The 61,500-nt window shown below is 38.2% G+C and overlaps 2 protein-coding genes across 2 annotated transcripts; both read left to right on the top strand.

The window, feature by feature from the left end:
- The first annotated feature begins 15,668 nt into the window (after positions 1–15,668).
- On the top strand, positions 15,669–42,693 carry LOC134674349 (uncharacterized). Its single transcript, XM_063532400.1, has 2 exons — positions 15,669–16,642; positions 40,435–42,693. The coding sequence occupies exons 1-2, from the start codon at positions 15,709–15,711 to the stop codon at positions 41,037–41,039; spliced, it is 1,539 nt and encodes a 512-aa protein (XP_063388470.1). The 5' UTR covers positions 15,669–15,708; the 3' UTR covers positions 41,040–42,693.
- Positions 42,694–43,580: 887 nt separating this feature from the next.
- LOC134674414 (protein D3-like) lies at positions 43,581–60,530 on the top strand. The gene is made up of 5 exons (XM_063532477.1): positions 43,581–43,675; positions 48,889–48,975; positions 58,774–58,897; positions 59,285–59,498; positions 60,353–60,530. Exons 1-5 carry the CDS (start codon positions 43,604–43,606, stop codon positions 60,489–60,491), a joined length of 636 nt encoding a protein of 211 aa, XP_063388547.1. The 5' UTR covers positions 43,581–43,603; the 3' UTR covers positions 60,492–60,530.
- Positions 60,531–61,500: the final 970 nt, after the last annotated feature.

The raw sequence follows: 61,500 nt of genomic DNA on the forward strand, positions 1-61,500 counted from the left end.
TTAGATAGAGTAAGATATCTATTAGATGTGAATTGGACCTCTAAGTCATATCCTGTGGAAATCGTTCAAGAGTATCTCCAGAATCGCGCAAATGTCAAATTTGACAGGTTAGATCTTAAACATATCGTTATCGTACCTTGGTGATGTCTAAAATATATCTAATAGATGTCTATTTCAAAATCCGAATCGGGCCCACAGTCGTGATTTTTTTCAACTTACAGAAATAACAATAGAGGTAAGTATATTGATAAGGACTAGAGGTGCCATTTAACGCAATTTGAATATTCTATTAAGAATCAATTTTCAAGCCAGTACGGCTTATAAAATGCCGCAGTACGAGTGTTAAGGGGCGCACTGATTAACAGTCCGCCAGACGGTATCGGCCTATCAGTTAGAACAAATTTTTGACAGTTCCGAACAACTGACAGGCCGATACCGCCCGGCGGACTGTTAATCAGTGGGCCCCTTTATTTTAATCGTCAAACTTATATGAAATTATAACGTATAAATAACACTTGCACTGCTTGTGCTATCAAAATCGTTGCAGACTTATCTTGGTCTAACTCTACACGTGTCATACAGACAAGTAATCAACGTAACTAAAAGAATAACCTTCTTTACGTCTACCCCCTCTACCTATTGTTTGTGTGTTTCTGTCCCTATAAAAACGCATACGATAAATAATTTCTAAAGTCGACAATGACACTTTTTAAAGTATTTGCAAACCCAACGACAACATAGTACTTCTTTAATATTTACTTGCATTATTCGACAATGTTAAAAACGGAAATCACTACTGCAGTTGCTTGCGAAAACATCGTGTCTATGCATAAAATTCAATAGGTACCTACCTACCTATACAATATTTCAAAAATACCGGGTGTGACCTGTAATATGAGCAACAAATTAAACTAAGCTGTACTCCTCATACTGACCAAAATTTGTTCAGCGACTTTTAAAAATAACTTGTAGTTTGATTTTTGATACACTTTAAAGTTTATTCTAAGACGCAATGTATTGCGAATTTTGTTATGTTTAAGGCATGACAAGCAACGTCAATCAGAATAATATGGCGTGGCGATGGCGTCCATTGAAGATAATATTTATTTTGTATGAAAAATAGGGAGTCTAAATACTTCATAATTTTCAAAAGTTGTTAATCAAAAGTGTCACCGTTTGAGGACTACAATCTATGTTTTTATTATTTTCTCGTGTTACAGGCCACACCCGGTATATCGTGCAGGCAAACGGTAGGCCTACATGTGCATGTTTCGTAATCTACAAACCGGTTAGCTAAGGAAGCATTTAATTAATCCGATGTCTGATAGCGACTGGCCAGCCTTTATTACCCTTGCTCGGAACAAGTCGAAGCATTGAATGAAAGGACGCATTGCCTCTTTTGTCCACTCTATTGACCTAGTGGAGAGCGTCAACTTTTTTAATGGAAGTACCATAAACAAACTTCATGTATAGAAGTCATCACGTGGGTCGGAAACGCGTATGTAACATCTCTGGATATGCTGGCGTCCATAGGCTACGGTGACTGCTTAACACTAGGCGGGCTGTATGCTTGTTTGCCACCGACGTGGTATAAAAAAAAGTGACGGAAAAAGGTATCTCGAATAACAGGTTGTGTGTAGTCCAGATTTCAAGCTTTCGGTTTTTTTTTCTTTATTGTCTAACCAGTCTAGCTAGGGCATGAAATTCTGTTACTAGTTATGTAAGGCCGGCTTTGAGAAATACCTGATTATTTCGTACAAAACCAATAGCAAGGTTATTGGTATGGCAGATAGTTAAAAACCGGGCAAGTGCGAGTCGGACTCGCGCACGAAGGGTTCCGTACCATAATGCAAAAAAACAAAAAACAAAAAAAAAGCAAAAAAAAAAACGGTCACCCATCCAAGTACTGACCCCTCCCGACGTTGCTTAACTTTGGTCAAAAATCACGTTTGTTGTATGGGAGCCCCATTTAAATCTTTATTTTATTCTGTTTTTAGTATTTGTTGTTATAGCGGCAACAGAAATACATCATCTGTGAAAATTTCAACTGTCTAGCTATCACGGTTCGTGAGATACAGCCTGGTGACAGACGGACGGACGGACGGACGGACGGACGGACAGCGAAGTCTTAGTAATAGGGTCCCGTTTTACCCTTTGGGTACGGAACCCTAAAAATATATGTATTTAGGTAGCATTTTGAATAAACTTTATTTTTAGGGTTCCATGCCCAAAGGGTAAAACGGGACCCTATTACTAAGACTCCGCTGTCCGCCCGTCCGTCCGTCCGTCCGTCCGTCCGTCCGTCCGTCTGTCACCAGGTTGTATCTCACGAACCGTGATAGCTAGACAGTTGAAATTTCCACAGATGATGTATTTCCGCTATAACAACAAATACTAAAAACAGAATAAAATAAAGATTTAAGTGGGGCCCACACAACAAACGTGATTTTTGACCGAAGCGACAACGTCGGGCGGGGTCAGTACTTGGATGGGTGACCGTTTTTTTTTTCCTTTTTTTGCATTATGGTAGTACGGAACCCTTCGTGCGCGAGTCCGACTCGCACTTGCCCGGTTTTGTGACACGATAGGGCTACATAATTATTCTAAAGCCTTAATAGCCTCAATATATTATTCGGCCTTTATATCCCTTTATAGACTCGGAAGAGTATTGGCAGAAAGGACACGACTGCCGCTTTCGTCCATTGACCTAGTGACGAAGGGCGCCATCTTTTTATGTGGCTTGTTTATGGTCAAAGAATGGTCAATGATTAAACTCCATGTGTTCAGGATTTATTATTTGTTTAGATTTATTAATTATCTAGTAACTATATTGGTATGTTTAAATGCAGAATAAAAACAGAAAATATAAATGAGATTACTAGTATATAAATCGTACATCTAACAGTTACCTAATATAGTAGGTATATATATATAATATGCCTCTATTTTAAAATGTGAGATATGATTTAAGCGTCGTTTTTTTGTTTCTTACTAAATCCTTTTGGTTTTATACCAGATTAGAAGCAATATTTAGGTAGGTACCTAGAACCTACCTTACCTAGATATAAAATATCCAACATCTAATGCAGAGATTTTTGCTATTTCTGTGTGTCGTAAATCAAATTAGTATGGCATTGGCATTAGGTATTATTGTAATATTTGTAATGTAAAATTATTACCTATGCCAATTTTAGAGACTAGGTATAGCACATTAAATATTTATTAAAGTAGAAAATTCCATCAAAAATGTTGTTTATTTATAGTAAAAGTAATAAGAAAAGAAAAACCCACATATTATAATTATCGTATAATTTAAACGAATCAATGCAGGAATCAATTGCGGTATATAATGGACCAATATTTCAATAAAATTATCATAATAAAAATGCAAATCGACACTGAACTGACTCTGTCGTCGGTGAAATGATATTGAATCAGGCAATTGTACCATATGTCCATTCCTCATATTAATTATACTACGTAACATTCGAAAATAGAAAACATGTCCATTATGTTTCAGTTAAAGTAAAGGTTCGCATTGAATATAATTGTGTGAACCATTGTCGCCGAACAGGATGATCTGAGAAAGATCTCTCTAGAAGATTTCTTTGGGAAATGTCGCTTCCGTGTTTTGTTAATTATTTAAAACAACGTCCGGAGTCAATTATTTAAAAAAACTATAAATTGAGTCGAAGCTATAGACGGTCAAGCAAATCTTGTCAGTAGAAAAAGGCGCGTAATTCAAATTTTCTATGAAATGATATCCCTTCGCGCCTACAATTTTCAAATTTGCCGCCTTTTTATCTGATCGCCTGATAATAATCGTTTGTCCCTTTCCGACGTATTGGTATGATGGAAAGAGAGAAACGATTATTATCGGCTTGCTAACTTTAGTAAACGTTTATGAATAAGGAGGTAAGACGATGGTGTATTCCTATTCTGCAGTGAAAGTCACCTTTAAACCATAAGCCAGAGCGTTTTTCATCTTTTCTTTAGTGATTTTGTAATACCTTAGATAACAGTTTAGGTATTACAGCAAACATGAAATCCTTAGATGAGCGATTCGATAGTTAGGCGGTAATTACAATTAAGATTATACAAGTAAGTTAAATAACGTTTTATGTAACATTTATGTGTAATAACGTATAGCTATAAACGGTATGATATTTGAAGTATTTTGTTCATTTTTAGTGTTCGGTACAAAACTTTGTTTACGGAACACTTATGGGATCACTTCGGTCTTGCAAATCAGTTAAATACGTTTTTCTCAGAGACCGTTTGACATAGATACCTAAAATTTGGAACAGTTATAGCAATTACCACCACTCATATTGTAAATAAGTCAAAACTGCTTATTTCTTATTAAAGGGGGAAATTTAGGGGGTTGAGAGGGCTAGGCTGAAACTTTTTTCATTTGTAAGAATCGTGTGGGGTACCATTAGAAAGCTTGCAAAAAATTGAGTCGATGGACTGATTTTGACTTCATTTTAGACTGCAATAGTTTCGTCAAAAAATGCATTTAAAGTTGCAAGTTTTCATACAAAAATTTTCACCTCTGTCCTGGCGATTTTCGCGAAAACTATAGCTAACAGGCAGCTGACCAGTCAATACCCAACTTAAAGAAGCATGGAGACGGCGGGAAAATTATCAGCTTAACTTTATCTTTATTAGTTTTTCAACTGCAGCTTGACCTTTGGTTGCTTAGGGCTAGCTAACTGATGCTTACACTGGTCAATTCATATTAGGCGAGAAACATCCTTAGTTAAAACTTTGGCATTGAAATTTATGACTTATGTCTTTGACACAAAGTTTAATTCTGCTTGCTTATTTTTGTGGGATATTTAATTTTATCTCAATAGCCTACTATAAGTATGAGAGAGATCTACAAAATACGACCTTATTATATTGCAAATAAGTTTCAATTTCGAACGGGCTTTCCAACCAATGGACTAGGCATCTCAAAAATCTGAAAAATTCAAATTAAGAATTCCGTTTTTTTTTTCCACAATAGGACACATAGAGTTAGTAAGGCGTATAGAGATAATAAAGTCATTTAATATTTATGAACAGCTTTGGCCTCATGTATAGATTTTATTGAGAGTGTCTGATTCGTCGAAACAATATACACAATATTCCTTTTCATTAAGTACCATTACATTTCTGTATTAATTGTATAATTATAATATCTATTAATTATATTCAGTACTTATGTATATTTTTGAACGGATCGGTGAGCAACAAGATTCAGGGCTATAACCGCGAAAATAGAAGTTCGCAAATTGCGAGCATTTTTTTCTGTCACTCTAATTACGCCTTCATTGGAGTAAAAGAAAAAGATCCCCGCAAATTGCGAATAATGCGAATTACGGTTTTCGCGGTAGCCCCTCAGTCCTGTTACGAGAAAATAATTTTGGAAGACATTAATAGTATATGACAGTTAAATATCACAGTTTTTAGAAACAAAGGTAAAATTGACGAAATATTTAAAGTACGCCGATCTTGTGTTTTTGCAGTTAAATAATATTAAAGTCTATATATATGGCATAGAACTAGAAACAAAATCGAATAAAAAAAATAATGAGTTCTAAATTCAAATTAAAGGAGTTATAGGCATTTAAGGTATTATAGGCCAAGCGCGCACCACGATTTTAATTTTTGCGACACGATTTTAGAATCGCGCTGTAATATATCGCAGAAAATTCACTGCGCGCACTGCGATGAAAATGAAAAAGTCGACCAGTCGCTTGTCATGAAACGTGTCTTTAATATGCGATTGCTGTATGACTTTGAGCATTTATAACACAAAGGTGATCCCCGTCTATTTCCATAATTAAATGGTCAACATCTAGCGTCTCATTTTGAGACTCCATTGGAGATGCAGGTGCCGAGATGTTGGGGTTTGGAGAGCGAAATGCCGACTGAGGTCCGGCCGGGGTGCGATTTTATTATCATAGTGCGCGCTGGGCCATACAACTCCGCATGCTGCAATTCACTTTGCGACAATCGCGTCGCGAACAATCGCGGAAAAATGTGACAAATCACAATTTAAAAATCGCTGCGATTTTTTTGTCGCATATGCGCGCACTAACATATAAACACATACGTTGCATTTCTGCGACAAAATTATCGCAGGACAAAAAAATCGTGATGCGCGCTTGGCCTTATTCTAAAATTTAGAGTCTAAATTATTATAATACATCAAGCATTCGCGAGATGCTCGACTTCGGTATTCAAAAACAAAGCAATAGTACAATAATCTAACTAAATGCAAAGGCCGAAGGAGCGATTCGAAGATCCGAAGCGTCCGACAGACGCGCGCCTCCCGTAACTTTTCCAAGTATTTTTAAGTACAAGTGTCTAAGTCGCAAGATCCAAAGGCTGAAGTCGCATTGGGCCGAAAGCCCGAAGCATCCAGGAGGTCAGTTCTAAACACAGGTAATTAATACAAGTGTCTAAATGCGAAGGCCGGAGGCCGAGCTCCGCGTAGGGCCGAAGGCCCGACGCCTGCAAGACGTCAGTGGTTAAACACAGAACTGACAGCCTGGACGCTTCGGGCCTTCGGCTCTACGCGGAGCTCGGCCTTCGGCCTTCGCATTTAGATATTTATGCTATTGTTCTGTGTTTAAGTACTAACATCCTGGACGCTTCGGGCCTTCGGCCCCACGCGGAGCTCGGCCTTCGGCTTTCGCATTTAGACACTTGTACTATTGTTCTGTGTTAAAGCACTGACATCCTGGACGCTTCGGGCCTTCGGGCTACGCGGAGGTCGGCCTTTGGCCTTCACATTTAGACACTTGTACTATTGCTCTGTGCTAAAGCGATGACATTTTGCTAAAGTTCGGCCTTCGGCCTTCGCACTTAGACACTTTGTACTATTGTTCTGTGTGTGTAGTTGAATAGGGTATCCTAAAAACAGGCAAACAACCTCTGTAAAATGTAACGATGCGAGCGGTACGGCTACCATCAGTTTGGCATTGACATAAACGCTACCGTGGGCGTGAACGTAATTTACTTTCTATGCATCTCACTCGTACTGACATGTTAGTGCGAAAGAGATATACCTATAGAAAGTAAATTACGTTCACGATATCGTTTATGTCAATGCCAAACTGATGGCAGCCGTACGGAACACTAAATGCCTCGAGCTATCTCGGACTTGGCCAAATTATTTAAGTAAAGAATAATCAACACTAATGATCTGTACATTTATCACTATCACTATTATCGGGTTACCCGTGTGCAAATTATCGAGGAGTTTGGATTTTTGTTACGTTTCGTTTCGTATTCTTGAGTAACATGTGAGGGCCAGGGGGCTATTTCATCACGGTAACAATTGACACCTGACACTGACAGTCTTTTGTTCATTTCTGCCCGCGTAGCCAAGATGCCAATCGCTTACGCTCCGTAGCGATCGAAACGCAACTGTCACTGTCGCGCTAATATGGAAGAGTGATAGAGAGACATAATGCTTTTCGTTGTCGAAGCGATAGCGATTGTAACCTTGGTTAGGCCGGCTGGGTGGATAAATAACAACGGTACTTAGCGTCAATAAATTTACCCCTGTGTCACCCCTCTGGGTTGGAAATTCAGATGGCAGTCGCTTTCGTAAAAACTTTAAGATAAGTATTTGTAAGATGCCTATAAATATGTGTTAACATAAGTTATTAAAAGTTAATGAATCGACGTATCTACAAAATATTTTTTTTTTGTCTTAATCAGATCATAAAGGTTATCTTCCTACTTACATCTTACACTTTTCTTGTTCTCAATTATAATCCGAGTCGATAATTAACTCACTTTTAAAACAGTTCACCCAGTTATTGTCGGAAATGCACTAAATATTATGTAAATTCCGTCTCTCACGCCGAGATCAGCCATTGTTTAGAAACATCTGGAAAAATGTGGCGCAAGTGCTGAGTGGCGAGCGAGTATTCTATATATTTTAAGATGGTGCAGACTAGCCTATGATCATAGTCACCAGAAAAGGCGCCAAATAAAAAAAAAGGCGCAGGAGAGTGAATGGAGCGGACGGAAATAGATACGGAATCTTCTTCTTCACTAATCAATTTGCTTTATAATTTATATTAATAATTTGATGTATGCTCCTTTAACCACTGCTATGTCTGATTTTTTTAATTTTTTTATTATTTTAAGAGTTAGGAGCATTTAACATTTTGTATGGAATTTGTATTTGTAGACAGATGTGCTAAACTAATAACAGTAATAACTTTTCTGACTGTACATCAAATTATGTAAAAATATTTTCCATTATATCATGGAACATAGGGACTACGTTTGTATGGAGAAGCGGTCGTCCCCTTTCCTTTTAATACAGTTGAATTGTCACATGATCATAAGGGTTAGGTTAGGTTAAGGGTGGGCTTTGTCAAGCTTTCTTTGCCAAAAATGAGGGAGGTCGTGCCGCTCACACATCGGCCTCTACAGTCACCAAACCTAAACAGTAATAAAATAAATAAATCGTCTGCAATAGACGCAAAGGCCTGTGATGATGATCAGGGGTAGGTATAAAACTAAGCTTTTTATCTCAATTTGGCGCTTATCGCTTAGACCACTCCGCGACTGTGAGCAGGTAATTCATTAACCACACGAGGAAGCGCGCAGGCGCACAGTCGCACGCTTTCGACATATAAATCTATTGTTTTCTTATTTTTCTGTCTTCAGTCATCGCGGATTACATCTGACAAGACGTTATGTCGCCGAGATTAAGATTAGACACGCATAGGATTCACGCTATGTATGAAATTGGACAAGTGACATTTTGTATTTTTGTACTGATCATATGTGACAGTTACCTAATTGGTAAAGATACTGTAAAAATCTATGGCTCGATCAAGTTCAAGACAAATCCCATACTACCTACTTCTGAACGTTGCTCAATTTTGAGCAAATTATTTTTCTCTAGCGACATGTTGCATGCATTCGAGTGCCAAAAACAAATGAAGAGCAACTGACAAATAAAAGTTTGAAATTTTGAAAAAAGAATAGTCAATAAACACGAATTCATAGCGGCCAGTATTATTTTTTAATTATTTATAGGCTAGGTAGATTACTTTTCAGCCACCCCTCGTACTTTGATTTATTTTTATTGCAACTGTAACTATCTGATATCCCACATCATTCACAATAATGAAAATTACATCGAATAATAATTCAGTAAATTTTATTGTAAAAACGATTAGTGTTAGACCAAGAAAAGTCTGCAGCGATTTTGATAGACCACGCAGTGCAAGCTTTATTTTAAACGTCAAACTTCTATGAAATGATGTATAAATAACACTTTCACTCCGCGGGCTATCAAAATCGCTCCAGACTTTCTTTATAATACTTAAACAAATTGGGTACATGACGGTACTGTTTTACGTCATAATTTTATCAACATCGACAAGTACCTATAGTAAGTTTCACTTGTTCTCGCACTTTTTAAATGTCAAACCTAGGTACTACGTACTAATACCCGTCCAACCTAACCGGAGTACCTATGGTTAAAATAGGATCAACGCAAGATTGTATCCGGATATTTACGAGGACCTACTTGTCAGCTACAAACTGTTTGCTCGCTTGAAAAAGTAAATAAAATCATTTATTTATGGTGATAGTTTTCTCTGTTTCTCACTTACCCTGCTGCATAGACTAGGAATCCTCTAGACCGAGTTTAGAGCAATTATTTCATGCAACCGATGATGCCTAAAAAACGGGGGTGCGCGGGACGAGGTGAGCGAAATCCCGTGCCGTGATTGGTCCGTTCAAAGACACGGACGTCACACAAAGACACTTTCGAGTCGAACATGGAGTAAAACTACTACCGTATGCGCGGCAGAGGGGGTAGCGTGACTATGCTCAGTCTGGAGGATGTTTTGTCTGTGCCCTGCTGTTACTTTGCAATACAAATACATTTTTACGGCGTGTAAGCAACATGGTAATTGCCGCTTACACTTCTTTGTCTGGTTACCGCTGAATAAGGTCACAACTGCTAAAAATACTAAGAAGAATAATCAACCTTAAACGTCAGACGGTAGGGTTTATTTTACACCTTTCAATAAATATTATTGTTACGTATGTTATTGCTAGGTCACTTACACTTTTGAAGATACCAAGATACTAAGATAGTTATAAATTAAAGTATTTGCTTTGTTAAGCGATAGTAAACTAGGTACTAAGGTTTCTAATACCTTCTAAGTTCTAATTACTAGTATTTTAGTACTGATTCCCAGCATAGCTAAATATTAGGATAATGAGCGGCAATTTCATAAAAACGTCGATTTTCTTCTCTGAATAAATTTATTATGGAATATATGTATTTTCTTACTACACAATGTATAGATACCATATCATTTATTTTAAGTACTTACTTTAATTTTAGTTGCTTGTTTTGTTATAGAAACGGATCGGCTTTTACCCCACCTTCATCGACAATTTAGAACCTAATTTATATTCCTTTAAAATATATTTAAAAAATGCTTTCTTGTTCGAACTCTAGTCAAGAGCTCCGCTTGCCCTGATAATTCCTTACTCAAATGTCTACAATAAATAGCAAGAAACCAGACGATTTTCTAACCAGTTTACGCCAGTGGAAGATAAACAATTACTAAAACTTAATGTAACCACTTGACCAGTAAATATGTGAAAGTAGGAAGTCCGATTGGATCCAGCCCTACAAGTTTCATGTCTAGATGTTTATCGATGTACCGTGCAGAATACCTTCCGTGTATAACATCTTCTTTAATCGCTATCGAAGAAGTATTTAACATGGCTTTGGTAATTAGAAATTATTAGTCTCAGCCCGCGTAGTCGTTAAGAGCCCTTCAACGTGCACACTAGCGCCACAGCTAAATAATCGTGATTATTTAAATTTGACGAAAGATATTGAAAAAAAGGGGGCCGTTACGTACTGTATTGTGTATTTAAGTACCTTTTAAATACATCAGACTAGTTTTTATGTTGCTGGATTCGTCACGATATACGTTGAAGGGCTCTTAAAGTGACCACACGCCGTAAGTACAAAATTTTGCTCTCAATTTATCCCCTGAGAATATGATTTGCAGGATAATAAGTTTCCTATAAGCTAATACAAATTTAAAGAATGGCTTCCGTAAAGTTATTAGCTTCTTCCTTAACGCTATCGAGGAATTAACAAGACTTTGGTAATTAGAAATTATTAGTCTCAGCCCGCGTAGTCATTAATACCACAATGCTGTCAGTACTAAATTTTGCCCTCTATTTATCCCCTTTGGCTGTAGCTTACGTCGCTTACTTTTCTATGACATGACAGGCGATCATGTGATGCTTGTGATCATGTGGTCTAACGTGAGTCATCCTTTAGTACGAGTATACCTACAATGATCAATCGATTCAACTGTTTTTTTGCATTCTTTTGTAACAAACATCCAAATTTCAATAAAATTTTAATTGTAGTTAGTTTTAGTTTTATATTCCTATTTATGTCTTTTAGTAATTTATGTAATCTCATAAGTGTTTATTTCTCAAAATATAACTTTATTTATAAAATTTTAGTAGGATTAGATATGGCGCCCATATCTTTGTAACACCTGCATAATTAGAATCGATTGCGCATACATGTTATGGAATGTCAGTTGGGGTAAGTTTTTGCACTTATACTTCTATGTTTTTGAAAGCAATTTTTTCTTCATTTTATTTGTATTTCAAAATCAAGAAGGGAAAAAAAGACAATCGCATCTTTTCTTCTTTATCTCGCATCTTATTCTTTCAAAACGAATCTTTCCAATTCATCATTAAAGCTTTTAAGTGAAAATAAAAGCTTAGTGAAAGTTCCCAAAATAAATCGACCACTTAACGTATCAGATTTGATCGCACACATTAGTTTCACTGATTCGGAGTAAATTGCTAATAGATGCTATAATTGCCAATCACCGTTTTAGCTACACCGATGGACATTGAAGTGGTCATTTGGTTTGTATATTTGTATAATCATTTGTTATGGCAAATATCTATAAAAGTCGTCATTTCGAGGCCAACATAGATCATAATTTTTTGTTTTCTTTTTTTCTTGGTAGTAAGTTGGTATATTTCAGACAAAGTTTATGTCTAGTATTCAAGGTTCTACTTACAATTTTACATGAGCAGATTTTTAATTACCTATTCATGGTACAAGTAAAACAAAAGAAACCCAAAAAAAATAATAGGTATAATATTAATAATATTAATAGGTAGGTATTAATAGGTAGGTAGGTATTCTTGTGTGATACACATTGTTTCCAAATAACATATTCCAATAAATATCAAATATCAAATATCAAATATTCCGAGGTTACTAGTTCATCTAAAAAACACTAAATTTCATAATATACTCAACGCAATAAAGATTACGTTAGATAAAGTGACGAATAGTGGGAATTATGGCGAAATGTGGCAACACTGAACTCGTCACATTATTACGCGAAAACTTTTTAACATGCAACATTTGTCAAAAGTCGCATAACAAGAACCAATTCTAACGCGAAATTTTCGTCATTTAGTAAATCGTGTTTTTCTTGAATTATTGAGGTTAAATTTGCTTTTTTGTTCACGACTTCACGAGTATGTTACTCGTAGGGGGACTAGTGGGTAATTTGATAATAAGATCCTAATACCTACTCGGTCGGAAAGTGCTCGAGTGGAGACCACGGACTAGCAAGCGCAGCGTAGGACGTTCACCAACAAGATGGACAAACGACCTTGTTAAGGTCGACGGAGGACGCTGGATGCGGGTCGCTTCCAAGCGGCACGAATGGAGGTCCAAGGGGGAGGCCTATGTTCAGCAGTGGACGTCTTATGGCTGAGATGATGATGATGATGATGATGATGATGAATAGGTACCTACTCTTAACAACACAGGAAAATTTTAGGAGTAAATTAATCAAAACAAGATTTATTACCCGACAGCTACTTACCTACCTCGAAGATACCAATTTTGTGCATTATCCTCATTATTCATTTAAGTTCAACTACAGTAGGTAATACTCGTATTACCTTCCATTCCCTTTCAATTTGTCCTGAATATACCTACTTATGTACCTACATATGGCCATATGTGGCGTCCTACGGGTAAAGGTACCTTATGGCGGTTGGCGCTTACGCTATTATTAACGCCGCTCTAATATTATTCCAGCACTATGCGACGTAAGTACCAGCCGCCATAAGGTACCTTTTTCCGTGGAACGTCACATATAGCTTAGTCAAATACTTATTTATACGTAGGTACCATCGCCCACCCTGTTAACTGTCCATCGGTAAACCTTATTACAAAAGGCATAAGGTCCACCGATGCCGATGGACAGTAAAGATAAGATAAGATAAGATAAAAAATAGTTTATTCAAGTAGGCATATTACAATGCGCTTATGAACGTCAAATAAATTTACCGGCTCCAACCGTACACCTCTGCCCCGAGAAGATTTAAATCCCCCCTCAATTGGAGGAGGGTATCCCAATATGGGACCGGCAACAAACTCGGCGGGACACATCTTTTCAAAACATTATTACATCTTATAATTAACATGCATTACGAGTAATTAATACAATTTAAGTTACTATAGAATTCATGCAATTATACTCAGTGAGTACATAACTTTATAGAATTTGATATAAAAAATAAACATATATGCACATGAAATCACAAATACGTAGCTCTTTCAGAAAACAAATCAAATCTTACAAAAGGAAAAGAAAATAAAATCAATAAAAGAAATGAGAATACATATTATATGAATCTAACTGATTGTTATGAGATGCTTTCATACAATTTGATGTGCTTTCTTACCTGAGCTGAGTCACCTTTAACTCTACACATAATACAATGTTTTTAATTGCTACTTGTCGTTATTACAGTTTCTGGTTTGGACCATGCATGTTTGTCTGTCAAGTAGTCCTCGACTCTGTAATAAGCCTTCAACATCAATGACTTTTTTAAGTAATTCTTAAGAGCTGGAAAGGGTAATCTTAAAGCATCCTCAGGTAACTTGTTATAAAAATGAATGCATTGCCCAACGAATGACTTCTGTACTTTACGAACACGAAACTTTCTGATAGCAAGCTTATTTTTATTTCTAGTATTATAGTTATGGACATCAGAATTCTTAGTGAAGGAGTCTAGATTCTTAACAACATAAATAATACTATCATATATGTATTGGGAAGCTACAGTTAAAATATTAATTTCTTTAAAAAATTCTCTTAATGATTCACGCACCCTTAAATTATATATAGAACGAATGGCTCTCTTTTGTAAGACAAATATAGTCTGTATGTCAGCTGCTTTGCCCCAAACCAGAATACCATATGACATTACACTATGAAAATAACTATAATAAACAAGGCGAGCTGTCTCAACATTAGTCAATTGTCTAATTCTCCTCACAGCGTAAGCGGCCGAACTTAATTTGTTTGCTAGTGTTCTTATATGAGGACTCCATTGTAGATTTTTGTCCAATGTTAAACCAAGAAACAGTGCTTTATCTACCATCACTAAGCATTCATTATTCAAAAGTATCTTAGTATCGACTGGTTTAACATTCGGCAAAGAAAATCGAATGCATTTAGTTTTCTTAGCATTAAGAAGCAAATTGTTCATAGTAAACCAGTTTAGTACATTAACGAGTGTGCTGTTAATTACACTGTAATCGGTAGATTTACGATCAACCTTAAAAAGTAATGATGTGTCATCAGCAAAAAGAACAATTTCACAAAGATTTTCTACTACACATGGCAAATCATTTATATAAACCAAAAACAGGAATGGACCCAAAATAGAACCTTGTGGCACTCCTAATTGGACTACAGTACCGCTAGACCGGGTTTTGTTTACAACAACTGTTTGTGTTCTGTTGCTAAGGTAAGAAGACATAAAGTTTAGGGCATTTACTGACAGACCATAGTGTTCTAATTTCAAAATGAGCGTTCCATGATCCACACAATCAAATGCTTTAGAAAGATCACAAAATATGCCAATTGCATCACAAGAATTTTCCCAAATATCATAAATATGTTTAATAAGTACCGAAGCAGCATCGGTCGTGGAACGGCCCTTTGTGAAACCAAACTGATTGCTTATGAGTAAAGTATGTCTGTTGAAGTGACCCAGTAGATCATTTAACATTAACTTTTCAAAAACTTTACTTAGTACAGGAAGTATTGATATTGGACGGTAATTAGCCATATCACTCGAATCACCCGATTTAAAAAGAGGTATGACTTTGCTATATTTCATAAGATCTGGAAAGACTCCTTGTGAAATTGAAATATTATAAATTACGGCTAAGTAAGGCGCTATTACGTCCAAGACATGACTAATGACTCTAACGGATGTTCCCCATAAGTCTTCCGTTTTCTTTAAATTGAGTGACTTGAATGTTTTAACAATAATTGCTGAATCTACTAGACTAAACTCAAAGTTAATATTACATTTCTTAACATTAGCACAAAGTAAGGAATGAGCTCGAGACGAAGATGAATGTAGACATTTCGTGGTATTAATAGCTATTTTAGAAAAATAATCTTCGAATGCCGAGGCAACAGTTAACAGTTAAGAGTGTTGCTGTTTGTACTTTTACAAATAAATCTAATAAAATAGACATAAGTGACTTGATAATAAATTGACCATTTACATGTACTTATTTTTGAAACATAGCGTATAATGCCATAATAACACATACAATTTAATTGTTACAGAACGATGACGGTGAAGAAGACCACCCGCAGCGGCGGTTTCGCTGCGTGCGTCGCGCGACAGAAGCTCCACAACAACAACCAGTTCGACATCCTCACCATCAAGCCTACCAACCCCACCACCTACAACATCGTCGTCGGCTTCAACGAGAAAGACCAACTCCAACTCCTCACAAAGGACAACGAATTCATAAAAGAATTCTCTGAACTCAAAAACAAATACGAAAACATATCCATCGACGACATAACGAATTGCGTCAACGTCGAAAACTACCCTAACTGCGAGAACACTCTAGTCTTTTACGTAACCAAAAACCTGACGAAAGAAGCGATAGCCCTCAAATTCGAAAACGAGCAAGACTTCAAAAGGATATACTTCACGTACAAATATTTTAAAATGCGTAATCGACTAACGAACAACGCCAACAATTACGCAAGTAGCGATAATTTGTTTTCAAAAAAGAAGACGTACGAGATATTTAAGAATAGAAAAAATAGTATCGATGATTACAGTTTCGAGAAAAGTCGAGCGGAGTTTGATTTAATGCAGACAACCGATAACGATCTGACGTACATGACGGTGCAGCAGAAGAATTACCATTCCCGATTCGATCAGCCGATGAGTCTCATAGACATCAGGAGCGAAGAGCCAGGCGAAATCGACAGTGTCATATATACTAACGTAGACATACCAGCCAAACCTGACAGGAAAAGGCTGTTCCATAAAAAACCTAAAGCACCACCTCCTCCAGTACCTACAAATAATAAAGATAATCAAACGAAAGTACTTAAAGGAGAATTCGTTAGAGTGAACGTGGAAAGAATTCCGGATGTGGTTCCTAAGGATAACAAACAGAGCAAAGTCCCTGATATCCTCATGTTTAGAGATAGTAAACCTAAGAAGAATGGTGCCAGCAATTTGTGGTCGGCCAGTAATAAAGGTGAGTCTCAATAACACAATTTACTTCATTTTAAGCTCTTAATCTCTCACCTTTGTCAGAGAATAAGCACATACCTATACACATCAATAGCAAAATCCACTTTTAGTTTTTAAAGTTTTAGATTTCAGAGACAAACACAATAGTGATATAAGGCAATGAGAAACAGGGGCTGCAACCCTCGGTCTGTTTCTTAGCCTGTTCAGAAAATAAATTTGGCTATTCAGCATTGAACGTAGCTGGCATATTTTGTAGTTTGCTGATTTGACGAAATCCGTTGCATATTTACAGTGTATATTTTCATTTAAGCAGATATACAAGTATCAATTCATAAGTAGTCACAAAGTGTGAGTAAATAAGCAAACCTGCCGCAATCCTGGATCATTAACAGTCTCTCATAATATCGTGCGATAGAAAGTTTGCATCAATGCGGTTGATTAACCTGAGAGCTTCCTTGTCTTGCAAAGAAAACTAGGTAATAAAGAATCACGAATTGATCTAAAGCCCTATTGTAGAATGATTTGCTAATAAAATATTACCATTTAATTTATCTTGCTTAAAGAATAATTGCGTCTGCTATAGGTAAACGACAAGGTAGAATTTTTTACTAAATCTCTACTACTACTCTGGAGGTTCATAAAGAAGTATCGCAGTGATTTTATATAGGTCAGGAAATGAATGCTCAAAAAACGTTGTAGAGGGTAATGCTAGGAACACAATTTTTGACTCTGTAACTTTGTTTGGACTAGTTAGGAGGTGAACATATCAAAAGTCCCCGGCTGTAGCACCGGTGCTCGGGGGTAGAAGGGGGTAAGCAGGTCGAATTTTTCGGTTTTTCATTGATATCTTATAAGCTTATCTTAATAGCTTTTCCCTCTATATCTTCTTATTGCTTGGCCTAATAGCTGAGTTTTGGGATTAAAACTACATTATATATTTTTACTTATTTAACATAATACAAGTCATCAGACACTTTGTACTTATTACCTAACTATAATAGCTTCTTACCAACTAAGTACATACCTCAGACAAGCGGTAGATCTAAAATAATATTGTTGTTATTGCAATTAGCATGATACAACTTACACTGGAGATTCACTTTCATTATTAATCAAAGCTTATGGCCATATCCAAAGGTAAGCTACTATGAACCTACGAACATTACGAGTAGGTATAAGACGAAGACGAAGACGATACAGAAGGTATAACAATTATAAAAATCGCAGACTTTTTTTATTTTTAGTTGCATAACTTTGTCAGCCCGACAAACAGTCGCTTATAATTATGGTCTCATATTAAATGAGAATTATTGATGCTTGGTGTGATTGTTAACGAACGGAAAAAAACATCATGAATAAGTAAGAAACATTAAATCACTACTTTTATGAAGCAATTGAAATAAATATTACAAACGTGGGTGTATTGTTTCCTATTATGTTCCTAATGATGCATTGTTAAAAGTAAACGAGCAATTTTCTAGCAGCAAGCAGAAACTTCGGAAAATGGCCGTGTTAGGAAACAACCGATAATCGATGGTTTACAAACTATTTCACAAACGGAGTCTTACACGACGGTAAACATAATGTTAACTAGGCTAGGTAATCAAGACTTTGGAGATCAGTTTTACTTGCAAACAAGATAACCATCATCGTTATTATTTCCCACTGCTGAGCAATGGGCCTCTCTTCTAGTACGCCACATATCCCGGTCCTGAGCTAATCTCTTCCGAGGTGATCCGCAATCTTCCGGATGTTGTCCACCCAACGACCACCAATACCACCATACCCATAATGTTACCTAAATTAGGAAATGTAAAATCACAATTTTAAGATTTACCAAGGAACTTCGTAAAGTTAATTAAAATAAATACGATCTGACGTATTGTTAGCAGGTTACATACCTATCACAGTAAATAAGATTTGAATTAATGTGTTGAAATTATGTAGGTTATTTCTTACAAGAACTTTCGTCAAGCTACAAATCAGCCTGAACGAACACAGAATGCCAAATGCGAAGTTTAAAATGCAACCGAGCCAAGGCCAGAGATGTCCATCGCTTTCGTAACCGGTCATTCACTCGTTCACCAAATCTGCCACAGACAATAGACGTAACGAGCATTTGCATTCCGTGAACAATCTGTGGTAGTATGTAATGGGCTCACCTGTAATGGTATTAAGAGTTACGTAGATGATTTACATCAGTTTGTAAAAATGATTGTTTGGATAAAAAGAGGAAAACCATGAATATGAAAGTAGGTATCTAATTATATTTCATAAAAACTATGATACTTTCTTTTTCACGTTTAGTTACAACAAATGTATATCTGAATAGGTAGTTATACTTAGTAACTTTAGATTTTCGTTATTTATTGATGTACATATTTATTCTAACGATAAAATTGTTAAAAATTCAGAATGCTAAATATCAAACGTTCTTTACCTGCATCCTGTCCTTCTTTTTAGAAATTTTCCATCCGATCGTCAACTCTATCCCAAAACTAGTGCCTGCTAGTTTTTAGGAAAGCTACTGCCAACCGACCTTACAACCGTTCCAAATATATATATATATATATATATATATATATATATATATATATATATATATATATACTGTTTAGTATTAAAAGAGGACAGCTGACCTTTTATTTATTTCTAAATGCTTTCCTTGGATGCTTGATGGTTGTTAGATTACATCGCTACATCCTTTGTGATTATTGTTTATGTTCTAACAACTCAAGGTCAAAATTAGAAGTAGTTGGATTCTGTGGTGATTATGTCATTTTGTATGAGAAGTGTTTAAATTTACTGATGATACAAGTCGTGTTTATAAGTTTTAGTAACGTGTCACGATTGTTTTTTCGAATGAACAACCGGACAAACAGTTTGATTTTTTAACAATAGCCAATCAGTCATGATTATATGCTTTATTTAGATATCATCTTCATTGTTGTACAAAACTTGTACTTTTTCTTTAATATAAAAAATGCAATTTCGTTAGAAATTATTGCTTGGTAACTAATATATAGCAGAAAATTTATTTAGTGTGGGGTAGCACTTGATTACCTACTGGGGCGTTATTAGTGTTGTTAAAAAGTACGTACTTACATCTAGAACTTTTACAGTAGATGTCTTTACGCGCATTTAAAGACGTGTTAAATACAATAAGAAAGAAAAAATCGATATTTTTTGTTAGTTGCTAGAGCCACTCTGGAGCGATGTTTCGGACAGTTGCGAGACTTAGTTTAAAATGAAATTTTCCTCCTTTAATTTTTTATCGCAACCATTCATTTGGCATTCGGCTTGATTATGTCTGCAATTATTTTTAGATCAGAAACGATGATGAACTGACGTATCGTGAGGTAAGTAGGTATTGAGCACTGCATATTGGCATAACACTACATACGATATTATGCCATGATTACTACGCACCTAATACCTATGTTTTTCCTATTTGTCAGTCTTTCGTTAGATCTATAACAAGTGGAAGTGGAAACCTAATTCAAACGGAAATCAAAGCGTATTTACGATATAATCAACAAGATGTATAAGTACTACAGTAAGTATTTATAAATTTTATAATTATTATTCACGTGCGTAAGAAATTATAAGTTACTTGTTTATCCCTATTATTATAGTGCCAAATTCATACCTAATTTAATACACATTTTTGATTTAGAAATAAATTAGATGTTTTCATGTACTTACAGAGTCGCAACATGTTTCACTGGGTAGTTTGTTTTTTCATTGTATCAGCGCCCACACTGTTAACTGTATAGTTGGGAGTGTTGCTGTTTTTAACTAATCGATGTCTATGCAAATTTCCTTGATAAAATGAGTGACAGATTATAATGTTAGAGTCTGTGCGGAAAGAGAAGAATCGTATTAGAATGTATTGGATCCCATACACTTCACGACTTTTCTCTTTCCGCACAGACTATTATAGAGTCGGTAGCGATAACCATAGGGTTATCGCTGCCGCCGTCGCAAGTCGCTCAGTATCGTGGCCGAGCCGTAATGCGGCAACGCTGTATTACTGCTACGGTCGTAATCCAAATGTAACATTAAGGAAATCTCACGTGAATCCCATGTAATAAACAAACTATACTTTATGACGAAAGCGGTATATCACCGGGTGATGAATAGGCAAACGTTGACAGATACGAGTATGTACTTACACATCTTCTTGTTTATGTTGTGAGTTGTGACAGAGGCACATAGGTACATGGCATAATGTTGCATAATTTACTTCATCCTTTCATTTTATTCTGGTGACTAGTGTTGGGTTTTCTTAACTAACATTATAAAAAAATGTCTTTCCGTTTTACTGCAGCTCTGCAACCTCGAATGGGTTTTATTCCTCACAGGGTCATTTGGAACATCTAAATAACTGAATCAGATAATTTTGCACACTACAATAAAAATGAATATTTGTAGGTTTAATAATAAAACTATAGGTAAGTACATTGCTCGTGAGAAGGGCTGGCAATTTAGTGGCATGGCTTTCAAACCCGAGGTTGTCGATTCGAATCATGGTTCGCATCAGTTCTTCGAAACTTATGTACGAAATATCATTGTATTTATCGGTGAAGGTAATAAAATATATTTATATATATAAATATTAATAGGACATTTTTTACACAAATCGCCTAAGCCCCACGGTAAGCTCAAGAAAGCTTGTGTTGTGGGTACTCAGACAACCATATATATAATATATAAATACTTAAATACATAGAAAACACCCATGACTCAGGAACAAATATCTGTATCATCATACAAATTAAATGCCCTTACCAGGATTTGAACCCGGAACCATCGGCTTCATAGGCAGTGTCACTACCCACTAGGCCAGACCGGTCGTCAAAATAAACGTTAGGAAACTATAATAAACCCAATACGGCATAATTTCCTCTCTGGGTTGAAAGGACGGGTGAAAAGTAGCTTTCGTGAAAACCAGTTCCTGCCGCATATTTGGCTTGTGAACAGACCTTACTATATAGGATGCAACCAGGAAAGGGCTAAGACAAAATAAACATATATTATGTGTTTTAAAAGTATAGGCATTCGCAAAGTTGACACGGCAGAAAGCGGAGAGAGCGCGGATATGTTTCTCCAAACATCCGCGATTCGTACAATACAAACAATCGCTCGTTTACCGTGTGCACGTCGTATATTGTCTTAGGTAGCGCGGGCGCAAGTGAGTTTGGACCAGCGTAACGTGAACTCAACAGTGGCGTATTTTAAGATTTGGCGGCGATCAGTCGTAACGATGGATGTATGGAGGGTAGAGGTAAGGGGCCAAATTCGACTTGTACAACTGTCAGATTTCGCATCCACGTCAAATCAACAATTGATTTTATTGCATACTGAGTGTTGATTCCATCAACGGTGGATAATATCATTTGGTACAACCAAAACTCCACTCTAAACTAAGGGTGGTTCGGTTTGGTTTGCTTGTCACCCTAACTGTGGATTGTTAATGTCAAATTTTGACATTGTACGTATTCGAGAACTTATGATTTTTCCCACATCAACGGGAGATCAACACGATACGTCAATCGTCGCTTGTCGAATAGGGGTCAAGGAGAAAACTCTTTTATGGGAGAATATTTGCGAAGTGTCCAGCGGTCAGCTGTAAATAACAGTTCCAAATCTCTCCAGAGTAGAGCTAGAGTATCTATAAGAACGTAGGTGTCAACGGAGTGAAGTGTGCTGTCAATGATTTGAAAATTTTTATCAAATATTCTAGGTATTGCGGCGCCACGTATTTAAGGTTTTCTGCCTTACACTTTTTGATATATGGAGATTGTTTACCTTACCTCTACCTTCCAGAAATGGAAGGCTTTATCCGCGTGATAAAATAAATGACACTTTTGTATAGGTACGTCATGATTGTAGGAGACTAGACACTATCATTATCAAGCCGCTTAGACAAAATCAACCATAAAATCTGTATGAAGGTTTGCCATTCCACACCTGGCCAAAGCTGTTCACAAAGTTTTGCTTACTCTCCCTTCGAAAGTCCCGCAACGCAGCGACCCAAAAACGAGTCCTAAAAATTATGATCTTTGGACTTGGAAGAAGAAAAGTCGCAGATCAACAATGATTGGTCCGTGCAAGCACAATAGCAACAACAGTGTAGGCCCTGTGGCAGTGCCTTGTGCAATTAGAACTAGTACTTGATGAGCAAATATACTAACGCATTAGGAAAGTCAACAGCGAATATTCTAAATCGTATATTTTTTAAACCTGCGTTAGATGGGTATGGTATTTAGGTATAACGCACAGGAGTACTTATACTGAACTTTAAAGACCATACGCAAGCAACTGATGTTATGTAAGTTTTAGCCTTTTATCGAGACAGATATTCATGAAATAAAACAATAAAAACGAATTAAATCGAATCATACTCGTACTTATAACGCATTTGAAGTACATCCCGACGTGACGGGATATACTTACTTATTATTATAAATTCATTATACGCCATATAAGTCGCTTTACTTTATAATTTTAAATATACACGTTTGGTTTTGAAAATATAATTTCATAACTTACAATCAACTATGTATATGTCTATAGTTCGCCTGATTGTATAGAATTCAAAATGCACTGTTCACTGAAAACTATTAACGGATTTATTATACATACAAAAACTACTTTACATAACTACAGTAAGTACTCATACCTAATACTTAAAATAAGTCAGTCTGTCAGGAATAAGTAGGTTAGAGTTTGTTGGGTTATTCCGTGTATTTCATAATCTTTGACTGTCCATATTTCTACAAGTTTAGTTTGTTAGCATAATGGGCACTCTATTAGGCACGTCTAATATTTACCATGTATCCAGTTGCAGAAATCTTCCTTGTGAAAGATTTGCTCGGCAACCTATTGCATTTGGTTAGTTGGTAGTTGTCTACGTCACAAGGCGTTTAGCCCGGACTCCCGTGGTCGCGTTCCGATACTTCTCTTTCCTTTGGTGCTCGTTGCTGGTGAGGAGCGCCTCCACCGCTCCGGTGTGACGCCTCGCGTGGTCCGGTAGGAGCTAGGCCTTCCAAAGCCTGCTGTGATGCCGCTGAGGACCCTGGCCGCTCCGGCCTGGGTGGTTCGGGTAGGTGTGGCGATGAAAAGAAACTCAATGTTTCACATGCACGTATATTTTACGTTAATCTACACTTATTCGTTCGTACACTGACGCCTGATGCGTGACAATCGTGACACGACAACTACTATTCTTAGAAAATAACTATACTGAAAACACACGCGGCGTGGTCAATGGCTGCGGCCAAGTCTAGCTTCAAACCCGGCAGGAATGCAACCTACGTGCGTTCGCTACAACGCTCCGAATCGTCCTGGTCCGGAAATAGAATCCATCGATATGAAGTTTTACCATAATGAATGTAGTGACATACCATTTAAGTTACGCTTGAGCCTCTAGGAAATTGGCCTACGATTATTGCACACGGCACATGTGAAAGGTGCTTGCACTTGGCGTAAACATTCCTGCGGGGGGGAGGCCAGAGTTGAGCTGATACCTTGAAGCACAATGGATTAGCTAGTCTAACTTACAGCACTATCAAACATTGACCACAGCAAAGTGGTGACATGAAAGAACAAGTAACCAACTAAATACTTATAAAGAAACAGTACCTAGTACAGTTGCAATTAGAAATCAGTGAGTCATCTTGATATAAATAAATTCAATTTAAACAGTAGGTACCATAAGTTGTTAACATGTGACAATACCAAAACATAACTTATAAATTAATACAGTTAAGTACACTCTACTGGTAATTTACACAATTTGACAACGGGCCGGATTAAGTCGCCGCCCTGAGTTTTTAATTTAACTGATCGTACAATATCATCTGCACCTTTAAATAATTGAATCACTCTACCTCTACGCCAGTGGAGAGGGGGTGCAGTTTCATCCTTGATTAATACTAAATCATTTAAAGCCATGTTAGGAACATGATTGTACCATTTGAGTCTGGTTTGCAAATTATTAAGGTAAGTAATATGCCATTTAGCCCAAAAGTTTTGTGAAATCTTTTGTAAAGACTGGAAATGTGATAAACATGCTACATTAGTGTCTTTCCACGGGTACTCAGGTACCGATAGCAATGGTTGCCCTATAAGAAAGTGGCCCGGAGTGAGTACTTCCAAGTCACATGGGTCCTCGGATAAAGGAACCAGAGGCCGTGAGTTAAGCACCGATTCTACTTTGGTAAATACGGTTGAAAGACCCTCGAAGGTCAGTATGCGGTCCCCTAACTCACGCTTGAGTAGGTTCTTACTACTCTTGACTGCGGCTTCTACCAAGCCTGACATGTGAGGGGCACCAGGAGGATTGAACTCCCAGCGGACACCTTGGCGACGAAATTCCTCCTGGAGGACAATTTCGTTGTCAAGTAAGAACTGACTAACCTCCTTGAGGTATGAGCTAGCACCTTTGAAATTTGTACCTTGATCGCTCCTGACTAAGGCGGGCAGCCCTCGTCGACTGACAAACCGTGTGAACGCCGCAATGAAGGCCTCGGTGCTCAGCGACGAGACGAGTTCAAGATGTACGGCTTTCGTTCCTAAACATACGAAAACACACAGATAAGCTTTGAGTGATTTAGCATTTCTGAGGTGACTACTTTTGACCCAGTAGGGACCGGCAAAATCGGTTGCTACTCCTGAAAAGGCACGAGCCGCCGTGACTCGGTCCGCTGGCAAATCTGCCATAAACGGGGCCTGCGTTGAAGCGTTGAATCTGAAACACGACATACAGCTATTGATTACGCGGGATACCACACGTCGCGCCGACGGGATCCAGTAACGTTGCCGGAGTATATTGATGAGTGCGCTCGTTGAAGCGTGACAATAGGTACGGTGATAATGCTGCATCAACATTTGAGTCCATTTATGGTCTTTAGGTAGAAGGTATGGGTGCTTAGCATCGTAACGTAAGCATGAATGCCGCAGTCGCCCTCCGACGCGAATGAAGTGATTCTCATCTACGAAAACGCTGAGTTTTTGAAGTGACTTGCAAACAATCTTGCCTCCTTTCAATAACACGATTTCATCTCTGTAAGCATCCAGTTGAACGTACTTAATCCAGTGGTTCATTGCCTCACGATTTTCGTCGATCGTTAGCGTAGGGCGAACGTTCCGTTGCGCTTTCGGCAAACGAACGTTCTTACAAAATCGCAATACGTATGACGTCACATTGATAAGCTTGTTGAACGAACTGACTCGTGATAACAGAAACTCCTCCCATGACTTCTCGGCCGGCGTAATGTGATGTAACTGTTTGAATCCGGGTAAATCTGGTGACATGGTGACCGGCATCGTCGGCCACTGTGACTCATTCGTCATTAACCATTCTGGGTTCCACCAAAGATGAAACCCGATGAGGTCCTTCGCCGTAGCCCCCCGCGATGCGACATCGGCAGGGTTCGACTCCGATCTGACATACCTCCATGTCATAGGTCGGGTTGACTGTTGAATATCTTGAACACGGTTACCTTCAAAAGTCTGTAGCACATGAGGCTTTGTGTTCAACCAACATAGCACAATTCTGGAATCTGACCAAGCATTTATGCTGTCAATCTGAACTGATTCCTCGTATGCCGCTGCGACGTGGTTTAATAACTTATAAACCAGGTGAGCTGCATTTAACTCGCTCTTCGGAATGGTTTGTTTGACTCTCCTTGACGCTACGCGAGTCTTAGCTATCACTAACCGTACTAGTACATTCCCTGACGCGTCCTCAGTCCGGAGGTACACGCAGGCTCCGTAGCCGAGCTCCGACGCATCTCCAAAGCCGTGGAGGGAGTGTGACACCGCACCGGGCAGAGTGACGCACCGCGGAATCTGTAGCTGACTCAAGTGATGTAGATCTTGAATGAGTTCATTCCATTGAAGGTCTTGAGTATGGGACAGTGGCTCATCCCACTGTAATCCATCTGTGAACAGTGATTGTAAAAACAGTTTGAATCTAAATATGATTGGTGCGCAATAGCCACACGGGTCATACAGTCTAGCTATGGTACTCAATATGCTACGTTTCGTCGTTGGTTGGCCCAACGGTATGTTGAGTTGATACGACATGGAATCTGACATGGGGTTCCACTGTATCCCTAATACCTTTATGAAACTCTTGTCGTCAGTGTCAAACTGACGAGGCATCTCACAATGCTCCTGCGGAAGATCCTGTAATAATTCTCTGCGGTTAGACGACCATTTGCGTAACTCATATCCAGCGCTCCGCATGAGTTCTATGAGTTCTGATTTGAGTTCTTGGGCCTCGGTGAGTGAATCAGCCCCAGTGAGGATGTCGTCAACATATACATCTCTGCGCATGATATGAGCAGCCGGTGAGTCTGGATGCTGGGCTTCCCAGTCATCAGCTAATCGAAGTAAGGTCCTTATCGCGATGAAAGGACTGGAGCGTAGTCCGTATGTATTGGTATTTAACTCATATACCTGTACATCCTGCGACGGATCCTCGCGCCACAGAATCAGCTGATAGCGCCTATCGCTGGGGTGTATCCACGTTTGCCGGAACATCATTCTGATGTCGGTCGTGAAGACAACTTGATGACGTCTGAAATTTAACAATATTTGAGTGATATCATTTTGAAGCGGTTTGCCTGAGTGAAGGCATTGATTGAGCGATACTCCGGTGCTTGAGTTAGCTGCAGCGTTATATACGACGCGGATCTTTTCGGATCCTTTTTTGAAAATTCCGTGGTGGGGTATTACATAGTGTTCGCTCTCGAAATTAAAGTCTGATTTGGACATATGACCAAGTGCCTCATAGTCCCTCATGAATTCCTTATATTTTTCAGCAAATACTGGATTTTTGGCCAGCCTGGCCTCCAACGAAATCAGTCTACGCATGGCTAGAGCCCTAGACTCGCCCAGCTTGGGTCGGTCTGCCCGCAGCGGCAACCGCACCATGAATTGGCCATTATCTAAACGTTGAGTAGTGGAGGTATACAACCTTTCACATTCGAGGTGTTCTGGGTGTTGCGGCCGCTCCTCGGGGGGCTGCTCCACTCTCCAAAACCTTTCTAGGACGTCCTCGAGCCGAGTAGCATGGATGCCGTAGTCCTCTACTGATGTCCCGGCGGTCGGTGTTGTTAATGATGATGGGTAATTCCAAGTTGCCCCCATCAGCACGTGACCGAAGCAGGTGCCGTACGCCTCAACACCTGGAATGTTAGTGAGTATCTTTGAACCAGTGTATATATAATTGAGCACATCCGTTCCTAGAATGATGTCCACATCCTGCGATCTATCCAAGGCAGGGTCAGCTAATTCAAGTTTTGATGAATCCAAATGAGTCCTGATCTCAGTATCATAATAAGGTATGTTTCCCGTAACCCTGTACATGACTGTAGCTACTACACTGATGATAGGCACTGTTTTCCCGCGTGGTTTGAATACAAGCTTAGCAATCGTGCCTGGCACATTTACCTTTATGTCACCTACTCCAAAAATATTATTCCCAGTAAACTGTTGGTGTACTTTGAATCTTTCTACAAATGATTTCTTCACTACGGAGCACCCCGCTCCCGAGTCAAGCAAAGCCCTAGCTTTAACATAAGACCCATTGCCTGATCTGACCATGATCACAGCTGTAGGAGAGACACGAATTGGCGCCATTCGTAGTCTTTCCTCCGGTGCACCAACAGTGGCCTGATCTCATTGTTCAGGCTCAGGACTGCTCCGAGTCCCGAAGCGCAATGAGTGGAATGACTGCTGCGCCGCTTGAACACGCGCGCCTACCTTAGCCCTCGGTATATGACCGGTGGGAATCAGCTGAGCCGGCTGAAGCGCACTATGAGGTGACCCTGTCTCCCTCCTTTGGGGTTGGTCTGGTACTGACGGCTTGGGAGACTGCGGCTTCGCAGCCCTCGGCGGAGATGTAGTCCGTCGCTGGGGAGACGGCCACCGCTCCGGCAGCGTGACTGCTCTCGACGTGCTTGGCGTGGCAAGCGGCATGACCCTTACCCGATGGACAGCTGCTTCAACTGCCATGGGTGGGGCTCTCCCCGCTGCACCACCATCGCACAGCAGTGAGTTGTGTGCGGACGACTCACACTGTGCGCACCAGTTGCGCTGCATGCACTCGCGTGCATAGTGACTGCGCAGGCATCTGAAGCATGCGCCTGACTTCCTAGCCCAGGTCTTCCGCTCCGAAATCGCCAGGTTAAGGAACTTCGGGCATTTGTACAAGCTGTGCTGGTCACTCGAGCAGTATGAGCAAAGAACAGGGGGTGAATTCACCTGATTGGTCTCTTGTTCGATGGCGAAGACCCTCGCTGGCGGTCCCGGTTTCCTGGTAGCTTGACCCGACGGCCCCGCTCTTCCTCGTGCAGGTGCGGAACCACGCTGCGCAGTTGGTTGCTCCACCGCTGCTGGCGAGACCGCTTGCTGAACCCGGCACTGCTCCTCCAACAGCGCCAGTAGCTGCGTGAGAGTGGGCAACACCTCCGGATTGCCACCGTACCTCTCCTCGTATAAGGTCTTGATTCTGTTCGGTAGTTTCTGCAAAATTATAAAAACCAATAAGTATGACCACTCCGTGATTGGCTGCTTGAGCTTCTCAAGCGCCTGGACTGACTCCCGGAGCGGGTCATAGAAAGCTGAGCGTGACCCTGCACTCCAGTGCGCCACTGAAGGCAGGTTCATGATTCGGCTAATGAATGTATCCAACAGCAGCCTGTTATTCTGATACCGAGCCCGCAATAACTGTAAAGCTACCGCGTAGTTGGGTCCGTCCATCGGAAGGTGCTGTATAATGGACAGCGCCTCCCCTTGCAACGACGACCGAAGATAGTAATGTTTCTCCGCGTCGGAGATGTCCCTACTATTGACTAACGACATAAAGAGATCATAGAAGGAGAGCCACTCTGGCAGGTTGCCACTGAAGGTGGGCAGCTGCACAGAGGGCAATTTGACTTTACCTGCCTGTCCACGGGGTGTGTGTGACTGGCCAGCCTCTCCAGCCGACGCCTCGTCTAGCTGGATCAGCAGCCGGTTAACCTCGCTGAAGCACTCCTGGTATTGAAGTCGTTCCTCCTCCTCGAGCTCACCTTCGTAGGCCAGCAGTGACTCGTGGGCCTTGACGTACTCAGTATAAATAAGATCAAAGTGCCGCTTCGCCACCGACGCGGCCATGCTGTCAGGTCGTGATGTGACCGTGCCAGCATAGTCGGTCAACATTTGGTACTTGGTGCGCAGCTGCACCTTGATTGACTTTAACGACATGACGTGAATTTACTTTACGATTAATGAAAGACACTAATTTGTGACACTATTCGACTAACAGTTTACAAGTTAGGTGGCTTTGGCTTTACCTTAAAGTTGGATTTTATATTGACGATAACCTAATTAATCTATTGGCGACACTTGACGTTGACAGATAATTCTAACCTAAATGTCCCAAACTGACGTTTGCCGCGAACCGGAAATGTCCTTATGCTAAAGATGGCCGCACTCCGCACTGTACGGTCCCCGTCCGTTGCCTACGCAAGAAAATGGCGGCCGACGCCTTCCCTTTTATTACGATTTGATTTGATTTTTTCGCACTATGCCCAACCGCACCGGGCTCCGTTTCCACTGAATTTAACGGCAAAAATGAATAATGCTGACACGATGAGTACTTGAAGCGATGATTACGCTACCAATGCGATGTACCGCTGCGGTGCTCGCGTTGATGACGATGGCTTTCAATAATATCGTGCTGTAATTCCTCCCCTCATGGGCCACCAAAAATGTCTACGTCACAAGGCGTTTAGCCCGGACTCCCGTGGTCGCGTTCCGATACTTCTCTTTCCTTTGGTGCTCGTTGCTGGTGAGGAGCGCCTCCACCGCTCCGGTGTGACGCCTCGCGTGGTCCGGTAGGAGCTAGGCCTTCCAAAGCCTGCTGTGATGCCGCTGAGGACCCTGGCCGCTCCGGCCTGGGTGGTTCGGGTAGGTGTGGCGATGAAAAGAAACTCAATGTTTCACATGCACGTATATTTTACGTTAATCTACACTTATTCGTTCGTACACTGACGCCTGATGCGTGACAATCGTGACACGACAACTACTATTCTTAGAAAATAACTATACTGAAAACACACGCGGCGTGGTCAATGGCTGCGGCCAAGTCTAGCTTCAAACCCGGCAGGAATGCAACCTACGTGCGTTCGCTACAACGCTCCGAATCGTCCTGGTCCGGAAATAGAATCCATCGATATGAAGTTTTACCATAATGAATGTAGTGACATACCATTTAAGTTACACTTGAGCCTCTAGGAAATTGGCCTACGATTATTGCACACGGCACATGTGAAAGGTGCTTGCACTTGGCGTAAACAGTAGTTTAGACGAGAGATAATCTTTTGCATAATAGTTTTATGTTAGTCCGTTTAAACTAACTTGGCATCGACTTGAATAACAAAGTAAAGGCATGTCATTATAATTATAAACATCATATTTTCATAGAAATTTGACGTTGTCACAGTTAGTTATTGCTAAAAAATATCGTATATTTTGTGCACCAGTCTAAATGCTAATCGGAAAGCGCTAAGCTGAAGATAAAGAAGAAATAGTTTTAATAGCCGATTGATTGTAAACGGTAATTATTCTAATCTACAATTAGTACATACCTACTCGTACTTACCTAACGCACGCGAATAGGTGTCCTAATTGACAATCGCGCTCCTCGGTCAAAGCTACGGAGTCAAAAATTGTGTTCCTAGCATTTCCCTCTATAACTTCTTATTGCTTGGCCTACATAATATATGTTTGATCGCGCGTTCGCACGAGTAAGATTCGCGCGGACTTGCGATTATCGCGTAGTCGCATCGTACTAAGACGACCCCTCATGCTGATCCAGTCACCATCTGAATGTCACATTAAAGCTGCTCAGAATGATTGTGAAACTGATCCTGTCAACAGTACGAAAATATCTTATTTCATATTTACACAAGATGTATTCAGCTACCGTCTCGCATCATCGGATTCAATCCGCATCGTGACTGTCGCAACGAAATTTGATTGAATAAATTCGTTACAGCAATTACGTGGGAAATGCGAATTGAAAAGAATGCATTTTGCCGTTGAGAAACTCTCTTCAAATCTTCATTTTACGACTGGGTTTTACATAGCTATGAAGCTATTCTCAGGCGTTTTCACAGATGAATTGACAAACAAGATGTAAGTAAGGTAGAAGTACTAGTGCTCGACGCTGCACTAGCATTCGACATGGGCACTTTATGTCAAAGTAATATAGGTTAATAATATATTCAAATTTAATCGTTGTCACTTTGACATAAAGTGCCCTTGTCGAATACTATAGTGCAGCGTCGAGCACTAGTACTTCTACCTTAATGTGACATGAACATGGCGGCAGGAATTATACCTACCCGCCCCGCTACCTATTCGCACGGATTCCACAAAACCTTAACAAATTATACACATTAACCTTTCTCAAGAATCACTCTATTGATAGGTGAAAACCGCATGAAAATTCGTTGAGTAGTTTTCGAGTTTATCGCAAATTCCATCCTTACAACTACTATTAATCTTTCAAGTAAAATAATAAATAGGTTGTTAAAACTAATAAACAAAAGAATAGCATTAATTAGAGAATGTGGCGAAACAATGCATCGAAATGTAATTATTGCCTTTATACATTAAATTAGTTTATGTAATCAAGTTCGTTTCAATATGTTCATCAGCAGACCTACTTACAATTACAGCTAAACTAATTACTCTTCTATAATTAGTCAAACCTGACTTGCCCTAATTATAATTTGAATTATCATTATATTTATATTATTATATTGATAAGATTATCCGCTGCTATTAAAGCACAAATACGCGTCAAAACTATTTACAATTTTCTAATATATTTAGAAACATATAGTATCTAAATATGAAACAAAAACTGGCCAAGTGCGAGTCGGACTCGCGCACGAAAGGTTCCGTACCATTACGCAACAAACGGCAAAAAATCACGTTTGTTATATGGGAGCCCCACTTAAATATTTATTTTATTCTGTTTTTAATTTTTTTGTTATAGCGGCAACAGAAATACATCATCTGTAAAAATTTCAACTGCCTAGCTATCACGGATCATGAGATACAGCCTGGTGACAGACAGACAGACCGACGGAGAGCGAAGTCTTAGTTATTACTAACCCCACCTACCCATCCTACCATCCCTACTGGGTCCCGTTTTTACCCTTTGGGTACGGAACCCTAAAAAGCAACAAAGCGTGGAAAATAATTTGTAAAGATAAAAAGATTCAGTTTACAGATTTAAGATTAAGTATAAGTTTAAGATTACAGATTACGTATAAAGTATTTCCTCCATTTGTAGGTACTATGGCCCGATTCGGACTTTGAAATAGACATCTATTAGATATCTTTTAGACATCACCAAGATACGATAACGATATGTTTAAGATCTAACCTGTCAAATTTGACATTTGCGCGATTATCGAGATACTCTTGTCGATTTCCACAGGATATGACTTAGAGATCCAATTCACATCTAATATATATCTTACTCTATCTAACGTAATAAAAGCACAGAATAACTAATAGTATGATAAAAGTGACATTGGTTGCCCGAATTGCGCTGCAAAAGAGAACTAGTTGATATCTAAACTATAACGTATCTAGAATGGATCTAGTACGTGTCGTCTCTTCTGAATATCTTGAAGTTCGAATACGGCAGTATCAGTACTGAGTGACCACGATACAGTATAGTGCTAGCCACGCAGTTAGCCAAAGCCTTCGATTAAACTTTAACGAGTGTATGTTAGGCCGGCCGCAGACCGCAGAGGCACTCCAACCGCTACACACAGACGAGATAACGACTCGTTCCCAGTATGTGCTTTGCATTTGACTTCCAGAAATATTTTTTACAGTACATGCTCCATTATGACACCCTGTGCTATAATAAGCACATTACGTAACTATGTCGAAAATTTAAAGGGCCATAAACTACACTGTAAAACGTTGTACGATATACGTGCGAATAGGTAATTCGCAAAAATTCCTATTTTTCGCACTTGTATTGTAAGTAAATAACTATTAAACTAATTATTACTAAAATAATTATTAAGTAATAACTAAAAAAGACAAACGAAAAAATCAAAAATGTGTGGACTTTTTACTGGACTAAAAAAACCAGCACCTGTATAAAAAATCTGCTTATCGTTTCCTACTCTATAAAAGTAGAAAAACAAAGTCTTGAAAGGTAGAAGGCGGGTCCTCTAATAGTTTCTGAGAAACAAGATAGGTACCTATTTTTGGGTCCCATACAAAAAAAACAGACTTTATTTTTTTCTGCTGTCAATATGCCTTATTTCGAAAAAATGTATACCACATTTATTGTTCCTTATATAATTCTATATCGGATAGCATTTTTCAAAAAATGATGAATGTCTTCTTTTCGAGCCATCCAGCCCACCGTGCATCGGGTCTCTGCTTTGGGCCGAGGATATTGCGTAAAATCTTCCTTCACACACACAGAGGTCACATTATACTGGTTAATTTCAAGATTCGATTCTCTTGCGCCCACGCAACTACTGCTCATAAACGTCCATATTGGCCAGCCAACAATGCACAGTGTTGGACCGTTACTGGCTTGTTCGGAATTAGTTCCTGAAACAAGGGAGTAATCATAGTATTCAATTTGTGCAAGTGGTTAAGACTTAAGAGTACTTGACACGAATAGTTTTGCGTTAATATTGAAGAATCAGCAGCAAGCAGCGGCAAGCAGTGGTGGCCGAGTGGATATGACGTCTGACTTTCAATCCGGAGGTCGCGGGTTCAAATCCTGGCTCGTACCAATGAGTTTTTCGAAACTTATGTACGAAATATCATTTGATATTTACCACTAGCTTTTCGGTGAAGGAAAACATCGTGAGGAAACCTGCATACATCTGCGAAGAAATTCAAAGGTGTATGTGAAGTCCCCAATCCGCATTGGGCTAGCGTGGGGACTATAGCCCAAGCCCTCTCGCGCATGAGAGGAGGCCTGTGCCCAGCAGTGGGACGTATATAGGCTGAGATGATGATGATGATGATTGAAGAATCGAATAACTTATGTTTAATGATTTAAAATATTGTTTATTAGCGCGTTAATTTAGGAATTCCCAATCAAAACGAAGCAAGGAGGCATGGGAAGAAAAGGTCGATTTTTTTCGAGGTAGATACAAAAGTTATTTACGATACAAGTGCGGAAAAAAGGAATTCGAAACGAGTGGCGATAAATTAAAACACTGCCGGGACTGTTTTAAATCGACACGAGTTGCCAGTTACCTATTCGCATGTGTATCGTACAACGTTTCACAGTACTAGGGCCCTTTAAACTTTTGACATACGCACGGAATGTGCTCTTTCCCGCACTAGTGCGTTAACGTACTGAAAAAATATTATGTGATCAAGGCGCAACGGAGGTTCCACGTAAACACAGAGAAAATTTACCTACTTACCTACATCAAAATTATACCCAAAAGTATGCTGTAGGCTCAAAATTGCCCTTTTAATCATATTTCATCACGTCAGCTTAAAATAGTAGTCAATAACAGAAATCTTGCAGTGCGTCACTTGCGTCACTAAAACCGTACCATATCGGTTTGTTCATTTCGCTGCACGTTTGCATTTCATTATTGTCAATATGTACAATATTTAGGTTGATGGGTGGGACATGTATGTAGCTTTACCTAGTATTTTGCGAAATGAGATTCGCTGCTATTATCGGCTCGGTTGAACTGAAATTACCTGGACACGCTCTTAGGGCCCGATTCGGATTTTGAAATAGACGTCTATTAGATATCTTTTAGTCATCACCAAGATACGATAACGATATGTTTAAGATCTAACCCGTCAAATTTGACATTTGCGCGATTCTGGAGATACTCTTGAACGTTTTCCACAGGATATGACTTAGAGATCCAATTCACATAGTAGATATCTTACTCTATCTAACGTAAAAGTGACATTGGTTGCCCGAATTGCGCTGCAAAAGAGAGCTAGTTGATATCTAAACTATAACGTATCTAGAATGGATCTAGTACGTGTCGTCTCTTGTGAATATCTTGAAGTTCGAATACGGAAGTGATTCTCTTACAATAAAGTAGCGTCAAGATAATTTTGAACATTTTAGAACGCTGGTGGCCTAGCGGTAAGAGCGTGCGACTTGCAATCCGGAGGTCGCGGGTTCAAACCCCGGCTCGTACCAATGAGTTTTTCGGAACTTATGTACGAAATATCATTTGATATTTACCAGTCGCTTTTCGGTGAAGGAAAACATCGTGAGGAAACCTGCATACATCTGCGAAGAAATTCTAAGGTGTATGTGAAGTCCCCAATCCGCATTGGGCTAGCGTGGGGACTATAGCTCAAGCCCTCTCGCGCTCGAGAGGAGGCCTGTGCCAAGCAGTGGGACGTATATAGGCTGAGATGATGATGATGATGAAAGTAGCGTCAAGATAATTTTGAACACCTGGCTCGCTTAGCAACTTCTGGCCGTACGTATGTGGCGGTGTTACCGGTGTTGCATTACCTGCAGGTGTTGATTTGACTCGCCGTCAGGCACTAATAGGCGCATATAAGGAAGCAAACGTTGCACATGTCAAAACGACTTTCTTTCACACTAACTGTACGGGACTTACGTCATTCTGGGTATGAGGTTACGAAAGATCTGCGCGAGAGCCCTTCATGCTCGACCGGTGAGTGTTCAGTTACAGCACATGTGACAGTTAGGTAAAGTATAGCTAGTATTTAGCTACTTACTAGTATTGGTGTCAAATGATACTTTTCAAAACTTGCTCTTAATTTGGATCTTATGACACCCATTTTCAATGCAAGATACTAATTGTGCTTTTTTTACTTTACCGTAGCTTTTTCTCAAAAGCTTTATCAGCGGAAAAAGAGCTTTTTCCAATAAATTTGATACACCTACGTTAGGTTTGTAAGGTTTGTAGGTATGTATTATTTATTGGCAACAAAATATACTGCAAAATATCGAAAAGCACATGAATCCGAGTTATAATCTATTCGTGTTAATCTACTTATTATTTCATTTTGAATTTTCTGTATTCGGCGGTTTAAGTAAAAGTGTAGGTATTGCAACAAAAACTAACACGCATTGCATTCTCAAATAACGCTTAGATACCAACTCAGCTGCACTTGCAATGTCCACTTGACGAATTGCAACGTTGCCTTATTGTATGTAAAAGGTCGTTTCTTTATAGGAATTATTTAAACTACACGTCGTTTTAAAAACAAGGCAAGATGTGCAGACGCACCAATACAAATCAATGAACTAAATCCGTCCAATTACATCAGTTTTGAACTCGGCATTCCAAGCACGAGCTTCCGCACGGATCGCATACAAAATTTAAATAAAGCCTTGGTGCAAGTTGTGCACATTGCCAAATTGGCGGGACAAATATATTGATTGAATACTGGTGATCGTTTGACATTTGGTTTTGCAGCTTTTGGCCAGTGTTGTGATAATTGCTGTGAGGAACAGAGGCTTCTAACGGATTTTGTATAAAGTTGGTAAAGTTTATATTTTCATTGTTTACATGTCTACAAGGGCTGCATCTGCGAAAATGTATACCTACCTATAGTTTATTGCATTTTTAGTCATGCATTTATAGAAGGGGGAAGAATAGAAACTTGAAATTACATTTTAATATTGCTCACCTATTTATTTCACCTAAGTATATTTAATTAATTGTTGGGCCAATTATATTTTCTTTGGCGATTTTCTGCGGAATCACCTTTTTTTGCTATTTGTACCAGCCTTGACCGAATTTTTAGTTAATTTTATGCATTTTTTTCGAGAACGATTTCTCTGCTCTACTCGTACATCAGCACGATAGAGCTTTTGAACTCACGATTTTTGACCATCATAAATATATTATGAAAGGTCTAACGTGAGTCATCCTTAATAAGTGACGAATATGTTTGGAGAGTCTATGCCTATAAATCTTTTGTTTAACCTTTATTTAAGTGCTTCCTTTGACCTTAAGTTTAGTTTGTCTACTTCTCGGTTATCCTTATAGCACTTCCTTATATTTAAGTATCATCTTTCTAGCAATAAGCGGGTTTGCAAGAACTTGCCAACGGCAATGCCATGCCGATTAGGGAATGCAAATCGGTTATTTTTTGTATGGAAATAACCGCGGTTTCGGTTAATAACCGATTATTTCCATACAAAAAATAACCGAAAATAACCGATTTGCATTCCCTAATGCCGATTCACTATCATATAGCTATTAATTACACGCCAATGCAATGCCAATTAAATGTCACTTAACCTATAATTATGTTGAATATTATGATATCTTCGTGAAGATAAACAATTAACTTCTATCTATATATATATAAATGCAAGTGTCCTGACTGACTGATTCATCAACGCAGAGCCGAAACTACAAAAGTTGAAATTTGCACACTAGATTACATTTATAAAGTGTACAAGAGATAAGAAGCGATTTTGAGAAATTGAACCCCTAAAGGGGTTAAAAAGGGGATGAAACTTTGTATGGGGTTCTAGTTTCTGAATATATCTATCGATGAAATTTGCTATGGGGGTTTCGGGGGCGAAAAATCGATCTAGCTAGGTCTTATCTTCGGGAAAACGCGCATTTTTGAGTTTTTATATGTTTTCCGAGCAAAACTCGGTATTAGATAAGAAAAATCTCTCTCGGTATTAGAAAAGAGAAATACTCTCAGATATTAGAGCTAGGTATTAATTGAGACCCCTAGTTTGTTTTGCTTTTTAAATTTTCTAATTATGTTTTAACGTATTTTTACCTTTTTAACTTTTTCGTCTAGGGTAGCTACATACAGCAACACTTTTAACTGTCCATCGGTGGACCTTATGCCTTTTGTAATAAGGTGCACAGATGGACAGTTAACAGTGGGGGCGATGGTACTTGAGAAAGCTTCGCGATAATGGTAATTGAGTCAAAAAGCACAAAAAATATCTATTGCGGGCATCAGTTTTTTTTATCAGTTTGCAGTATATTGTTATTATTGTCATTTTCGTACAATGACCCTAGAAATTGGCACATCCGATGAACGCCTTGCATCATTTCTTGTTGCAGAAATGCAATATGAGTAACACAATTTTAGCAATTTTGCAATTATACGAACGCAACAAAATTATAGGCATTGAAATGAAAGGTTATAATTTAATGTATAACATACCTAGAGACTTCAGTATAAGAGTGAAGAAAGATGGTTACCTTAACCACCCAACTATACTCCAAGAGGCCAATTCAAACGTACATTTTGATATCAAAATCATTTAGGTACCCGTGCGTTTCACTCGCGGCCAATAATGTACGGGCAAATAAATTATGTTTATCAAAATGATATAATTAAGATATCATTTAGACATCAAAATTTATGCAGGTTCGAAAATAGGCCTCCAGTACTATAACGGCCTCCTAGCCTAGTCGGTAGTGAGGTAATAGTGACCCTGCCTACGAAAGAGGAGGTCCCGGGTTCGAATCCTGGTAAGGGCATTTATTTGTGTGTTTATCACGGATATTTGTTCTCGAGTTATGATTTTTTCTATGAATTTCTCATATTTATTCATATTCAGTGGTTCAAATTGAGCAGTATTTTGTAAAAAAATATTATAAGGTTGACAAAATATGACACAGCTGTCAAAGTCTAAGTTAAGTATTTAAGTGCAAATATTGATGGCGAGTTTCGCTAAAATTCGATATTGAGTAAACTCGATAACTTATAAATAGGAAAAAGATAACTTGGTCAAATAAACATGACTCGACTGATGTTAGTTATTACACAATATTGACTTTCTCACTTAAATTAAATTTTGGTAATGATAAGAATGTTGGTTGATACCCCACCTGACCTCATTTATCTACTTACATAATACTTATAATATCTGTACTCTAAACTCCGACATTGTGTGTATAAAATAATTTAATGGAACCTAAAAATAAGATGTCAACATAAAAGAAATACATATCTAAAATCCTATTCCGGTCTGGCCTAGCCTCATTCCGGTTGTCAGCTCTCGTCCAAAAGTGCCAAAAAATACTAGAGTTAGACCAAGATAAGTCTGCAACGATTGTGATAGGCCACGCAGTGCAAGTGTTATTTTAAACGTATAACTTCTATGAAATTATGACATAGTAAATAACACTTGCACTGCGTATGCTATCAAAATTGTTTACAGACTTTTCTTGGTCTAACTCTAGCGGCATTGCAGCGTTGTACCTACATAAAGGCAAGCGAGATTTTTTGTACCAAAAATAAGATACATAATATTTACTCAGTCTCATTATTAAAAACACCGCTATTACATTAGAAGAAACTACTACATTGCATTATAATTGGTTCATTAAAAATGCATTGACCTCTGAGACTGAAACGTAAACTTGACCTTAAGTCACGCGATGCAAAGTGGAACACTACATTGTTATGGTGCTTCTTGTTTATCTGCCATATTGTTTTCGGTGAGATAATATGCATTTTGTGTTCGTTACACGCAATATTATTAATTTTTTTGGCCCTGGCCGAAACCTAGCCAGGGAAATAAAAAAAAAAAACTTCCACCGAACATCAGCCCGGAACCATAGATCACTCTGCAACTGCATCGACATGGCAGCGGGCAAAGTGAGAGTTCATATAAGAACTTGATGTTTATGTTTGTTACATACTCTGTCGCTTTCTATGTCGGTGCAAAGCTAGATTACACGGACTCTTCCTAAATGTATCACTAATTGTTACTTCTCTACGTTACAGTGGCGACTGGGTACGAGTCAGACCGCGAAGAATGGAGGAGCAGCCGCTCGCAGTTCTCCACCACCGCGTTCGACAGCCTCGCCCGCCCCACCAAGATGGCCATGGCGCTCACCCTCCGGAAACCCCCCAGGATCGACCCCGTGCCCCAATACTACCGGCTGGCCAGCGACCCCAAGCCTAAACTCACCCCTCTACCCTTCAGACCTAACAACTTCCTCCAAAGACCACCCAGGCTCCCTAGACCAACCGCCGAAATTAAAAGAAACATTCTAACCACAGATCATCGCAAATACGCGTCACTGCAAAACCTCGACTTACCCATGAAGTTAAGCGAGAAGAACAAAATCGAGCCCAAGAAAACCAACTATTCCAACATATCACATCGGATCACAGGCTTAACCAACAAGCTGAGAGACCTAGGCAGTCCCAGCAATACTATTGGGAGGTTTAAAGCTCAGTCACATAATGATGTGGCTAATTTAAAGCCAGTACTGAAGACTAGAGACGGCCACGATGGCTCGAAAAGGTCCGTAGTGAGGACTTGTAGTGCTGAACCGCCAAAGAAAGTTACATTCAGCGCTTTTGCCACAGTTCAAGTGGTTTAATTTTTAGTTGTATCATACGTATTTTAGTTTATATTTAAGACAAGGCTAGGCCGGGATTTCTGTGTAAATACAATTGTATAAAGTTTATCTCCGCAAATAGAACTTTTTAAAAGTTAGTATTTTAGTCAAAATTATGTGTGTTTTTAGATGTGTCTTAACTTTATCATATAGTTATTTATTATTATTTTAAAATGTAGATCTATTCTGTCTACTTATTGTACCTACTTTACTTCAAACAGTGTGACTATATTGCACCTCTTTATATCATTATATCTTTAGTTATTTATTAATACGTTGCACCTATATAATGCGTATAAAAATTAATACATGATCGGCTCTGAAATAGAAGAAGTAGGTAGATTGTTTTATAAGTTCTGTACGGATATGATGGTCGTATTTGTCTACGTGACAGCGTGATAAAACGGTGTCCGTCTCTTTCTATCCCGCAGAGTTAAAAAATGACAGTTGTTTTATCACGTGGATAAATGTGGATAAAGCGATCCATAATAGGCTTGCAGCAAGCCTGGTGGCTCTAAAATATTGAGAATAATAAGAACATTATTAGCCCGTGCTACGTACGGGGGTGATCATAAAAGCGTCAAAATACTTCGACGTATTTGCTCAAATACATCTCTACATCTTTGAAAAACAAAACACGTATTTGAGAAAATACTGCAAAGTGCGTAGTGCCACCACTTCGTGTTGAGTAGAAATGCCACCAATCTTTGTGAGAGAGATTGCAGTCGGAACATTTCGGGAGAAATAATGAAAATTGATTGTTATTTATGTATGTATTCTAATAAGAATATCTATGACAAGTAGCCATAATAATATATGTATTTTTCAATGTGAATTGGTTTTATCCTGTGTGAATCCTAGTCGATGATTGCTTTTACAAATTTTTAGGTGCAAAGACGTGGTTTGGAAGCTTGCTTTGTATTTTCAATTTTATTTCTGTATGTGTTATGACTGTTTTCAATTGGCATTATGCGTGCGACTGATATTGAAGTGATTGAATATTTTTGAAATTGGTATGGAGAGTTATTGGAAGGTGCTAGTTAGCTAAGTTTATCGCGCGTAGAAAAAGTTACATCTACATTACATATTCTTATATCATGTTGACAAATGATAAAACATATTAAAGGAAGGGCAAATTTAGCACGTGATAAACTTTGGCATTCTTGGTGGTCATTCATAAATTATGTCACGGACAAGTCAGGTTTTAATCATTAAATTATATATAGGCTGGACTGGACTAGCAACCAAATTGTTTCCAACACAAGAAGTACAGTTCTCTAAAGAATAAAAAAAAAAGAAGTACAGTCAGCTGCAAAATACCTTTTAGTCAAAATTAGGACCCTTAGTGCCCTACATGAAACGTTAATCAGTAGATTGTTGACATAGCCTATGGATGAATTCACCTTTGCATGACTGTGATGGCACTGAATATATAATATAGCTTTTGTTATAAGTAAAAAGTCATAATAATTACTATTCATAATGAATTTTAGAATTATAAATAAAATACTAAATCTATTTTCGTAAGTGTGCATTATTCTTCATGTTTTCATTTTATTGTGTTTGAATTGTTAATTAATTGTAGTAGCTATTTTCTTAGACTTGTTTGAATCAATAAAAGTGTTTTGTTAATTTCCTTCTGAGTTTTGTTTCTTAAATAATTGCCCAGGTAACAACCAACCAACCAAAAAATTCATTGACCGAGACAAAAAATATTAATTTAATCTTTCCTAATAATAATCGGTTTTCTAGTATATTTTATGGTTTATTCTAATCCATACTAATATTATAAATGCGAAAGTGTGTCTGTCTGTTACCTCTTCACGCTTAAACAGCTGAACGGATTTAGTTTAAAAATTGGCATTGGCATAGAGATTAGTTTAAGTCCCGGGGAAGGACATAGGATAGTTTTTATGTCAGAAGTCATCCCTAAAGAGGATGAAAAGGGGGGGTAGAAATGAGAAAATTAATGAAGTGCCTGTTAATTGGTGTAAACAATTAAGCATATTATGCTCGAATTGCTATTAGATTTTATCCAGGCGCTGTACTTACTCTAGCTGCTGGTACTAATTCTACGCAGACGAAGTCGCAAGCGAAAGCTAATAGTTCAATAAAAGAAAGGTCCTAAAATTGCAAGACGCTAAATCATCAAGGGATTCTTGAAGCCTACTAGAATTAACTATACCTACAGCGTCCCCATTGCCATGGAGGGTTTGGGATTATACTGAGCAACTTTTACTATGGCACCAACCTCGAAATCGCGAAAAAAAAATTGGGTGTTTCATACATTTTGGCTGGTAAATTTCCTATGGGAGAGGAAATAATTTTTCGCGATTTCGAGGTTGGTTCCGTAGTAAAAGTTGCTCAGTTGGAGTTATCAGGAATGCAGTTATTTTTTGGCCACCTTGTATAAAATACGTTACCTATGTATGAATAACGATCGATCGATCCGATAAAAAAATAGCCTAATCGTACAACTCGATCGTACAGAAAATTAACATGTATGCCAATGCCGCACCTATGTGGTCGTAGGCATTCGCTTGCGAATGTGCATGTTATCAACAAATACCTCGGTTTATCAGAGTTCAGTGTTGTTCAAGATATCGCACGAGAAACATGTAAGTTTGTTTTTTTACATAACCCACAAGCAATTGCTTTGTTTTTTAAATTGGAACCCTTATTTACACAAATAAAGTTCAAAATAAATTTTTGAATATGTACGCGGGGACTTGGGAGGATAAAACCCTTTATTACGCAATGTAAGTTAGTAACAACATAACTTTTGACTCTTTGCATTTTTCTTTTACCTAGTACGTACTATTATTATTTATTCTGTGCTAGTACCTTAATAGTATTGAGGTAATTGAGCTTAAAGCCGACCACTGACTAACAGGCCGCCGGACGATATCGGCCTGTCAGTTGTTCGGAGCTGTCAAATTTTTGTTCTAACTGACAGGCCGATAACGTCCGGCGGACTGTTAATCAGTGGGTTCCTTAATACAATTGAGCGCTGAGTAGGCTGGAACTCACTACCTCGGCATTTTTTTTCGTTTTAAAGGGTTAAATACATATTCGAAAAAATTACACATCGCTGAAAAAAGGGGTCCCCGGTGAAAGTAATAAAAATAACTAGTTTCAATCTTTATAAATCACCTGTTGTAGTTCATTGCGGGAATGGCAAAATAGAATTATAATTTTAGCAGAAGTTCTAAGGTCCTGTTTTCTAAGGGGACCTTGCATTTTGGAGACAAAGCAAACCGCTTGGAACAGGTGTTTCTGGGGGTGATCTGAGCCGATTAAGCCCGGTTGCCAAGAGGTTCCACCCAGCAGGTGGGCAGGGGAGGGGGGGCAAATGTGGCTCCGGCGCGCCTCACTCTAAGCTATATATCTGCATACATCTAGCAACTATATCAAGTTTGGTGTCTTTTTCGTGTAATTCGAGGACGAAGAATTCATTTCTGTGACTAAATTTTCACTCTTCCATACAAAAAAATCGAGAAATTAAAAATTCCAAAAAAATCTTTTCACTTCTTTTGTCGAAAATCTTCTACAAAATTAAAACTATGAGGATTTGCTCTAGAAAAAAAATACCTGTGAATAGCCCAGTTATCCTACTATATAGAATAGTAAACTTGTTAAACATTTTTTTTTCATAACTCTGATAAAAAAAAAGTTTTGTGTCGCGCGGCGTACCTGCATTGTAAGAGCGGTATGCAGCGTTTAGGATTTTTAAGTATGTTTCGATGGTTTCTGATAAGTTGTTATTCTTCTGGTTGTAGAAAATTACTTCTGGACGTGATATATATACAAATATAAATTAAACGTATAAATATAGATGTTGGGAAAACTTTCGCCAATAGAGTTATTATAAATGTGATAAAATTAACAAAGCAGATGTTTGATTAAAATGCGGGTTAAAATACGAGTAAGATATATATTGTTCGCAATTGCCACTACATGCCCATGGGTCCGTGCATTTTAGTTTTTTCTTAACGCAGTTGCACCTCCCTGCCCATTTTGTTTTGCAGCGGCAACGAATAAGCTCTAAACAAGCAGCAGCCGCCGCAGGTAGGCTTGTACATATGGGCTCCCAATAACCATTTAGTTTGGACCAGCTCCAGTCAGCAGGACATGGAAGCTGTTGCTGAGGGGCTATAATCTGTCCCCAAACATAGCCTCCTTGGTAAACTGCACGGAGAAATATGTTTACGTGGGTAGGGCATCTTCCATTGGATGCAGATTCTCTAACTGAAGATTTTTTTTTGTAAAAAGTACTTTTCGGCACTCTTTTGCACTCGTACTTGTACCTGATGTACTCGTAAAATCAGTAACAAAATACTATGCATTTTGTTTAAATAACGACTAGGGGCCAATTCACACCTCGTAATTCAAATCTGTCCATACTTACTATTGTAAGACTCTTACTTGCCATACAAGACAATAACAATTTTTATCAATATTGGCAATGCCTGCTCAATATTGCCTTGTTTGCCGTATTTAAACCCCTCCGTTACGGCAGGATATGCGCTCCAAGCTTGAAATACGCTTTTTTCCCTGTCCATACAGAAAAGAAACAGTGTCGCAACCTGAAAAGGTGTGGAAGAATGACAAGACTTCTGACCTTTCTGGTCCTGTAAAATAAATTATATATCTATGCGTTACAAATAAAATCATATATTTAAAGAGAGTTTGCAGCACTTGACCAATTGCCCTGGTGAGCTGTCTCGTATACTGCGGTGACATATTTATTTTATTTACAATTAATGGAGGATTGGCACAGGAAAGAATCACCTGTTCCTCTCGTGCCATGCTATTGCATTTTCTTAAGCTAACGTTTGTAGTTCTTCCATTAATTGTAAATAAAACAAATAAATATGTCACCGCAATAAGAGACAGGTCAACTGGGCTAATGGTCACGTGCTGCAAACATTCTTTAAATATATGATTTTATTTGTAACTCATAGATATATGATTTATTTTACAGGACCAGAAAGGATAGTAGTCTTGCCATTCTTCCACGCCTTTTCAGGTTACAACACAGTTTCTTTTGTGTGTGGAAAGGGAAAAAAAGCGTATTTCAAGCTTAAAGCGCATATCCTGCTGTAACGGAGGGCCTTCTTCTTCGTTACACTCTTGATAGAGTGGTCGTGGCCATTATGAAAACTTTTGAGCGACTCATTTAACGACACGTCGCCATTCCTCCCGTAGAGCTGCTTTCCGTAAGCATTCGCTTACTGTGACCGACACACTGATTTGGTTTGGTCAGTACATCTCATTAGAGATCTTCCCCTAGCCCTGTCACTTCCTACTCTTTCTTGCACAACTAGACGTTCTGTCGAGGTTCCGTCTCGACGAGACACGTGTCGAAAGAAGTTGAGTACCGAGTTTTGCCCGTAGAAAGCAACCGCTCTTTAATGCCAAGCTCCTCAATAATTGATGCTCAGTCCATGATATGCCCAGCATTCGTCTCCAGCACCACATCTCTAGTGCATTCACTTTCTGTTTTTCGGATGCCCTTAGTGTCCATGTGAGACATACAGCATACAGAAAAGTGGGAAATATGAGGGATCTGACAATCCTGGTTTTAGTGGTCCTTGTAATGTTCCGGAGGGATTTAAATACGGTAAACAAAACAACATTGAGCAGCCAATTTTGGAAAAAAATGTTATTGTCTTGTATGACAAGTAAGAGTCTTACAATATTAAATCTGAACAGATTTGAATTACGAGATGAATTGGTCCTTAGACATTATTTTGATACTATGCATTGTGTTACAGTGTTCGGATCAGGTACAAGTACAAGTGTAAAAGAGTGCCGAAAAGTACTTTTTACAAAAAATAATCTTCAGTTAGAGAATCTGCCTCCAATGGAAGATGCGCTACCTACGTAAACATATTCTCCGTGCAGTTTACCAAGGAGGCTATGTTTGGGGACAGATTATAGCCCCTCAGCAACAGCTTCCATGTCCTGCTCACTGGAGCTGGTCCAAACAAAATGGTTATTGGGAGCCCATATGTACAAGCCTACATACCTGCGGCGGCTGCTGCTTGTTTAGAGCTTATTCGTTGCCGCTGCAAAACAAAATGCGCAGGGAGGTGCAACTGCGTTAAGAAAAAACTAAAATGCACGGACCCATGGGCATATAGTGGCAATTGCGAACAATATATATCTTACTCGTATTTTAACCCGCATTTTAATCAAATATCTGCTTTGTTAATTTTATCACATTTATAATAACTCTATTGGCGAAAGTTTTCCCAACATCTATATTTATACATTTAATTTATATTTGTATATATATCACGTCCAGAAGTAATTTTCTACAACCAGAAGAATAACAACTTATCAGAAACCATCGAAACATACTTAAAAATCCTAAACGCTGCATACCGCTCTTACAATGCAGGTACGCCGCGCGACACAAAACATTTTTTTTATCAGAGTTATGAAAAAAAAATGTTTAACAAGTTTACTATTCTATATAGTAGGATAACTGGGCTATTCACAGGTATTTTTTTTCTAGAGCAAATTCTCATAGTTTTAATTTTGTAGAGGATTTTCGAAATAAAAAGTGAAAAGATTTTTTTGGAATTTTTAATTTCTCGATTTTTTTGTATGGAAGAGTGAAAATTTAGTCACAGAAATGAATTTTTCATCCTCGAATTACACGAAAAAGACACCAAACTTGATATACTTGCTAGATGTATGCAGATATATAGCTTAGAGTGAGGCGCGCCGGAGCCACTTTTGCCCCCCCTCCCCTGCCCACCTGCTGGGTGGAACCTCTTGGCAACCGGGCTTAATCGGCTCAGATCATCCCCAGGAACACCTGTTCCAAGCGGTTTGCTTTGTCTCCAAAATGCAAGGTGGTGGACCTTAGAACCCCAGCTATTTGAAGAGATTGTATCTAAAGTAACACAAGACTTATGATTATTACTAAGTTACAATAAAATATTCTCAATGCTCTTCAGCATCATGAGAACCCTTTGTTAATTACGTGGAAATTATATTTCATTCGTTTTTAAAAACAATATTTTACTCAGGTATGTACAGTCGCCATCAAATATATCGGAGCGGCCAAGGTGTTCACAATATCTGAACACGCACTCTAACGTCCTGACAATAGAGGCGTGTTCACATATTTGTGAGCACCTTGGCCGCTCCGATATATCTGATGGCGACTGTACCTACAAAATACTAAAATAAAACCTGCGAATCTGTAACGTAATTTTCTTCAAAAGTTTTCATTAAAACGAAATAAAACGATGAGAGCTGATTGCTAATCGTTTCGTTCTAACGGCTCGATTCGGGAAATTAATTAGAGATGCACTAGATATGAAATAGTAAAGATATGTGACGTTCCACGGCAAAAGGTACCTTAAGGGGGCTGGCGCCGCGATTCGGGAAATGAATTAGAGATTCACTAGATATGAAATAGTTAAGTTAACACGTTCCCTGTGTACCTAGGAACCAAAAATTGGGTCCTCAAGTGCAACATGTTTTTTGTCAAAAAGTTCATAGCCAGTATGTGCATGCAAAAAAGACCTAGCTCACACGTGTAAATTTTGGCAGTGCTTTAAGTTTATATGGGGTCGTGCATCATTAGTGGTGCATGCATGTATCATAAATATGTACCCTAAAATGCTACACATATATGATACATGCACAGGGAACGTGTTAATATATCTTTACTATATCGTATCTAGTTACCTAATCTCTAATTCATTTCCCGAATCGAGCCATAAATTTCAAATTATTTTGCACCGAGACCCGGGGCTTCTGAGTTCTGAACCTAGATACTTGAACTTCATTTGTTTTAATTCGGTTTTAGATAACCATGTCTCTGGTAGCGCGCGCTTTTGAGGCGAGCAAGATCGTGCCCGATGTCATACCCACAGCACCCACTGCCACCATTGGGGTAAGTTTTAATACATATAGGGTCATTGCGTAAGTTTTCGTCCGGCTCTAGTTTTTGTCCACTTGACGAAATTTTAATATAAATCTTCATTGCTGCACAAATTTGGACTTATTACAAATTAATATCTAAACAATTTATCTATTTACATAAAAATTATATTTTAACAAAGTAGCAAATTATAAATGAAATGTATTATTTGCTAATCCGTCAAGTGGACGGAAACCGGCATTGGACGGAAACTGACGCAATTACTCTACTCTGTCAAGCAATTTCCGTCAGCAGAAAAGAGCGGTACTTAAATTAAAAAAGGCGTTATAACTAAGGGTTATCGTCCCACAGAAAATTTTAATTAGGCGTCTTTTTTTAATGAAAAACTTGTTTGAACAGCTATATTTCATAATAACTCAGTTAGAATTTTTTTTTAAATAAAAACTGCTATCTATTTGGTAAATGAAACTGTTGATGAAAAACTAGAACCGAACTCCTCAAAGGCAACTATGTTTTGTGATTCGAAGCAATTTAAGTACGGGTATGCTCTCATACTCGTAAAAGTGCTTGAAGTAATATGAAGTTATGAAGTAGGTAATTAAGAAAACCATTTAAAAAATTCCATAATGTAACAATGTATATAGACTAGTAGAGTTTTTCTAAGCTCTCTCTCATCAACTCTGCATCAACTTGGCAAGCGATAAACTGTGGTAGCTTTTCCATAAACGTGAAGTTTCTATTTAAATGTGACTTTTATAGTAGCGCTATTACATTTCGTCGCCGCCTAGTCGGTGCAGACTTAGACGGACTCCATCAGTCTTGAGGCTAATTGGGCGAATTTTCGATCGACAGTTTTAAGTGACTCTTATGTTACTCAAAATATCCCGGGAGACCCTGGAGTTACCAATAAATCTGACATATAATATACATACCTAGTTTCAACTTATTAGGTTTAACAGTTGGTTAACATAATTATTTACACCATAAACTGAAACATAAAAACAGATTATTATTTAATGGTGACATTTAAAAACAAAGTTTAAAGTTTTGAGGTTTGTTTCGCTCAAAATGATGATTGGTCCAATTGTCATTAAATTATATTCAGATGAACTAATAGGTAATCGCGGATGATTTTAATAATATTTATGATTTTAGTACCTTATTGTTTTGTATTAATGTTAATAATTGTTTTGTAAACATTTAAAAATACCATTATCATTATACATTATCTGAGCTTACGTAAGTACGTGTCCGTCTGCGCGTATTGGCATTCCTCGAGACTTAGACACCATTATCTTAATGATGACTATGAATTACAATAACTATATCTGTAGGGCTATGATGGTCGACTGGATAAATGATATGGCTGTATAAATGATGATAAAACTGACATTTTATCCAGTTTTTATTGATTTGTCGTCTTTTCCACTTTTGACAGCGATAGTCGTTAAATGATTAACTGCATAACATGGTCGTTGGATAATATGTCATTTGTCTACATTTCCAACTTAAACTTAGTGGATAAGTGGATAAGTTAAATGATATAAATGCCACTTGTCTAGATTTATACAGTTTTATAACATTCATACCGTTTTGTCCACTTAGACAACAATACACGGTAAATGGCTACGATTGTTGGATAATTAGACATATAGTCGATTTTTGACGGCTAGCCTTTGATTAATTTGTCGTAGTGCTCACTGGGTCACGATAAGCGCCGTTAAGAAGCTGTGATTAGTCTTAACTTAATTGATTCATTTGTGTTACGAAAATTAACTATGTAAATTGTATTGTTTGTATTTTATTGTACTTAAATCGTACACATATAAGTCTATAGCATTCGCTAACACACTTTCATGCATCTAACTTAATTAGAAATGGCTTAACTGTGGTAACACAATGGAATCAATTAACTTTGGACTAATTACAGGTGCTTAACTATGTACAACTTGTTTGCACTTCACTCATAAGTCATAAATGTTTTTGTGGTATATAAGTGGTAAAAATTGCAATTTCTTGAAGTTAAAATATCAGTAGGTAAGTATCTGTTTTTTTTTCTTAAATTTGAATTTACATATAACATTATCAATACGTACATTATTTGTAGGGATGGCAAGATAATAATATCATTTCTTCTTGGCAGCTGCTGCTATCGAAGAAAAATAGCATAAATAGATAACTCCAACGACGGGCCATTTTAAGGACTACATGCAATCCATTTGATATGCCCAGCGAGGAGTTTCGGCACATATATAGAGTGCGCAAAGAATTGGCACTCTATTTGTGTGCCAAACTCGACGCTGACCTCAAGCCTCAACATGGCGATGGATTGCCGGCACATTTTAAAGTAAAGATACTCGTATTATGTTGCACTATTCCTCAAATCATTCTTGTCACCTTATCTAATAACGACATACCAACTTACAACTCTTTGTTTTAGGTTCTAACATCACTATCACTGCATCTACTGGCTGACGGTAGTTACTAAAGAGGAACTGGACAAGACCATGGAGAAGAAGTAGGAATAGTTGAAGTTGAAGAAGTTAGAGAAGTTGAAGTTGAAGAAGTTGGAGAAGTCGAAGTTGAAAAACTTGAAGAAGTTGGAGAATTTGAAGTTGAAGAAGTTAAATAAGTTGGAGAATTTGAAGTTGAAGAAGTTAAATAAGTTGGAAAAGTTTAAGTTGAAGAAGTTGAAGTTCAACAAGATGAAGATGTTGGAGAAGTTGAAGAAGGTTAGGAAGATAAAGTTGGAGAAGTTAAAAGTTGCTTTTTATTTATTCTCCATACAAACTTCCACCCCCATGTCATCTCTTTTTCACCCTTATGGTATGGCTTAGGTATGGCTAATAAAATTGGTCACAAATACATAAACATTCTTTATCTCTTACGAACTTTTAAATGATAAAAGGCAAGTCCCATTTCAAGAAATTATTGAACCCCTATACAAATTTCCACCCTTTGTTTACACCCCTAAGGGATGATTTCGGGGATAAAAACTATTCTCTATCCTTCCTCACAACTCAAACTATCACCATACCAAATTTCATTTAAATCGGTTCAGCGGTTATTGATTGCCCATACAAACTTCCATCCCCCTTTTCGCCCCCTTAAGGGGTGAGTTCTGAGATAAAAAGTATCCGATGTTCTTCCCCGGGAGTCAAACTACCCCTATACCAAATTTCAACTAAATCGGTTCAGCGGTTTAAGCGTGAAGAGGTAACAGATAGACAGACAGACAGACAGACACACTTTCGCATTTATAATATACTAGCTTTTGCCCGCGACTTCGTCTGCGTGGAATTAGTGACAGCAGCTAAAGTAGGTATAGCGCCTGGATAATGCTAATAGCAGTTATTTAATTCGCGCATTGCTTACTTCAATTAATAGATAATTCATTAACTCTTTCAATTCCACCCCCCTTTGATTTTTTCCTTCCTTCCTTTGATAATTTCCGACATAAAAACTATCCTAATATATATCCTTCCCCGGGAGTCAAACTATCTCTATACCAAATTTACTAAATCGATTCAGCGGCTTAAGCGTGAAGAGGTAACAGACAGACTGACACACACACTTTCGCCTTTATAATACTAGCTTTTGCCCGCGACTTCGTCAGCGTGGAATTATTAATTTAGGTACGTAGCTATTAAATATTTTATTCAACCTGCGTTTTGTTGATTCCCCATACAAACTTCAACCCCCCTTTTCACCCCCTTAAAGGGTGATTTCTTAAATGAAAACTACCCTTTGTCCTTCCCCGGGACTCAAACTATCTCCATACCAAAATTCGACTAAATTCTGCACCAGCGCCGGTCCTGCACCGCGCGGGCGGGACAGTTCCTATTGACAATGTTTGTTGTGCAGTTGTTGTTAAGTCCCCACACAAAATTCCACCCCTTTAAGGCATGAAATGGTAGGCCCGTATATTTACATGTTTATGCAAGTAACTGACGGTCTTTCCACCGCTATACATATACAACCGGCTAACCGTTTTTAGGGTTCCGTACCCAAAGGGTAAAACGGGACCCTATTACTAAGACCCTGCTGTCCGTCCGTCCGTCCGTCCGTCTGTCACCAGCCTGTATCTCACGAACCGTGACAGCTAGACAGTTGAAATTTTCACAGATGATGTATTTCTGTTGCCGCTATAACAACAAATACTAAAAACAGAATAAAATAAAGATTTAAGTGGGGCTCCCATAAACGTGATTTTTGACCGAAGTTAAGCAACGTCGGGCGGGGTCAGTACTTGGATGGGTGACCGTTTTTTTTTGCATTATGGTACGGATCCCTTCGTGCGCGAGTCCGACTCGCACTTGCCCGGTTTTTTTTATTTATAATAGCATCTAAACTATCATCTAGCAAAGTATCAGGAGGCGATGATTGAAAAAAAAATATTACATGTTCATGTGATCAACTGACGGTCTTTCCACAGCGATACAACCGGCTGACAATTTTTTAATTCACGATAACATCTAAGAAACTATCATCTCAGTCAAAGTATTAAGCGGGAGGCGATGACTGACGATATTTGCTTCTGCCGCAACATATAGGGCTAGTATAAGGTGACGCTTACGGGAAAGGGGCTGTGGCCTGTGACCCTCGCTCTGGTTCATTCCTTGTCCAACAAATATCACTGGCCATTTAGCGAGGTAATGCCGCCAGTATTTTTGGCACATTACGTCCGGGGTATAATCAGAGTGGGGGGTAATATTGTATTTGTTAAGTCATTTAGTTTTACTTATTACTAGAAGAGGTACAGTCATCAGCAATAGTATCTTACACAACTAGGGCCGCAAAAATATGTGACACGTTCTTATTTGGAGCGCAATAAGAGCGCGTCATATATTTTTGCGGTCCTAGTTGTGTAAGATAATATTGCTGATGACTGTACATATTATTCGCTGGGTCGGAGAACCACGAATCGATCACAACGCGCACCGTGGCCCAAAAAGAAACTTTCGGCAGACCAACTGTCACTTTTTACTAGCGAGGTTTACCTACGTATCTGTGTATTTAAAGTAATAATAATAAATAAAGCACCAGGACCAGCTTCCATTATTAACTTTAATGCTGACTCTCCCTTCAATTCCAACATGTAACGGCAAAGGATTACACCTAATTTTCTTTGCAGGTGCATACATTTCTTCAAAGTAGGTATTTCCCTTTTGAGTTATTTTCTTTGGCGAACTGTCTGGCACTAGGTCTGCCCAATTGCTGCTCTTTACTGGTTTTTGGGAAGTTTTCTTAGTAGTAGATGTAGTATATCAGAGCCGCGATATGTTTACTGCTAACGTACACACAATCACATTTTCCACTCGTAATATAACGACTAGAATCAATCTGTAAAAAATAAATTATTTCTTTACTTTCTATTACATTAATGGATCATAATATTATGTATGTACTACGTCAAAGATTGAAAAAACAGAAAAAACAGCTTACATTCAAGGACTTTTGTCACTGAAGTTTGACGAATTAGGTACATGCGCTTCAATGGTGTGGCTCTTATGAATCTTATGATCTTCACATTTGATTTCTTTTAGGTACATCTTGCACATGTTAAGCCAAAACTTATTATCATCCTTTTGGAAAAACACGAAAAGTCTGCATTATTAACGACACTACAGTCATATCTAATACCTTTAAACGAGCAATTCTTGGATATTTATTTATTTATATGTAAGTATATATATTTCGGGGATCTCGGAAACGGCTCTAACGATTTCGATGAAATTTGTTATATGGGGGTTTTCGGGGGCGAAAAATTGATCTAGCTAGGTTTTTATATGTTTTCCGAGCATAGCTCGGTCTCCCAGGTATTAGTTACCTACTTATATGAAATGCGTTATTCGATTTTTATTTCTTTACTTCTCGTAAAGTCGGCCATGAGGAAGTCCGTGTGAGTGTACTACCTGAAATTTATTGATTGTGCCATTTATGCCATTTTAGAGGGGAAATGTTAGATTTACCTGTTCGAATAGAATATATGTAAATTACAATATCTCATTGAAATTATTTGTTCTCTTCGTTGACAGCCAGCCATGTGACATTTCAAAGTCCGCTGTCATATCGCACCCAGCGAATAGGTTATGTTTTATTTTCAAATTAAACGATTTCTTTTTCTAAACTGCAACATTCCTAACTGTATGTACATCGGTAGACCTTATTTCAAAAGGCATAAAGTCCACCGTGGGTGATTGTACAATTCGGCCGTGCTTATAATAAGAGCAGTAGAGTCAGACCAAGAAAAGTCTGAAGCGGATTTGATAGCCCACGCAGTGCAAGTGTTATTTTAAACGTCAAACTTCTATGAAATTATGATTATGACGTATAAATAACACTTGCACTGCGTGGGCTATCAAATCCGCTGCAGACTTTTCTTGGTCCGACTCTAACTCATTTTGAAGTGTCATTCAATTGGATACTTTGTACTTGTACAATATGTTCTACAACTGAAAGAGATTTCAAAATGAGTTACTGCTCTTTTAATAAGCACGGCAGAATTATTTATTTGATTTTGACAGATCACCGTATTTTAGGTTAATAAGGTCGACTACTGTCCTTAAAATTTTGTATGACATTACAAGCAAATAACAGCAATCGTGAATTAAGTATTGTAGCCGAGTCTACTTTAGTCCGATAATGTAAAAGCTTATTTCAAAGACTATGAATTCTAAGTACTAGAAATAAAGTAGATTTTGCGACATGATAAAGACGGTTAAATTTGAGGCGATGGAATAAAAGATTCACTTTTAAAAAAAACCTTATATAAACTCAATTAGAATCTATATTCCAAAATCTTAAACCATCCAATAACTTTTAACTATCAATGCCACATGTGCATAAGTGGTGTGTGCGGCATGTCATTTAGCCAACTATTCATTAAAATACGCTTTAAGTAAACTTGTTTAGAATTTATTTTTCAAAAGCTCAAACTATAGATAAATTTAACTGTCAATGACATATCTAGATAAACGGTAGAATGTGGTTTAACCACCTTTTCTTTAAAATACACCTTAAGTCATCGAGTATAAATATGATTTTTCAAAACCTCACAACATGTCACGCTATCATTAGTCACATATACGTTATCCTCGCGAACTATTAATTAAAATACGCTTTATGTAAACTTGTGCAGAATTGATAAGTTTTATGAAAATCATGGATAAGTTTTAACTCTCAATGACATATGTGGATAAGTGGTAGAATGTGATTTAACCATCTTTTCTTTAATATACACCTTAAGTCATCGAGTTTAAAATTGATTTTTATAAACCTCAAAACATATCACGCTATCATTAGCCACTTATACGTTATCCTCGCGACTTTTTACCGAATTATATTATTTATCAGATAGTCGTCATATCATGCATTAAGTGATTAATGATACGGTGACATAACCATCATAGCCCTCCAGATCACATACGATTATCCCATTAAAATTGATTGATTATTATTATCATTCCAATTATTATTTAACTCCTTATCGTTAGCGCATAACAAAAATAAGAATACCTATATAATCGCTTTCACAGATTAATAATTAAGTAGGTACCTAACTATTGCAATGTTTGGTATAAAGACTCTTTTAAATATGTATTAGTATTTTTATATAAATAACGAAATGTATTAAGTACCTACTCAATTTACAAATCGACCAATTGCATAATGCATATACGCCGTATCTGGCCGTATTTAGAAACGATGCCTATGATTTCCATATTAGTTTAGGTTGGTAAGGTGAATTCATTCCCAAGTAACACAAAAGTAGCTGAATATTGTTTGAATAATAGAGCATGCCGTACTGTAAGCTGAATAAGGAAGCTGTATATCGTCGGTAAAAGCACCCTTATAACAAGGGCCCTTAATTAGTAGGCTTCAGTTATAATGATGAGAATAATGACCGAACGCATAAATCAGCACTTCGACACAACTCAGTCGACATCCGAAATTACACTTTTCACTCCCTTTTACGACATGTTAACGACATGATTTGGTACAAAACACATTTTAAAATCATGCGCGTACGTCCAGTTACTTACTAAATTATGGACTTGCCTGCATGTCTTTTACGTTACAGGACTCTTTATGGCGAAATTAAGAAATTGGAAATAAAAAGTAAAACAGCAATTACTGTCGTTCTGTACCTACTCGACTTTTCATTTGGCCATTAAGTAGGTGGTTAAAAATTCCGTTCCTAGATTTTCATATCTTTAGGACGATAGCGTGCGGCCTTTAAATAAAACAAATAATTATATACACCGTTAATTTATCCCTTCAGTAATCGTCTAGAAATAGAAACCAACTAGATTTTGGCTTGGTGGTGTAAGTATGCGATAACGGTGTCCGCCTAGCTATGGGATAAGTTACTTATAATGGCAACTGCTGTGGCATGTAAAACTGTGCCAAAATATCAGGAGCTCATAAAACAATTAAGCATGGTACATTTAGTACTTATTAAAGAGTAAAAAAATGCCAAGCATGATGAAAGTTTATATAATTAGGCATTTTTGGTAAACCGTAGAATACCTAGCTGAAACTGATATTAAAGCATTGATTCGACGCTATTTTTTCGCGTTATAAATGTATATCGTATATAATATATTATACCTACCTATCCACGGAATCATCATTAAAAATAATTAAAGTACCTAAACGGGCAAATATAACAATAATGTTCTTTTGTTTTGGTTTTACGGATGCGGTTATCTACAAGCCGATAAACGTACTGGAGATTGTCTGTTATGATGTATGTAATACCTACTATACCTACTCAAGACTGTCATATAGGAAACATTACAGAGCAATACGCGATTCCACTGACCAACTTACTCGGTTATTGGCTGACAATTTAGGTACACTAGTTATCTGTCTGAATAGCTCTTTGTTTCATTTCTGTTCTTAGTAAGTACCTATAGAAAAACACCATAGGCTACATGGGCCCGGTACTACCGCGAAACATATGACTGCCGCCTTGTACCTTGTCGATATGATAAGTCGTGAAGTACCTACTACATACTACATATGTATATGATATAATTTTATTAAGTTTTGATAATTAACGTATGTATAACTATACCAATATAAACATGTGAATTATATTAAAGCGTAAAATAATAATGTCAAATATTTTTTGGGCGCCGTGAACGAAAGGACATCCCTACATACCTATAAAACAAATTTTTAAATCAATTTAAGAGACCCCGAAAATAGCAAACAATGCAAATGACAAGTAAATTACTTTCTCAAGCCCTCTAAGGTAGCACTTAATTGGTGCAAATTTAACTTGGAACAAGCGAACTCTTTCAAATTGGGGTACTTTTTAAAATATGCCATTTTTGGGGCCTTATGCACAGTAATTTGGACTTACACGCAATGAAAGCAGTTTTTAACATGACTTACATTTTAAAATAAGAGCAAACTTGATTAATAATCACCATTGTAAGGGCCTTTCTCCAGCACCTACTCTGATTTTGACACGATCATTATAAAATTTATAATAATGGTGCAATTTTTCGAGTGTTATCGCCGTAATGACGGTTAAGTGTGTATCGCAGTTGTTAAATTTTAATTCTTATACATTTCCAGTCATGTGCACTACAATAGTATATTAGTTATATTACGATACAAGTGGGGAAAGTAGGAAATTCGTAACGAGCAGAGATAAATTAAAACACGACCGGAGACAGTGTTTTAAATCGACACGAGTTGCGAATTACCTTTTCTTTCCGTGGCTTTAGAGTTAATGAACTCAGCCACCAACCATTTACAAAGTAAATTAATTTGTACTGTTTTCTGTCTTACCAGTTGAAATACCCGAGCGGCGTGGAAGCCGCACAAGGGAATGAACTCACCCCCACCCAGGTGAAGGACCAGCCCACCGTCACCTATGAGGCTGACGCTAACGCCTTCTACACACTCGTCTTCACTGGTAAGATATGCATAAGATAAGATAACCTTCCGTTCTGCAGAACAAGAAGATTTGAGGAGAATAGTGTGGGAATGCTGCCGGGGCAGTAACCTGCAGCTCCAACTAGTCCAACTCCAATGGAATTGGGTGAATGAAGGTATTGCTTGCGTTGCTTAAACTCAAGTGTAAACCGACAGCGATGGTCATTTTATTTTAAAAACCGGTCCCTGAGGAAATGAATTGGTGATCTCGGCTATAAGCTATCGACAGCCCGCCTGTTTTCGGCCAGGAGTCCTGCACTGCACTGCACTGTTTCAAGATAACTGCGTCTTTTTAGTATCGTAATCTCTATGGTTCTTTTTGTGTAAAACAGGGAGAGAATGTACTTAATACCTTTACCTTTTTCAGACCCCGACAACTACGACGGCCCCGAGCCCGTGTACCGCGAATGGCACCACTGGCTAGTTGGCAACATCCCTGGCAGCAACGTGGCTGCCGGCGAGGTGCTTTCTGGGTACATCGGCTCCGGCCCGCCGGAGGGCACTGGCATCCATCGCTACGTGTACATCTTGTACAAGCAGCCTGGAAAGCTGAGCTTTGATGAGCCCCGGCTAACCAACAAGTAAGTTACACCTTATTTTCTTTATTTTGACACATACAAGGTATAACAGGCGGCCTAGCCAAGGAGGCGATCGCTTGCGCTTCGCCATTGAATCGCTTTGTGTCTCGATCTCTATCACTTTTCCATATTAATGTGACCGTGACAGTTGCGTTTCATTCGCTACGTAGCGTTAGCGATTGGTGTGTTGTCTACGGGGCCAGTACCTATATAAAGTTTAGGTTAGTAAATGGCACCATAGAAATTGTAAGGGTATCGAAATGTTGGACGCCTGACCATTTTTTTATGGCAAAGAGTCTTATTGACAATTTATGTAATCAATCTGTTCACGCGCCAAGTCCTAGCTCCATTTCCATCGGCAACCATATGTTGGAGCAAGACAGCGATCGGATCTTTCGTTCCCATCAATGGTTTTCGCCTTAGCCGAAGCTAGTCGCGCAATGTCGTGGCCGCCGTAAGAACCGTCCTATGTCTATAATAATAGTAACACTCTGACTTGTCAAGGACTCACTTCACGGCCTTCACGCCACTATAGTTCGTTTTTTTAGCATTAGAAAGAACTCCACAGAAGCAAGCGTGCATTTTTTATCAGACTCTTTAATTGTTAATAATTATTGAATTATCTAATATAGCATGGTCAATACATATAATTTACTTCAAATTATTACCGCTAAAAGTGCCGGATTTGGAACCACAAGCTTACTTCTGTGAAGTTCTTTCTAATGCTAAAAAAAACGGACTATAAAAGAAGGATAAAAGTTAGAATTGTCTCGACGATAAGTTGCATGTTGAAAGAAAAGTACAGTCAGCGATAAAAATTTTCAGAAAACTGATATTTATACAAACTTACCCCACAGATTGATCGACGGCCGCGCCGCCTTCTCAACCAAGAAGTTCGCCGAGAAGTACAACCTCGGAGCGCCGGTCGCTGGCAATTTCTACCGCGCACAGTTCGACGCCTACGTCCCACTGCTCTACAAGAGCTTGGGAGTCTAATCTAATTTGTTACATTATTGCTAATAAACCCACCTACCAAATATATTTTGATGTCTTTTTCGTACTACTTATACTTCGTCCTTTTAGCATTAAAAAAAGGTAAGCGATTGTGACGTGTCTTTTATTAAAAATACTTGTAAAAAAGTGTCGGGAAATAAATAATTAGAAAGCATAATTGACATTTGCATTCTCATGATTTCAAAAATAATACAATTTATTTAAAGCGTTTTTCTATTAAAAGACACGCCAAGAATTGCTTATCGTTTTTCTAAATGCTAATAAACGAAGTATTAAGGGTCCTTAAAACTCGTTTAAACCAAGAAGTTCTCCGAGAAGTACAACCTCGGAGCGCCGGTCGCCGGCAATTTCTATTTCCACCGCGCACAGTTCGACGCCTACGTCCCACTGCTCTACAAGAGCTTGGGAGTTTAATCAAATTTCTTTACATTATTGCTAATATCCCCCCCTACCAAATATATTTTGATGTCTTTTTATTACTACTTATACTTCGTTCTTTTAGCATTAAAAAAGGTAAGCGATTGTGACGTGTCTTTTATTAAAAATACTTGTAAAAAAGTGTCGGGAAATAAATAATTAGAAAGCATAATTGATAATTTGCATTCTTATGGTTCCAAAAGTAATACAAACTATTTTTTTTAAAGCGTTTTTCAATAAAAAGACACTCCAAGAATTGCTTACCGTTTTTCTAAATGCTAATAAACGAAGTATAAGGGTCCTTAATCGCCCATAAAACTCGTTTAAACCAAGAAGTTCGCTGAGAAGTACAACCTCGGAGCGCCGGTCGCTGGCAATTTCTACCGCGCACAGTTCGACGCCTACGTCCCACTGCTCTACAAGAGCTTGGGAGTTTAATCAAATTTGTTACATTATTGCTAATATCCCCCCCTACCAAATATATTTTGATGTCTTTTTATTACTACTTATACTTCGTTCTTTTAGCATTAAAAAAGGTAAGCGATTGTGACGTGTCTTTTATTAAAAATACTTG

The sequence above is a fragment of the Cydia fagiglandana genome, chromosome 20, assembly GCF_963556715.1.
Source record: "Cydia fagiglandana chromosome 20, ilCydFagi1.1, whole genome shotgun sequence".
In the NCBI taxonomy this organism is placed as follows: domain Eukaryota; kingdom Metazoa; phylum Arthropoda; class Insecta; order Lepidoptera; family Tortricidae; genus Cydia; species Cydia fagiglandana.

Bases quoted from the DNA above. Each gene is read 5' to 3' on its own strand.
- LOC134674414 (XM_063532477.1), top strand. From the start codon at position 43,604: ATGTGCATGTTATCAACAAATACCTCGGTTTATCAGAGTTCAGTGTTG. The intron at 48,976-58,773 runs GTAAGTTTTAAT...CTGTCTTACCAG, and splicing joins CACCCACTGCCACCATTGGG to TTGAAATACCCGAGCGGCGT. The intron at 59,499-60,352 runs GTAAGTTACACC...CTTACCCCACAG, and splicing joins GAGCCCCGGCTAACCAACAA to ATTGATCGACGGCCGCGCCG.
- LOC134674349 (XM_063532400.1), top strand. From the start codon at position 15,709: ATGACGGTGAAGAAGACCACCCGCAGCGGCGGTTTCGCTGCGTGCGTC. The intron at 16,643-40,434 runs GTGAGTCTCAAT...TCTACGTTACAG, and splicing joins GTGGTCGGCCAGTAATAAAG to TGGCGACTGGGTACGAGTCA.